This window comes from Schistocerca serialis, chromosome 4, assembly GCF_023864345.2.
Source record: "Schistocerca serialis cubense isolate TAMUIC-IGC-003099 chromosome 4, iqSchSeri2.2, whole genome shotgun sequence".
NCBI classification, from domain to species: Eukaryota; Metazoa; Arthropoda; class Insecta; order Orthoptera; family Acrididae; genus Schistocerca; species Schistocerca serialis.
This window is the reverse complement of record NC_064641.1, coordinates 162,934,284-163,006,372: the sequence shown is the minus strand read 5'-3', so window position 1 is coordinate 163,006,372 and position 72,089 is coordinate 162,934,284.

Sequence of the window (72,089 nt, the reverse complement as noted above, 5' to 3'; positions counted from 1 at the left end):
GTTTTTATGTTGTAGACACATGGTTGCCTAACATATCAAAGTTTGGGCCTGGCCGTGAAGCGTGTAGAGTAACCTAATGCTAAGGGAAACACACTCGATAAGCTGGAAATACTAGTTCGAGTCCCGGTCTGGCACAAATTTTCGCTGTCGTCATTATGTTATACAGCAGATGGTTGCCTATATTGGCACTGTGAACACATTTTGTTTATTTCTGTTGGGGTTTTGTATCTGAATGTTACTATTAATTCAGCCCAAGTATCGACAGTAGGTGAAAACTTATCCCTACTACAGTACAGAAATTTGGGGGGGGGGGGGGGGGACAATTTCCTTCCTAGTTATTATTAATCAAAAACTTGCCTGACAGGATAGAATTACAACAGAAATGTGGTAACACAAAAAGAAATAACCAATAACATTTATTAATAATTATTATTGTTGTTGCTGTTGTGGTCTTCAGTCCTAAGACTGGTTTGATGCAGCTCTCCATGCTACTCTATCCCGTACAAGGTTCTTCATCTCCCAGCACCTACTGCAACCTACATCCTTCTGAATCTGTTTAGTGTATTCATCTCTTGGTCTCACTCTACGATTTGTACCCTCCAAGCTGCCCTCCAACACTAAACTGGTGATCCCTTGATGCCTCAGAACATGTCCTACCAACCGATCCCTTCTTCTAGTCAAGTTGTGCCACAAACTCCTCTTCTCTCCAATTCTGTTCAATACCTACTCATTAGTTATGTGATCTACCCATCTAATCTTCAGCATTCTTCTGTAGCACCACATTTCGAAAGCTTCTATTGTCTTCTTGTCTAAACTATTTATCGTCCACGTTTCACTTCCATACATGGCTACACTTCATACAAATACTTTCAGAAACGACTTCCTGACACTTAAATCTATACTCGATGTTAACAAATTTCTCTTCTTCAGAAACGCTTTCCTTGCCATTCCCAGTCTACATTATATATCCTCTCTACTTTTACCATCATCAGTTATTTTGCTCCCCAAATAGCAAAACTCATTTACTACTTTAATCGTTTCATTTCCTAATCTAATTCACGCAGCATCACCCGATTTAACTCGACTACATTCCATTATCCTCGTTTTGCTTTCCTTGATGTTCATCTTATATCCTCCTTCCAAGATACTGTCCATTCCGTTCAGCTGCTCTTCCAGGTCCTTTGCTGTCTGTGACAGAATTACAATGTCATCGGCGAACCTCAAAGTTTTTATTTCTTCTCCATGGATTTTAATTATTTTATTACACAAAACTTTATTGAAGTTTGACAACAGCTTGGTGCATGGCATTTGATGTCCTATATCTAACTAACTCCGTGCGAACAAGCCTCGAAAATCCCAACGGTACCGACTGACCGCCGTGTCCTCCTAAGACGATAGGTGTCACTGGATGCGGATGGAGGGGCATGAGGTCACTACATTGCTCTCTTTGCCGTTGTCAGTATTAGAGATCAGAGCCGCTACTTCTCTGTCAGGTAACTCATCTACTGGTGTCACAAGGACTGAATGCACACTGGCTGCCAGTAATGCTCTGCAGAACCGAATAGTCACCCATCAAAGTGCTAGCCAAGTTCTATAACGCTTAACTTCGGTGATATCACACGGACCGGTGTTATCACTGTGGCAAAGCTATTTGCCTCCTATATCTAATGAAATGAGAGCTGAATAGTTTTGGTGTCTCTTGTCAGGCTACGATTTAGTCACAGTGACTGCTATTAATTAAGCAGACATTCATTACACAGTGTCTATTGCTGCGTAAATAGCGACTGCTAAGTTAGAACACAGTATTCTGAACAGAAGTAGCGAAACTGGGCTCCGTAATGTAATTGAAGAAAATGCCGGCACTGTCAATACTAAGCGAACTTTAGGAACTGCCTGTGTTGCTAGCGCTGCAGAAACTGAGTTAAGGCCGTCTCCACGGCGCATGGTCTTTCCTACCTATCGGCAGTAAGATCTCCGTCTCCACCATTATTAGGCGGAAAGAAAGTAGTCCCTGCTCGACCTAGCTCTCTGGCAGCTGGAAACACTATCGACGGACGAATACGACGCACTGATGGATGTGGTGCTGAAGCAGAAAGTGGTTCTGAATAGCGAGCACCATCAGGAGGTTGCAGATCGGAACGGACAAGGGGAGGCCACGACGTTTGGAACGCGGATTTACTATGAACTTCGTACACTCGTAGTACTCCATGAGGACAACAAAATGTGTAAGCAATAGCACGTACTTCTCGAGCGTTATTGAGGAAATCCCAAGATAATTTGGGTCGTCAAATATCGTCAAATGTATACCTGCGCCTGGCCATTTTTATTATTAATCGTCGGCAGCCGACTGGCTTAGCTGACCTCTGTAGTAAAAAAAACTGAGTTGATGGCTCAACGACGAACTAAAAATGGGTGTCTTGCGATGTCCGCACTGAGCAGATACAACGAACAAAATGAGATTAAAAAAAAACATAAAAGAACTGGTTAGCGTTCCAACCCCGTAATCGCTGGGTCGCTGGATCGAGTCCCGCTCGTCAGTTTTTTTTATTTCTAACACAGTCATTTTCTTCACTATTTATATTACAATTGATGTAATGGGAAAAATACGTGTAATCAGATGAACATTTATTGAATTTACAATGTTATTTGGCAGTCTACAAATTTTTATTATTACAAATAATATAACATTCATAATTACCGACTAGTGAACGACCAAGCGCATAAAGTGATAATGAAAATGTATGCGTGTCCGTGTCTTCAAAGTTGTTCGTATTTAATCGAAAGAGAACGATAAATTGCTTCTCGTGAAGACGCTATTAAAACACACTCGATACTGCCTTAACAATGATCAGCGTCGATATTTAAGGAAATGCTGCGTTATGCATGGTTAGCTTCCAAATTATCGGCTGAAAGAGAGGTTTTTGAAAATGGTAACGAGGTTTGTTTTTCCACGGAAAACCTCAAAATACCTTGCGTGTGCGGAAACATAGCACTTATTCAAGGCAGCTGGTGCCGTTTAACTTTGTTTTTCATGTTTTTACGAAATATACCATCCCGCAACTTGTAATGTCGAATGCGACGATTAATTGTACATCTTTCGAAAGCCGTCTGTGCCGGTCAAAAGTTGGAGGTAATAAGTCGTATCGGTCTCCTTCCAGGTGTAAGGGATTTCTCAAATCACGCACAAGCATACATTCTCAGTATCACTTAATGCGTTTGGCCGTTTAATGGTCGGTAGCTATGAATATTATATTATTCGTGATAATAAAAATTAGTAGACTGCCAAATAACATTGTAAATTTAATAAAAGTTCATCCGATCACACGTATTTTTCCCATTACATCAATTGTAATGTAAATAGTAAAGAAAATGACTGTGTTAGAAATAAAAAAGAACTAACGAGCGGGACTCGATTCAGCGACCCAGCGATTACAGACCTTGAAAGCTAACCACCTTTCTTTTTTTTTTTTTTCGATCGTTGCGTTTGGTTGTGGCGGACGTCACATTGACATCCGTTCAAGTTCGTTTGTTGATTCTTCCAATCAGTTTTTTAATACAGAGGTCAACCAACTCTCTGACCGAACAGGCTGAGATACCGTGCCGGCTTACCACTTGGCTGCCGACGCTTCATGGTAATAATGGCCACGCACAGGTATACATTTGACGATATTAGACGTCCCAAATTATCTTGCGATTTTCTCAGTAACGCTCGACAAGTACGTGCTACTGCTGACACATTTTGTTGTCCTCATGGAGTACTACGAGTGTTCGAAGTTTGCAGTAAACCCGCTTTCCAAACGCCGTGGCCTCCACTTGTGAGAAGGCGCCAGGCGTGTGGTGTGCTGTGTTTCGCTGGCCTCTTGTGGTACTGCTGTGTACCTCTTGAGCCAACTATGCAACATTTTCTGTTACTTCCATCATTGTTTCTTCGATGTACAGGTTGAACGGGAGAGGTAAAAGACTCCATCACCGTCTGACACCATTTTTAGTCCGAGCACTTGGTTATTGGTCATCCAGTCTCAATGAACACACGGTTCTGGTACATATTGGTATGCATACGACGGGATGTGTAAGTAATTTGTTCTAAAACGCGGCACACAGAAACGCGATTTTCTGATGCTCACGCCTAGAATTCTGCTGGTGATAAAAAGATAGGATCAAATGATTTGAATAGCATTGGGCAATGGATCATTTGTATACCCACCAGAAGGGTCGTCTTAGTGCCACTATCCTACAGTACAAGGTCAAAGTATGGCTGCTTAGGCAAGTGGAGTAAATAAGTTGATAATTTTTGCATTTGATGTGATCTACGGTGGGCTTAATGGGACTTAGGAAAGCACCATTAGTCAATGGATGGTTACTTCGAAAACAGCTAAAAAGGTTTTTTTTTCACTGTATTTTCGCCCTCACCAGTGGATAAAATAAAATCCAGCCGAAGATTCCAAGAAGGCCACGCACAGAAAATGGATGAAATTTTTATGATATATTTCTATGATCCCGCTCTCAAACAGGCGTGAAAGTTTTCTCGTTAAGCCTCGTGATGACTGGGTGTTGTGTGATGTCCTTAGGTTAGTTAGGTTTAAGTAGTTCTAAGTTCTGGGGGAGTGATGACCATAGATGTTAGGTACCATAGTGCTCAGAGCCATTTTTTTTTCTCGTTAACTTTACCTGTTCTCAAGATACAGAGGATCAAAGTCGTCCTACCTCTAAACGTAAAATCCGGTATGAGGTGAAATCTAACGAATAAATAACAGCAGCAGATTTCCCAAATTTTGTCGGTATATTCTGCAGGCATTTATCTAGAAGAACCATGTCCTCGTTTTCAAACATCTTCATCCGTTGTCGAGAAACACCCCAAAAAATTGTTTTTTGGGCAAAAAATAAAGAGACGACTATGGACAGTAAATGGCTTTAACTTTTACAAAATTTTTTTAAGATCCCGATCTAGGATAGCCTTAAAGTGCTCTTCATGTCTTTATCAGTTTTCGAGATACTGAGGATCAAAGTTACCTTACTTGTGCACATAAAATACGAACTTAAACCTGTGTAAGCGGAAACGTAGTTTGTAAAGTTATGCAGCGTGGAGAAATATGCTGTAAAGTGTCTCTTTTATTATCTGGGAACCCCTTCTTGCAGTACTCAACCACACGCAACTTTTCTTTCTTTGTTTGTATAATCCGGCCAGTGGTGTAAAATTACAATTGCGTTATTTTAATTTCACGCAAGTAAACTATGACTACTTTACTAGTTCAAATGGCTCAGAGCACTATGGGACTTAACATGTGAGGTCATTAGTCACCTAGACTTAGAACTACTTAAACCTAACTAACCTAAGGACATCACACACATCCATGGCCGAGGCAGGATTCGAACCTGCGACCGTAGCAGCAGAGCGGTTACGGACTGAAGCCCAAGAACCGCTCGGCCACAACGGTCGGCCGATTTTACTGACTAATAAACTTCTTTTCATGAGTTGCACGCCCAGCAGCAGCAGGGAAAAGAAACGTATTATTCAAAGAAAAGTAGTGTACCAGCTGCTTCCTTAGCACCTACAAAAATTTCCCAAAAATTTTGGCATGCCAATATACTCTCGCTTTTGTATGCTGAGAGAAAAGAAGACATTGGCATTGGCATCGAGACGGAAAAATGATAAATACTGGAAGATAGTAAACAGTGGGAGTGTTATAGAAAGGCAAAGCAGACAATAGCAGTGTGAGAGAAAGAAAGGCACACAGTGTCAGTGGAACATTCTTTTGTATCCAAGATTTCTGCACAGTTACTTTCCTTCTGTCTATGTTTGTCTGTCCAACATCTGTCATTGCTCTTTTTACAGTCATCCGTATTTCCCCAACCTAACTGCCAGTTCTAGTATTCCTAATCGCAGTATTAACGTCTTTAGAGAACTCCAAATACATCTCATGATTCCTCAGAGTTTAATATCATACTTGTCTTCGATTGATTGTGATCTGAGTCTATATGTGGACCTGGGTACGCCTTAAAATTCAATATCTAATTTCAGGAACTCTGCGTGAACATTATCTAATCCATCTGTAATTTTCGAGTGTCTCCATTTCTTTTCCACATATACCTCTTCGCCTAGGGATTCTTGAAGAGAGTATTCGCTGTTACTAGCTGAAATTCACTGCAGAACTCAATTAGTCTTTCGGCTCTCTCATTCCTGCTACCAGTCCCACTTTCACTGGTAAACCATTTTTCTGTTACTTCCCTTATAACAGCTTTCCAACCCCCCCATGATTAATAGATTTTCACGTCTCTGTAGGTACTGAGTTACTTGTTTAATATTCTCATGTACTGTTTATCTCCCTATCTTATGCTTGCAACGTCGGCATGTGTTCCTGGAATATTGTTTTTCGCCGTCGGCTTTCTGCCGAATAGAATGAAATTAACCCTATCATTGAACTGCTCATAGTAACACCTCTCTGACCTAACTTCCTATTTATAACGAATGCTACTCCCGTTATACTATTTTCTGCTGCTGTTTTTTTTTTTCACCTGACCATAATTCCTTACCTTATTTCCATTTTACATCACTGCCCCGCAGTATATCTATATGGAGCCTTTTCGGAGTTTATATACCCCCTACCACGTTCAAACGTCTCACATTACTCGCTCCAACACGTTGACTGTTATCCTTTCATTGGTTATTCAGTCCTTTTTTCGTGGTCACTTCCTCCTTGGCAGTCCCCTCCTAGTGATTCGAATGAGAGACTAAATCGGAATCTTTTTGAAATCCATAGATCATCTAGACAACCCTCTGCCCTCTTTGACAAGGCTATTGGCAGAACGAGGGTGAAATCTTATGCCGGAATCCTTTAGCAGCCCCTGCTGATGATTTTTATTCAACAGTTAAGCAGTGTCTACATTGGAACCCGGGTCCCAGGACGTTTCAATTACAGGTCAAAGACGGCGCCACCCGACCACCATATGCATAGAATTACAGTTATTACGTGGACAAGGTCACAAACTCAGTCACAGTATCATCCGTCAACGGTCATGATTTCCCGCTTTCGCTAAGCAAACTTTCAAAGGAAATCATAAAAATACAGGTATTGTTGGTAACAGTGACTTACCTCTAGATTAACTAACCTGAACTGCCTGTGGCGTTCTTTAAAAATTTACATGTATCTATGGCTCTGACCACCCGTTCAAGAATTGTGGAGTCCCTAACACTAAGTAAAAATTTGAACTTCGTAGAAGAATGAAACTGCCTGTTGGGTAACAATATTTTAATTTATATTAGTTCCTACATAAAAGAGTTTGCTCTTTGTTTATGAAGTTACTCGCAATACATATTAATGTGGTTTGCAACAAAATTTCTGTTAACTATTCCTTTCATAATTCGTTCTGCAATTTGGGCAAAATGAAATAAACGTAATTGTTACGGAATTCAAAACTACTGTAAAATGATGTGTAAGGTGTCTCATCTTAAAACATATTTTGTGCTGATTCAAAACAGCGCTCTTTGCTTTTGCAAGTCTGTCACACTTCCAAAGTTAAGGAGAATTCAGTATTATGAATAACATTTTAAACGTTAAAGATATTTATATCAAATTCTTTAATATCCCATATCAGAATACTTTATTAATATTAATTAATATTTTACTACTATTAACTGCCCTGTTGCGTTTTGGATACAGCTGTATTTGCAAAAAATAATAGTTTGTTCTCTAGCATTAGCTGAATGAACGTTACTTTTGGGAACAGTCGTTTAATTAGATTTCAGTACTGCATCATAGCTTGTCTTCTTGATAATGTAATTCAGTTTTGTAATTAGCCAAACTAATAGTTCCTCCATGAAATATATTACCGCGTTATCATCTTTAGTCGTTACTGATCCTCACTTTATGGTAGTAAGAAATGGGATGCTGAATTTAACTGGATTCAACATTCAAAAAATGGAATTCTTTCATGAACACTAAAATACAGTTTCAGAAGGATTGTATCGTATCTATGGAATCAGCAAGCAATCAACAAGTTTGTGCTGTTATTATAAAGATTTCTCATATATAAAAAATAGATTTTATGTAATATCAACTTAGGTTAGTGCCAAAGAGTCTGATGTTAGTGGTTGCGATCGATTTTGTTTAGTAATCGATAGTCAGCTACGAAATTATATCACAATGTCGACCGTTTCTTATTATGTGAGTTTTAAATTTCTACTTAAGCGTTTGATGTTATTAAGTTGAATGACTGAAGAACGGCAGAGCTTCTCAGAAAAATGTGTAATGATTTCTGAGATACGACAAAGTGTCAGTATAGCTACATTTAGCAGTTCGTAGATAAGAAAGCAAATTACGTCGTGTGAAAATGCCCAGTAGACACTTCACCTATCAAAGCTGGCAAATATGTGACATTACCATACGAAATATTGAGGGCTTATCGGACGTAAAGGCGCCATCGTAGAAATTCGTTTTAGACTCTTAAGCTACCCCATACTTCTTTATAAGTAGTATATTTCATCTACGGTGCTAATCCCGTGGATTCATTATGCCCTGACGTTTTTTGAGACTGTTCTTTGGGACAGAGAAATTAAGGTCGAAACGGTACTTTCGCTTCCAAATAGTCAATAACAAAACACTATATAGCTGTTGACTGAATGGCTTGCAGAGATTATTGTTTCACTCATATGATAATATGCATGCTTACTCATTAACGTCCACCAGGCAAATATATAAGACTTTTGAGGTATTAAAAATAGTTCATATGCTTTCTGCCCTCCTGTACAAGAAGAAAAGTGAAATTCGTTACACTGATATACATTAAAGTCACGGAAATAAAATTGAAGGATTAATACTAGAATTAATGCAAATCATGCAGACATGCTGAACTACCAGTCTAATTGCTGTGGTTCAAAAGATTTAATTTGTTTCTCGTAGACATAAGACTAGAAATCGAGATAGGAATTCAAAGCTACATTGAAAAGACACGCTTTTATTCATAAAATATATTAGTCGTTTCTTTCGTATATTATCCGAGTATTTGGATTCTGTGTCCCAGAGACCAGTAGAGATAATGATGTTACTGCAAATATCTTTTATATTTCAGAACAAATTAGCTTCATTTTTCTGCAGGGTTTAGTATAACGTAGCAGATGAACGGCATCAGAATAACACAATCGGAAAAGCATGCCATTCTGAAAGACAAACTTCACAACATTCCATAGCTATCACGTGAAACTAAACACATATACATTCACATGCAAATGCAAATGCATATAGACAGTTACTTAATAAACAAACTCTGCCTCTCCCGAATGCGTTGAACGCACAGTTCCCCATGCAGACATGTCATACAGTTCAGCTGAGGGCATCACTACGGATATTACAGGTGGTGGCAATAGAGATGGCACCCTGTATTCTTTAAGCAGTCCTGAAACAATGTGACAGCATATATGTAATGAAAATTTATACATACTCTCAAGTAAGAAAGAAAGAGTTTCTTACATAGAAACTATATACTATATAAATAGTAGGCCTCCATCCATCAGAACAATAGCTCAAAACTTACTGCTGTGTCTGGCTCTCTAGAACGAACAATAATGTTTGTTAAGTATACATGAAACAAAAATGATGCTCAACATGCATATATAAACACACACACACACACACTCACACACACACACACACACACACACACACACACACACACACACACACACACACGCACCATCATCATCATTGGTAGATATCTGGGATGGTGTCATCAATATATCCCTGCACAGACTTATATCGATACACCATCCCCCTGATGCCAGATCACAAGCAACACATTCTGAAACAGGGGAAAAACCATTGCACTGGTTAAATAAGAAAACAAGGCCCTGACGCATGTTTAGGGACATGTCACATACCAGGATCAAATACATCAGGCCGCTGCTTCATCTCTGTGTGACTCATGAAAAATTATCAACCAAACGTATAAGCAACATAACAATCAATAAGTACAAAAAATTAAGACATACACGTAACTGCTACTTCAGCACAATCGCCTCAACCTACATTAACTCAACTTGTAATGCATCTTCAAGGAGGGGTGATGGTGGGTACCCATCATCATCAACCTTCTCTTCAAGATGGGAGCACTTGCTTGTAAAATTACCATCAGCATGTACTGATTATTGTTTTATAACTGACACTTCCATGGTGATCGGACTAGAATGGATAGGACCTAATCAGTGCCAATTGTATAAAGGCAGCGGTCAGCACATGTACACATCAGGTCTTCCTTACACATGTACCAATAGAAATTATTTCTGGAGAAATCGTAAGGCAAGCTGGCACTTCCAGAAAACGATTCTTTTCCAGAGAAGCAATTTTACTGCACACGTCCAGTGCATTTATATGGAAATCATTGTGCAGTACTTCTAACAAAAGGTGCGTTAGATTTTTTCAGAATATGTGTCGCACTTCTGTCACGCGTTTCTGCAACTGCCGGTGTAAACACATGTCGCCGATTCTGGTGTGATCTAAAGCTGACGCGCATTCACACAACTGTGTATTCCCATGTACGAAAGCGGCTCTGGTGAAACTATGATATGACGGATTTCCGCCATCAGGTCGGCGAATTAGACGTTGCCACAGCATAGATTTTTGCAGCACATCTATCGCTGATTCTGGTAAAACAATGAAGTAATTTATTTGCGCAACTGTCGACGTGTACGCGTTCGAAAAAAATTCACAAGATACATCGGCAAAGCGCGACTCGAGCGCAGTCACCTGCGGGCGTCGTCCTTATCCCCTGGCATCATCTGAAACTGGAGCACACTGCCTCATCGCACTGCAGCAGATGCAGCTTGGCCGTGCCATCAACTTTCTGACATCACAATCAGCCATATTTGAGGCTATTTTGTAACGTCATAGGCTGTGTCGACCTGGCTCTCGTGGCTGCATACACGTGGGCTTCTGTTGCTACGAGATTCGATGTGCACAAACGAGCCAGAAACTCTATCGGCCGAGGCTGTTGCAGTTGTGTGTGTCAGTTTGAAAAACCATTCTACATCTTGCTTCAGTGCTAAGCACATAATTTACCTTGACATATTCTGTGCTGCGCTCACAACTATCCAGACATTAGTATGAGTCCATACTGGCAGCTGCACCGCACGCTCTTGCCACTGCTACTGTTTTTACCGTCCGAGCGGTTCTAGGCGCTTCAGTCCGGAACCGCGCGACCGCTATGGTCGCAGATTCAAATCATGCCTCGGGCATGGATGTGTGTGATGTACTTAGGTTAGTTAGATTTAAATAGTTGTCAGTTCTATGGGACTGATGACCTCAGATCTTAAATCCCATAGTGCTCAGAGCCATTTGAACCATTTTGCTACTGTTTTACAAGCTGTGTGCTAATAAGCGTACTGTAACGCCCTGAAAATATTCTAAGTTCGGAGGAAGGAACGGCCGCACGGGCCGCTAGGCCAGCCGAAGCCCGGCAGGAAACACGTGGTGCCCAACGTTAGCCGGACGAGAGGGGTAGCCCAAGCGCACGGTCCAGCTGCGTGGCTGGGAATTCCATTGTGACGCTGTGTCAGTGAAGGAGACACGCTGGGAGTGCCAAAGATGGCGGACGTTGTGAAACCATCATGGTAGACATTTCACAGTTCATATAGAAATTAATAGTAGCCAGATGAATCGTGAAACCTCAAAAAGAAACATGTACATTACCATTATTTGCACGACGATTCTGATGGTGTAGCCAGATTTTCAATATCTTTGTTAGTTTAAAATTTAGCATCTGGCGATATATTATACAAGTAACACCCAGAAACGAATTTCCAAAATCTAAACAGTTCATCCGATTTCGTCGATCTACATGTCTTTGGAAATCTATTACTGTAAACCTAAATTGATATGAATTACCGGCATGTAACTTGAATAGTACATGAGTTATTGGAGGTCAAAGTGACCGATTACTACTAATCGCGTCAGGCCGTAAGTACTCCACAGTTACACGAAAAATAACGGTAGCAGCATGCTTATAAATATATTTATTCATCTATGTCCATGTTTATATCCGATATATACTATTCGTAAAGCAATTGGTTAAATATTTAGCGTGTTTTAGGAAGCACAGAGACATTAGACTACTGGCCTACCTTTGTTCTGTTCCTTTGATACATGTTTATTTAATTTGTGTATGTAGTTAATAATGTGTGTTAGAGCGTCTTTATGGTCCAGCAGTAGGAATATTTATTTAATTTGAAGTTATTTAAATGTAAATCTAGTATTTCGTATGTGTTTCAATATATTTGTGAGTGTATATTGGCTTGGAGACATGGAGGGAGCGCTCTAGCCAATCACAGCGGTCGTTACGAAGAGAGACGTATGGAGGTTGGGGAGGAGCATCGTTTCCAGAGAGGACACGAGGTAGTTCTGAACAGTGCGGCAGTTCTGGACAGTACGGCACGCGACACGGGAAGTGCTGGACTCGACGGCGCGAAGGACGCGGAGTCGGTGGAAAGGCTTGGGTAGTGGAGCAATTTGCGCACGGTCGCGGAGGATCGGGATATTTCAGAGTGCCGACCTGTGTGACTTCCGTGGCATCTGCAGTGGAGACGTAGTGTGCGTTTAGAAGTGAATATCTCGCGAGCTATGTTTGTTGTTCATAACTAATTACGTGCTGTAGGAATCTATTGTTTTCCTGTTATTCAACTTATATTTTATTTAATTGCTGCACCATCAACACCAATAAGTGTTTTGCAGAAATATACCGCATTCTCATAAGTACTTCTACTATTGTACGTATCATTTAAAGTCGTTAAGATAGTACCTGCAGAGTTTATTTAATGGCAATCTTTCATTTATAAATTTATATGTTACATTCATAATTCGCAACTGCCGAGTGATAGAAACCTTCGACCATTCGATTCTTGTGTGTATTCTTATCGTATACTGTAGACTCAGCAGTAATTGGCCTGTAATGCGGTAACTATCTATCCCAGCCCCTATACAATGAAACCAGCCAAAACTTTAATGTTTCAACTCGGAGTCGGAGGGTGCGTAGTTGAGGGCCATGCCACTATCATGTTAATTTGAAAGCGGGCACAGCGAACTTTAATAAAAAGAAAAAAAATCATAACAGGTGTGCGCAATGAAGTTTTTATGCATTGTAAGTGGTCTGATTGTCTGCCAATCCTCCACAGTTTGATACAATACAAGCAACCCTTTTTAAAGCTTATCCAGGTGGAAAAGGAGCTTTACAAACAGATTTTTTACTGTCCTTTAAAATAGTAAATGTGCTACATTTCATCGCTTTTGGTCGTCGGGAGTCCGACATATGGCCACTTACCATTTCTGTTGTGACGCAGTTAATAGTTACTGCTTGAGTTGCTCTCCAAAACAGCATCCCACATGGGCAAACTAGATGCATCTTTGTTTGTGGGTACTCGTACTTTAGATACTTGCGCTATGCACATCTCTGTTTAAAAAGAGTAGCTCGATGCGATTTATCGATCCAGCCACGCACGTCTGCTTTCATGCCCTGCAGCTAACTCACTGGAAATACGTGTAATAACCTGTAGCTTTGATCCTGCAGTCAAATGGTCTGTGCATTGGCTAGAATTGCGAACTAATAAAATACACAGAAATACAAAATAAAAGATAAATGAATATTTTAATAAGAAGGACTCTAACGTCTGTAATTGATGCGGACGACAGATAATTATGTTGAATGATGTTTAATCAAGGAAGTACATCTCAAATAAGCGGAAGGTCGTCCTAAGATATTCAGTTAAAATGCAAACAAGAAACACCCTTATCAAATGCAGTGAAGTTACGTTGAGAGAGGTACCAGAATGGCAGCAGAATCCACAAACTAAATAGTCATCAAAGACTAGCGAAAACTGAGGCCATTATAAATCACAACGCACGAAAGATCCACCAGCTCAAAATAGCTCAGAGTTCAACATGAAGATTCACAAATTAACACACGTGATACGAAGAATAGTAACTCATTATCTTCCTATCCTCAGTTCCTTAACACAGGCGTACAAAAGTAATGTAGTGGCCATTCAGAAAATAATCCCCTATACGAATGAATTATGCAAGTTACCATAGGCAGGCATGCCTTCTTCCAGCACTCAACATAAAGTGTCCACAATCGCCCCGTTGAGCTCTTCACTCGGAAAATCTCAGGCCCCACTTGATTCCAGCAGTGTTCCGACACTGTTCAACTCTCGTTGGCTAAAGGCCATCCAACCAAGAATTCATCGATCTCAGATTGTACAAACGCAAATCATATCAATGTTTGAATAAAAGAAACCTTACAAACATTCGGATACATTCAGATCGTTCACAAATGTAAGTAATTGTTGGTTTATAAATAAACAAACTAGTATTCTTGCCCAAGTGCGCTCACGTTAAATGACTAGTAAATACCGCTAAATATTTTTTGAACAATTACTTATGCCTTCTTGACAGAGGCTACTTTTGATTCTCTTTTAAACTGTGGTGTCTTCTAACACATGCGATTGACCACTTCTAAACTGGCAAATTTCTTCACTCACTTGCAACCAACATTTAAATCAAATTAACTGAAAATGCAAGTAGGACATACTGTGAGGTATTCATGCAGCATTCATTTGCTGTGTAAATGTGGAGAATATGATATTCTGACAAATATTTGCATAACGAAAAAGATGTAAAAGACGTAAATCAATAAAAAAAATTGATACAGATACGTAGCTTTCAGACATGATATCTATGGTGCAACGCTATCATCTCACAGATAACGTCCTTTGAAATAGCATGAAGCGATAAAAAGTTGTTAATTCTCAGGGTCATTGTTTCGTTGTAGGATATTAACTTCTGTGGTTTTAAAGATATGGAAATATTATTGTGTCACTGGATTTGCATTAATATTTGATGTGACTTATTGTCGACGGAAATTGCAATTAAATCGATACAATGAAATGAGTACCCTTAGCTGCATACAGGCGTTGATATACGTCAACGGGGACAGCTGAAAATGTGTGCCCCGGCTGGGACTCGAACCCAGGATCTCCTGCTTACATGGCAGACGGTCTATCCATCTGAGCCACCGTGCACACAGCGGACAGTGCGAGTGCAGGACTTATCTCTGGCACGCCTCCCGTGCGACTCACATTCCAAACTTATGGTCCCGCACTATATTAGTGCCCCTGCCCATTACACTCATTACTCGCGGCTTTGCCGATTCCCGTAAGAGTTTGGGCAATGTGTGTGCATCCGCACAGAAGATAGTTAAATGGCCGGTGAGCATCAACCTAACATTACCGCTGGATATATTTCGTAAACCATGTCAAATACTGACGAATCGATTCCACAGACCGAACGTGAGGTGAGGGGCTAGTGTAATTGGTCAATACAAACCATAAAAAAACGCACGGATGAATGTTTTTTAACACAAACCTAAGATTTTTTAAATGGAACCCCGTTAGTTTTGTTAACACACCTTAACATATAAACAAATACGTAATCAGTGCCGTGTGTTGCATCGTAAAATGTTAATTACATCCGGAGATATTGTAACCTAAAGTTGACGCTTGAGTACCACTCCTCCGCTGTTCGATCGTGTATATCGGAGAGCACCGAATTACGTAGGGATCCAAAGGGAACGGTGATGGACCTTAGGTACAGAAGAGACTGGAACAGCACATTACGTCCACATGCTAACACCTTTTTATTGGTCTTCTTCACTGACGCACATGTACATTACCATGAGGGGGTGAGGTACACGTACACACGTGGTTTCCGTTTTCAATTACGGAGTGGAATAGAGTGTGTCCCGACATGTCAGGCCAATAGATGTTCAACGTGCTGGCCATCATTTGCTGCACACAATTGCAATCTCTGGCGTAATGATTGTCGTACACGCCGCAGTGCATCTGGTGTAATGTCGCCGCAGGCTGCCACAATAAGTTGTTTCATATCCTCTGGGGTTGTAGGCACATCACGGTACACATTCTCCTTTAACGTACCCACAGAAAGAAGTCCAGAGGTGTAAGATCAGGAGAACGGGCTGGCCAATTTATGCGTTCTCCACGTCCTATGAAACGCCCGTCGAACATCCTGTCAAGGATCAGCCAGTTGCACCATCATGCTGATACCACATACGTCGACGCGTTTCCAGTGGGACATTTGCGAACAACGTTGGCAGATCATTCTGCAGAAACGCGATGTATGTTGCAGCTGTTTGGGCCCCTGCAATGACGTGAAGACCAATGAGGTATCCGCCAATGATTCCGCACCACACATTTACAGACCACGGTCGCTGTCGCTCTACCTGTCTGAGCCAGCGAGTATTGTCCACGGGCCAGTAATGCATGTTCAGTAGATTCACTGCCCCGTGGTTTGTGAAACCCGCTTCATCGGTAAACAGGTAGAACTGCAACGCATTCTCTGTTAATGCCCATTGACAGAATTGCACTCGATGATTAAAGTCATCACCATGTAATTGCTGATGTAGCGACACATCAAACGGGTGAAAGCGGTGACGATGCAGTATGCGCATGACACTACTTTGACTCAGTCCACCGGCTCTCGCAATGTCCCGTGTACTCATGTGTCGGTTCATGGCAACAGCAGCTAACACACCAACTGCACCCGCTTCTCCTGTGACGGGCCTGTTACGGACCCGTTTGAGTGCTACGACCATACCTGTTGCATACAGTTGGCGGTAGATGTTTTGCAATGTGCGGCACGTTGGATGCTCCCTGTCCGGGTACTGTTCTGCATACAACCTGCAGGCTTCAGGTGCATTTCGTCGACACTCGCCATAGATAAGTATCATCTCCGCTTTTCCAGAGTTCGAATACACCATGGTCACAGTTCCTACAACACTGCACTATCACAGACGTCTGGTAACACGGTGTACTGCAGTTGGTCTGCGTGCGGAGACGAATGCAGAATAACAATAGCAGCAAGCGCTACATGCGGACACTCCGACAGCTAGACCAAACCACAACAGTGCACTACAGCCACACTCGTAAACACGGTCGTCATCGTAAACATGTCCCTGCAGATGCTGCTCGCCGACCGTGGCCCGCGTTTGTTACAACACGCAACTGAACGTCGGAGGTTTCAAGCGTCAACTTTAGGTTACAGTATCTCCGGATGTAATTAACATTTTACAATGCAACAAACGGCACTGATTACGTATTTGTTTATATGTTCAGATGTGCTAACAAAACTAACGTGGTTCCATTTAAAAAAGCGTAGGTTGGTGTTAAAAAACATACTTCCGTGCATTTTTGTATGGTTTGTATTAAACAATTACACTAGCCCATCCCCTCACGTTCGGTCTGTGGAATCGGTTCGTCAGTATTTGATGTGGTTTACGAAATATATCAAGCGGTAACGTTAGGTGACTCACCCTGTATATACACTCCTGGAAATTGAAATAAGAACACCGTGAATTCATTGTCCCAGGAAGGGGAAACTTTATTGACACATTCCTGGGGTCAGATACATCACATGATCACATTGACAGAACCACAGGCACATAGACACAGGCAACAGAGCATGCACAATGTCGGCACTAGTACAGTGTATATCCACCTTTCGCAGCAATGCAGGCTGCTATTCTCCCATGGAGACGATCGTAGAGATGCTGGATGTAGTCCTGTGGAACGGCTTGCCATGCCATTTCCACCTGGCGCCTCAGTTGGACCAGCGTTCGTGCTGGACGTGCAGACCGCGTGAGACGACGCTTCATCCAGTCCCAAACATGCTCAATGGGGGACAGATCCGGAGATCTTGCTGGCCAGGGTAGTTGACTTACACCTTCTAGAGCACGTTGGGTGGCACGGGATACATGCGGACGTGCATTGTCCTGTTGGAACAGCAAGTTCCCTTGCCGGTCTAGGAGTGGTAGAACGATGGGTTCGATGACGGTTTGGATGTACCGTACACTATTCAGTGTCTCCTCGACGATCACCAGTGGTGTACGGCCAGTGTAGGAGATCGCTCCCCACACCATGATGCCGGGTGTTGGCCCTTTGTGCCTCGCTCAAAGTCCGTCAACTGCACATACGGTTCACGTCCACGCTGTCGCGGCATGCTACCAGTGTTAAAGACTGCGATGGAGCTCCGTATGCCACGGCAAACTGGCTGACACTGACGGCGGCGGTGCACAAATGCTGCGCAGCTAGCGCCATTCGACGGCCAACACCGCGGTTCCTGGTGTGTCCGCTGTGCCGTGCGTGTGATCATTGCTTGTACAGCCCTCTCGCAGTGTCCGGAGCAAGTATGGTGGGTCTGACACACCGGTGTCAATGTGTTCTTTTTTCCATTTCCAGGAGTGTATATATAAAGATGGTATCTTTTCTTTCGGATATTTATTTACTGTCGAATCTCAGAGAGCTGTAAGTCCCCGTCTTTAAGAGTCTCTGACACTCCGCCATTTCCTGGAGCATAAACTACACAAAGGCAATGTCTGCGTCAGCCACACAAATTCAAACTCTGGGATTTACCAGTTTCTGAATTCGCACTCATTGTCTCTGCACATGGCTGGCTGGAAACGTTCAACTACCCGGACTGGCCAGAACGCTCTCTGGGCCCCTCGGCCCGCTAGGGTTCAACCATGCATCATGCTCACCTTACCTCATAAGAATTGTAGGCGGCCGTTTAGCTCATCTAGATATGCGTAACCTTACACTGTTAACAGTAAATTCTGGATATCTTATATTCTCAGCTTGTATCCAGGTGCCCTCATACACCGTGTGCGAAGTATTTTTAAGTCTTGGCTACACATCTCCAGTGGGAAGATTGGTAGACAAAAGACAAATGGTGGATGTTGCAGCGTTGCTGAGAAAGGTGATGACTGTTCAAATGCGCAGATGACAGTGAGGTACACCTCCAAGTACAGGTCCTTCAGCTTAAGCAAACTGTGGGGAAAATCTTCATCTGTGGAGTGGACCGTCATAGTGTCTCCCAGCAGGAGGATGTGTATGACTACTGGGCCTGGTCATTGAAGCAATGGAAGTGACATTCACGAGGTAACGCCTAAAGTTGCGCAATCCACTCCCGATAGGATTCGAAAGTTTCTGAAAACTTAAAAACTTGTGCCTGGCTCCTGCCAAGTCTAAAAGACTGTCTTTCAAGGTGGTGTGAGGGAGGCCAAGGGGCTCAACTTCTGGGTGTAATAGCTGAATCAGCTGGAAGACGGACGGTCCCGCATTGGCCAGTAGAAAAGCATGTTGCTACCTATCACCTGCAGTGTTGCGGATGAGGAAGTGCCGCTAAATCCTGGTGATGTAATCGGACCAGGGTTCCATTTTATGGGTGAACTGTTGGAACGGCAGCGGCATCGTGCAGCTGTTGCCCACGGAGGAGTCAATCTGTGCATGGTGCCTAGCGAACTCCGGAGTTGACTGGGTGACAGCCGCCAGCCGTTCGACGAGAAGTTCACTGGTGTGTTGCGTTCTCTGCAGCAGATGATTTAAATGTACTGGCTCCACAGTGGTTGACGTTTTGGAAATCGTCCTTCAAGCAAAGGTAGACTCCCTGGAACAAGATACATACCAAAAAATATCTTTTTTAAATGCTCGTTGCTATGTGATATGTCCGGTTTCATGGAGATATCCAGTAGAGGGGCAGGTAGTCACAATATTACAGGTTCACTTCCCGAACACAACTTTAACAAACTTTCCACGAATTATGAAAGTTCCTTCAGTTCAGAAATTACACAAAGTTCTTCCACAAGTAAAATATAAATAAATAAGTGTCTCAACAAGTGAAAATAATCAGCTGATACGTCAAAAGGTAACACTCGTTAACGATGAGCAGAATCCTGAAGTCTGAATAAAGTTAAAGTTCGACATAAAACAATTTCCTTAACCGTTGAGGTTGAAATTAGCGAAGTCTGCACTCGAACTTAAGGTGCAGGAGCAAACACTCAAAAAACTTTCCAGTCCTCCTTCATAGGAGAAGTTCCGATGATCAAGTAGCTGTGCTTGATTTATGACGATTAGCACCGGTATGCCGTACCGATAACTCTGACGGAAAAAAAACCCTAGCCGCAGAGTTTGAGTTGCAGTATGATAGAACTTTTGCTGCGGTTGAAGCGATGTAAAGCAAGAGTTGTGTTCGCATACTTAAAATGCTCAGAACAGTGTTTAAAATAATGTTCTAAGGAGTCAAAATTTCGAAAACGCCCCATGAAAGGTCACAGTACCGGAACATCATGTTTTACAAAACAAACACTGTGAAACAGTAAAGAAAATTTCTAAGTCTGGCAAGGATAGAAGCATAAAGTAAAGTCTTGGCACTATCTTGTCGGTGAAGTAAGAAGAGTAAAAATTGTATTGAGTCCCAGTTAGCACGACGCCAATCACACTACAGTCCAGATAGAGGAGGCAAAGTGTTGTCCTGGAAGATGGTGACGGAATCGATAGCGGGGTGTTCCTGAAATCCTCTTGTCAGTTGTAGGCTGTTATGGAACTACTTTGCTAATCTCGTGCACTGGCATAAATAGCTACCTCGTGATAGGGTACATTTTCGGCATGTGTAATAATGGATGCAGGAAGAGGTGAGGTACGGCAACGACGTCTACCGTCGCCGTACACCAGGATACTGCATCCGTGTGGCGTATACGCGTGAGCAGCACTCGTTTGCATCACTCGGTATGCAGGCGCACGCGGAAGCACGCGGCTGGCAGTTCGCTCATTCGGCATCAAGGGGCACTCACTCATTGAGTGGTGAGCAGCAGCCACGAGGCCTTGGCACCCGGTTATAAAGAAACATAGACTCTACCTATTGAGCTTCGACACAACGTAACGGCGCTAATGGTACCAGCAAGTGCTCAACTGCATTTACAATTACAGTTTCTTTTTTGCTGTTGGTTTTCTATGTTTTCAGTATCAGGTATGTGCTGTATACATTAATCTTTTTATTTTATTTTATTTTATTTATTTATTTATTTATTTTTGCTCATTCGTTTCTGGATCGAGACCACGCAATGAATTACAGTAAGAAATATTAAATAGGGATCAATTAAGTTTACGGATTGATAAAATATGTTTCATACAAACTCTCGGCGCTTGAACATGGAATTTTTGTTAAAAGTCCGTTCATGTATTTTTAATCATGTTTGTTCTCTCTATGTTTTCACTAAAATCGGATTCGTTATCAAACAGCACCCTAAGACGACGGTGGATCGAGCTGGACGACTTTTTACCATGCCAAGTCACCCAACCATCTTACAATCACTAAAGACACAAAATAAAACTTACTTATGTTAGTAATAACAATATATTTTAAAATAAAACCACAATTTAATCTACGACATTTACGCCATTTGGCAGCCACTCGTGAATAAAATAATAAAGCAATGTAGTATTAATGCGGTGTGCCACATACGCCTGATCTGGGCAAGACCTAGAAAACAAAATGTGACTCTTCCACTTTCGCCAAACTATGACGATCACAAATCTTCAAATGTTTTGAGAGGCTACATATAATATTGATACAGCCGTGGACTATATCTATGGCTCAAATTTTTGTTCATTTTATTAGTTGTAATTACTTCTTTTTTGCTAGTTAAAGCTCAGCATACAAATGTGCCTTTAAACTGCCCCCTGAGCTGCGAGGCGAAAGGACACACCAGCAGGCGAGCAACTCACTCTGAAGCACTTTGTATATAAGTCTACAAATACACACATATCATATATAACGCACATATCATATCATATTTACTCAAATAAGATTTTCAGTGTTTGAATGTGGCGCGTGCACCTGTAACAGTTTTATGTTGACATTGCGCCTACCGTGCATTCGCAGTCGCGAAAAGTTCAGTACTGGCGTGGCATTCGCGAAGCGAGTTCATCAAACGACACATTGTCTATACTCAGTCCGGTTGTTCATGTGCATAAGACGTCGCAGAGAAACATTTATCATCATGGAATTCACAAATGTGGATTAACATTTAAAACAGGTACAAAATCCTGAAGTTACAACATTCATTAACAGTAAATTACAAATTCTTATTGTTGATAGTCTCTTTCGCACAGTATTGCGCTTGAAATGTCTTTTTGTTTCAACTATAACGTCTTTTCACAACGTGTCGTTGTTCAGTTCCATGAACCAAAAACATATGATAAACATATGGCAGTTCAATGTCACAGTTCGCAGTTTTGATACAGATGCGTGTGCGCGATCACTCGTAGTAGAGTTTACTAGTTACGCTGCTTATTTAGACTGGTGTCACTGTTTTTTGCCCTAGGTCGTACCGCATGGTAGAAGACTGGTAGATGCCGATTCCACAGCATAAGTTTGTGAATGCATGGAAGCAGGGCCTCGGAAGGCACGATTCTGGCGTCGATCCTTGTTTAGACCAGGTAAGAGTGTCCGTCATATCCGAGAACATTGCTCCCTGAGGAACTGTCCCAAATTCCTCCACCCGTCGAGTGGTCTTCCTCGTTTTGGAACAAAGCGATCGTAAGTGCAGTGGGGAACCAGTTCTTGCTATTCAGACTTGCAGAGATCCAGATATGCAGAGATGCAGCGCAGTCAGTGTCAATTTCCGATGCACTCAAAAGTGTCTGAGCACTCCACTATTACGGATTTTTTTTCGCATACTCAGTTTGTCAGGCGATACACAAATATTCGTATACAAGTAGATGTGACGTGGAACAAATGTCAGTTGACAAGCCTTTAAGCAAACAATTCGGAACACGATTCTACATTAGTAGTTCAAACATAAATAGTTCATCACGTCTATATACATAGCACTATATCATGAACAGTCTTTTACAAATGTTCAAATGGCTCTAAGCACTATGGGACTTAACGTCTGAGCTCATCAGATCCCTAGACTAAGAACTACTTAAACCTAAATAACCTAAGGACATCACACACGTCCATGCCCGAGGCAGGATTCGAACCGGTGACCGTAGCAGCCGTGTGGTTCCGGACTGAAGCGCCTAGAGCGCTCGTCTACAGCGGCCGGCAGTCTTTTTCAATTATGCAGTTTTGTACACCTGTTTCCTAGTAGTTACAAGTTCAGCGAACGTTTACCGTATGGACACATGTAACAAGTACAGATAACCTATACAAGAGAGCAAATATCATTTAGCTTTACCTAAATACAGATAAATACATAGAAACATGTTTTCACGTAGGTACAAATACATACAAACATCTTACATATTGGCTTTACATAAACATAGAAACATATTTCTCCTGTCTTCACACAAATATGATTGGTAACATAGAAATATTTTTCTTATAGTTTTACTTAAGTTTACAATATTTACAGTATTTACAACCATTACAAGTTTAGATCTGTGTTTGACTTTTGCAAATAATGTCACCTGAAATAGATGAGGATTACACACAACATCCCACACCAGCAACAAGACCAAGGGCACAACTACAAATAAGCAAATAACAAAGCGCAATGAACTAGCATCAAACACAAAAAATACTCGCGAGACGAGTGTAAGTGTGCAGTGTAAGCATGGCCTTAGCTACTAGTAAGTGTGTGTGTTCAGTGGTGAGATGCGTATCCAATTAATTTCAAGGTGAAAGTGTAGGGGTGTTTAATGACTAAGTATTCACGTCAATCAATCGTTAGTAGTCAAAGACTGATTGTGCAGATAGTCAATCTCGTAAGCTGAAAATATATCTTCTTCACACCTGTATAAAAGTTAATATAAAATGGCGAAGACGAATCTCTTCTTCCTCCTTCTGCTGCTGACAAGAACAGATGAAATAAAGCTCTTCTACTACGTAGCTTCTCTGTAGAAGCACTGTGAGGTACGTGTATTTCATAGTTGTGTATACCTTAAGTATGATCGCATGATCCATAGATGTGTTTACTGTTGAGTATGGTATACTCTAAGATACGGTGAGCATATAGTCCAATAATTGTTTGTTTTAGGATGCTGCTGGAGATATGCACCAGAATGCGGAATGCTGACAATGATACAAGGACCGTCGTACAGCAGACGCCACTTCACGTTGCGCCACTGAAGAGCAGACGACTTATGATGAGTACGCAAAAGCACTAACAAACTAGCTTTAAATTTCTGCTTCCTCTTGACAGTGTGCGCGTAAGTTTTGTTCCTACCGCAGTCAGCCTCGCACAGACTTTCCTTACCTTTTCGTCGTGTGTTGTTTGTTGAAAAGAAAGTTTTGGTAACGGCGTTGTCCAATCGTTGTCTTCTTTGCGATCGAACATGAGCTCATTAGGAGTGTATGGAGTTTCATAAACATTGAAGTTGTTGTGTACCTCTTCAAATAAAGACAAATATGTTACCAAATAGGTATGTTTGGTAGAAATGTAGGTTCTCATAAATCTGTTAACCTCACGGGACACACGTCAGTGGGATTGCACTGGGGACTATATCTTGAGATAAAAATATTCTTATCACTATTATCTCTGAGAAATTTACGGCACTAGTACCCAGAATAGTATGCAGCATTGTCGGATAAAATAGCTTTTGGTTTTCCCACGTGAGGAATGTAGTCACATGAGAAACGGCGAATGATGGCAGTGGCTGTAAATCTTACAGCATACAGTTTAACATGCTTGGAGAATAAATCGTAAAATGCAAGAATATATTTCACATCACCACTGCTTGTGAACCATTTACGTCAGGACTTGAAATTTCTAGAGGTTTACTAGGCAGAGTTGAATGTAAATCAGTCTCCGTAGACAAGTTCAGCGGTTTACATTTTTGACAGATCTGACATATTTTGAGTATACTGTGGATCTTACGTTTCATATTGTTGAAGTAACAATATTACTAAGCTTTGCTAGGTACTTCTTGGTACCATAATGACCACAAACAAAATGTGTGTGCCAAATTAGGTAGCGTTCAGAATCCTTAGGAACACACACACCAAGTAGTGGCTTCAGGATGACGGCGATAAAATAACACATCATTGTGTATCAAATATCGATTGGACAGAGGATGGTCAGGTTGATTTGTGAGTAAAGCTCTTACGTTATTCCAATAAGGATCAGATTTCTGCAACGTTGACATATTTCTATATAAGTCTTTATAATAATGGTTAAATAGCTTATCCTGTATCAGAAGTATTCGGTAATCATTCACATTCTCCAGGTCAGAGTCACTCATTCAAACCATAAGGCAGACGAGATAAAGCGTCGGCGATGATATTGTCTTTACCCTTAATATATACAATTTCAAAGGAATAATTTTGCAAAGATAAAGCCCAACGTGATAATCTGGGGTGTACCAGCTTACAGGTTAAGAGAAATGAGATAGCTCGGCGGCCAGTATAAACTTTAGTGTGCTTATCATACAAATAACAATTGAATTTCTTAAAGGCCCACACTATAGTGAGTGTTCCAGGTTCTGTGGTAGAGTATATGTGTTCACATTCACTAAGAGTGCGGCTCGCAAAACTAATAATTTTCATGTGTTCTTGTTCTCCATTCTTTACGACTTGAAACAAACAACAGCCTAAGCCATAGGATGAGGAGTCACATGTCATACAAAAAATCTAATTTAAAATAAAGGTGATCCGAAATGTTTGCGTTAACCAAAACATGCTCAATAGGCCTACTACCAAAGTCTTTCTGACACTGGTCAGACCATACCCATATCTGATTGAGTAGGTTCCATAGATGTTTGCTGTTTAAAAGTTGGTGTGGTAAAAATCATCGAAATAACAAAGTCCAAGGAATGCTTTCAACTGCTTCCTAGTCCGTGGACTACGAAAATTCGATTGCGTCTAACTTACTGGGGTCAGGTCGTATACTCTTTGAGCATAAATACTATTTCCAAGATACTTAATTTCACTGCACGCTAATTTCGACTTTTTGAGATTAGCCGTCACTCCAGCTTGTGCAAATATATGCAGAATGTTTTGCCAAGTATCAATGTGTTCGGACTAAGTCTTACTAGCTATGAGCAGGCCATCAATGTAGTAACTGATTCAACCAATTCACCACCTACTACAGGATCGAATGCGGTGATAAACACGCCTGTACTAACGTTCAGCCCGAAGGGAAAGACACAAAATTGATAGGTTCGCCCCCCCCCCCCCCCCCCCCAAAAATAAATGCATTACACTTTCTAGAATCTGGCATGATTGGGACTTGCCATAACGAATTTGTCAGATCCAACGTAGAAAAATACTTAGAATGTAAAAATTTCTGGAATTGCTCCTCTAAATTCTCAGGTTTCCTGCGAACAGGTAAAATAATCTCATTGATTGCACGCGTATCCAAAAAAACTCTGATATTCCCGTTGGGTTTATTTACACCAAGTACAGGGCTGCAGTAAGGTGACGTGAAGGGATCGATAACTTTTCACTCTAACATTTGTTTCAACTCGTGCCACACAGCAGGTCGTCGGGATGGTGCCACATCATAGGTTTTGTGGAAGAAATTTCTCGTGAGGCTTAACTTCTATTTTATACACATATGGTACTGATCACACCTAGTCGTTTGCTTGTATATACTTGGACAAAACTTCATAAAGTTCATTACGTTCATCATGTGTGACAGATGTGGTTTCGATAACTTATTATTAATTAAAGTTTTCAGGTTCTCAAACTCGGCATCAGGTGCTCCTGTCCGTGAGTGAACATTATCATTGTCCTATATAAACTGAATCTTGTACCCTGTACAATATTGATCGTGTTTCGGAGCCCTGGTATCCAGGTCAATGGAAATTTGACTGCCCTTATCTCCATTCACGTTGGGAGAAGTCCGTAGTGCTGTCCTTCTACCACAATATATCTAAACCTAAAATACTATTAGTGATCAGGTTTAGGACGACGAGGGACATTCTGTTGGCTTGCGTGTCTGACAGCAGCCGGCGCGCCGGAATTGGGTTGACAACCAGCGTATTTTGCATGGCGCTGGTGTAAACTTTATAGCAATTTTTTTGCCGTGCGGAACGCTGGTCCACGTATAGCGTATCAACAGAGTCGAGCACTGTGATGAAATACTCTGCGTCGTTGTCTGGGACGTGCAGAAGTTTTTCTTTGATATTAAACGGCAGTCTTGCCTTCAGAGCGCAGAGGATGTTGCGCGTTTCAACAGGCTCATCAAGGATATATCCCACATTTAAATATTTTACAAAATACCGGCGCAAATTGCCGTGCTTACGATTGAATGGTTCAGGATCCACAATCTGCCTACGACGTCCTTCCTGTACAGATTTTAACCAAAATTTAGGTAAAAAGTCGCTCTCAAATTGTTCGTACGTTACGCATCTGTCGGCTTCATTATACGCCCATACAGCTGCGTCACCTTGGATATAACCGACAACATAAGATATCCTTTTACTGTCACTCCACGTACAAGGATATGCATTTCTGAAGGCTTTAAGAAATATGACAGGATGTACGGTTGTTTTTTTAGGTACAAATGGCTGAAATTGTCTGTGTTTTTATGAGGCTCTCCTCTTCCTTGGCATTATAGTAATGTTTAGTTTCAGAGTAATTACTGTAAAGTTCAACTGGCGAATGGCAAGGAGAATATTGTTGATAATTAACACGACTGCAATGCAGTGTGTCATGTTGAGGTGCGTACTGTTATTGTGAGTACGTAGTGTGCGGTGTGTATGCGTCAAAATGGTATGATGATGACGAAAGAGTCGTCGCCAATGTTGACTGGTGACCAATGCTAAATAGAAACATGTAAATCACAGCAGGTTTGTCAGTAACGTCGATAAGGTGCTGGCTGCATGGTTTGGATATGCAACGGCTAAAATAATTAGAAGTCGTTGGTAATAAATAATATACAGGGTTATTACAAATGACTGAAGCGATTTCACAGCTCTACAATAACTTTATTATTTGAGATATTTTCACAATGCTTTGCACACACATACAAAAACTCAAAATGGTTTTTAGGCATTCACAAATGTTCGATATGTGCCCCTTTAGTGATTCGGCAGACATCAAGCCGATAATCAAGTTCCTCCCACACTCGCCGCAGCATGTCCCCATCAATGAGTTCGAAAACATCGTTGATGCGAGCTCGCAGTTCTGGCACGTTTCTTGGTAGAGGAGGTTTAAACACTGAATCTTTCACATAACCCCACAGAAAGAAATCCCATGGAGTTAAGTCGGGAGAGCGTGGAGGCCATGACATGAATTGCTGATCATGATCTCCACCACGACCAATCCATCGGTTTTCCAATCTCCTGTTTAAGAAACGCCGAACATCATGATGGAAGTGCGGTGGAGCACCATCCTGTTGAAAGATGAAGTCGGCGCTGTCGGTCTCCAGTTGTGGCATGAGCCAATTTTCCAGCATGTCCAGATACACGTGTCCTGTAACGTTTTTTTCGCAGAAGAAAAAGGGGCCGTAAACTTTAAACCGTGAGATTGCACAAAACACGTTAACTTTTGGTGAATTGCGAATTTGCTGCACGAATCCGTGACGATTCTCTACCGCCCAGACTCGCACATTGTGTCTATTCACTTCACCATTAAGAAAAAATGTTGCTTCATCACTGAAAACAAGTTTCGCACCGAACGCATTCTCTTCCATGAGCTGTTGCAACCGCGTCGAAAATTCAAAGCATTTGACTTTGTCATCGGGTGTCAGGGCTTGTAGCAATTGTAAACGGTAAGGCTTCTGCTTTAACCTTTTCCGTAAGATTTTCCAAACCGTCGGCTGTGGTACGTTTAGCTCCCTGCTTGCTTTATTCGTCGACTTCCGCGGGCTACGCGTGAAACTTGCCCGCATGCGTTCGACCGTTTCTTCGCTCACTGCAGGCCGACCCGTTGATTTCCCCTTACAGAGGCATCCAGAAGCTTTCAACTGCGCATACCACCGCTGAATGGAGTTAGCAGTTGGTGGATCTTTGTTGAACTTCGTCCTGAAGTGTCGTTGCACTGTTATGACTGATGTGAGTGCATTTCGAGCACGGCATACGCTTTCTCGGCTCCTGTCGCCATTTTGTCTCACTGCGCTCTCGAGCGCTCTGGCGGCAGAAACCTGAAGTGCGGCTTCAGCCGAACAAAACTTTATGAGTTTTTCTACGTATCTGTAGTGTGTCGTGACCATATGTCAATGAATGGAGCTACAATGAATTTATGAAATCGCTTCAATCATTTGTAATAGCCCTGTATATTGTACTTAACTGGTTGTACAGGATTCTTCTTGGCTGGGAACATATAATTGTAAACAGATAGCTACTGAGGCCTCATTTAGGCCATACGTTACTAAGCGCCTTGTTAGAGGTTGCATCCTATCAGCTGAAGGCTATGCTACTTTACTACTTGACGTCCCAAGCAAGAGTGGACGAGAGCTCGCTAGAAACTTGATACAAGCCGTGGAGCGGCGCTGGTCCCAACTCGCGGGTCCAACGATACTAATACGGACCGTGGTCGATACCTGCAACCCCTAACAAGTGTGGTATCAAATATTGATACCACAATAAATGTGTTCAAATGGATCGAAGCACTGTGGGACTTAACATCTGAGGTCATCAGTCGCCTAGACTTAGAACTACGCAAACCTAACTAACCGCCGGCGGCGGTGGTCTAGCGGTTCAGGCGCTCAGTCCGGAACCGCGCGACTGCTACGGTCGCAGGTTCAAATCCTGCCTCGGGCATGGATGTGAGTGATGTCCTTAGGTTAGTTAGGTTTAAGTAGTTCTAAGTTCTAGGGGACTGATGACCACAGATGTTAAGTCCCATAGTGCTCAGAGTTATTTGAATTTGAACCTAACTAAGGACATCACACACATCCATGCTCGAAGCAGGGTTCGAACCTGAGACCGTAGAAGCCACGTGGTTCCGTAGTAAAGCGCCTAGAACCACTCGGCTACAGCGGTCGGCTCAAATGTGTGTTTTGGTTGCTATTATTGACACCTAATTGTCAAAGTGTTTCGATTGCACTACGGCAGATTGTTCTGCTTGACTGATTACGTGCTTGTTATTTACAAATTCCGGGACAGTGTCGTGGACAGCAGCAGGCAATTTTTCTTGTAAACACTCGTCAAAGCCGTTCGGAGTGGCCGTGTGGTTCTAGGCGCTACAGTCTGGAGCCGAGCGATCGCTACGGTCGCAGGTTCGAATCCTGCCTCGGGCATGGATGTGTGTGATGTCCCTAGGTTGGTTAGGTTTAAGTAGTTCTACGTTCTAGGTGACTGATGACCTCAGAAGTTAAGTTGCATAGTGCTCAGAGCCATTTCAACCACTCGTCAAAATATTTGTCTTTTTGCTCTATCCAACTGTGAAATTCTCTATTGATACCTGAGAAATGGTTGTCAGTGCGTAGTCGCACTTTATCAGAAAGCTGTTATTCAGTTGTGCCAATCTTGTTTTCGACATCGGCAATACGCGTTTTTGTATCATGATGCACTGCCAGATAAGATTTAATCTGAGTAACTACAGACTCACATGTTTTACTGAGATTGTTCACTTGTGCTTGGGTATCTGTCACATCTTTATTTGTGTTTTCTTGTTGTAATGAAAGCTCTGAAAATTTCGCGTTGAGGTCAGACACTTGTCCAGTCAGTCTGTTATTTATCTCATCAACACGGCTACACAAAATGTCGTATGACGTTTTAAGGGCTGCTAAATCTGATTTAATTCAATTATGTCGTGTTTTTATCTCGTCATGAGCTGTTTTTGTAAGTGGCGCGTATAGACGTCCTCTGTTGGTCGATACGTGCGTCAGTGTTCTCTTTATGTTGTGTCATTTGTTTCATAATAGCATCGAGAGAATACTGGCAATTCTAGGGATGTGCAATTGTTCCGCCCCCTCCACGTCGTTAGACATGAGTCAGACACCAAAAAGGGTTCGGAAGTAGATTTGGCCATATTATTGGTGGACGATCTATTTTTTAAATCTGCGTTACCAGAATGGTCAATAATATGTCGCTCGTTAGTATTCGAGTCAATCGTAACGTCACTGTGACTATTCAATGGCATAACATAACTGTCGTGTGACTAGGGCCTCCCTCGGGTAGACCGTTCGCCCGGTGCAAGTCTTTCGATTTAACGCCACTTCGGCGACTTGCGCGTCGATGGGGATGAAATGATGATGATGAGCACAACGCAACACCGTCCCTGAGCGGAGAAAATCTCCGACCCAGCCGGAATTCGAACCCGTTCCCTTAGGATTGACATTCTGTCGCGCTGACCACCTTGAAATGGACCAGGTCGTGGGGTGGCGGAGGCAAGGTAGGCAGGGATCGCAATTTGAGATCTGGCTACGATGTCTCCTCTCTTCCATCCTGGGCATGTGGTACAAAGGATACAATGGGTGTATTATTTTGAATGTTTTTTTTGTTATTGTATTTATTTATTTAATTTTTTTTACAGTAAGTAACTGCAACTTGTAAGTACACTCGTTGCATCGAGTTGGTGACACACGTAACTGAAAACATGCTTATCGTTGCAGCAAAGGGCACAAAGAAATAGAGCAAAGTGTGAGGCTAAGGAAGCCGTGGAACAAAACTTAAGGGTGGAATCCGTAACACCATTAACCGGTACTACATCTTGCACCGGATGGGAAACAAAAACTCCCTAGAACTTTTCGCACTGGGGACAAAAAGAGGAAATGGGGCAAATACTGCTACAGAGTGCGAGGGGTCACGATGAAACTCTCCACCTACTGTATCATCCAGGTATGACTTCTCGCAATGACCAAGGCAGAGTCCACGGTGTACCGTGCAGTGTTCTATCATCGTCTAATAATTTTAGCTTCTCTTACCCGTGATGTTCCAGCTACATGGAGGGTCGTGGAACGGACTCCACAATTAATTGAACAAATATTGTCGATACTTTGGGTTACGGAGGATCTTGCAATGTCGTTCCAGCAAATAGTTCCAAAAGTCTTAAGTGTCCTTAATGCTGCCTTGAAACAAGTAATGCTCTGCATGTCCACAAAGCCACGTCTTGGCATGAGTTTTCGTGCGTGGGTAATACGTCTCATCCGGGAATAAGATAGTCTTGGGGTCGATATGATTCGACATCACCCGAAGGAAGTATGCTGACAATTCCTTCACTAAGTGCACACTGCCGTAGACTCGCCACAGCTAAGACGGTGTACATCGTTGTCTTGAACGTCACAACTCGTGCACATGGGTGAGTCTGCCATATGGATCACATGTAGCCTTGATCTGGTCACCTGCTTATCGTTGACAGCGATATACCACATCGCCGTGACGGCAGTGTCGAGTGTTACGTGGTGAATTGTCCTCCACGCTACTCGCCAGCTGACGTTCGAGTGCTTCCTCTCCATAACGTTATCGGGTTGTCCACGTTGCAGGACCCAATAAACCGTCTTTGCCGTCGCCAGGTGAATCACTGGTAAGGCAAGTCGAACGTAACTGAGTTCGAGGTAAAAGTTACCGATGCAGAAGAGTGACGAGGGGACGTGGTGTATCGGCACAGGTGGCAACAGGGAGGTCGGTGCTAGCTCTTCTATTAACAAACTCGTCAGACAGTCCGTACGGCGGTGCCATAGTTTGACTAACGCGCTCACAAAAAGGGCGACCGCTCTGTCATGAACGTGATAAAGGCCTAGCCCTCCCAGATCCAGGGGAAGGATGAGTCTCATATTTTATCTGGGAAAGATTTCCTGAACTCACGAAGGACCCAAAAGCCCCCGATATACGACGAGCTAACATGACCGGTATAGGTAATATCTGGGCGATGTGCGGAATGCGTGACGCTAAATGTGCGTTGACATAATGGGTCCGTTGGACGATGTGCAGGGCTCGTAGGCGGTTGTTGGTTTCCCCAGTCCGAATATTTCATAAAAGTCGTCGAAAGTTGTGAGCAGCGGTTCGTCGTATATCGTCTGTGAAATCAATGCCGAGGCATTTCAAAGTATCTCTGAGTTGTGAGGGGGTGACGCTGTCCTCAGACAGCCCGACCACGATGTTCATCGCCACCGATTTTGCGACGTTGATACGACTACCAGTGGCCATGCTATGTATCGCTATCCAATTCAGTGCGCTGGCAGTGTCGTCGCCGTTGCGGATGGCAATCACCAGGTCGTCAGCGTATGCTTTACATCGGAAAGTATGGTCTCGTAACGTCATACCCGTTAGTCGTTGCCGCAGGCCGCATAGGAGTGGTTCCATGGCCACAGCGGAGAGTGGACAGAGGGCAGCCTTGGCGTATCGATCGAGAAATGGTGAGGGGCTGCGTAGGTCGGCCGTTGACGATCACCTTGGATGTCGCGCCACGGAGTAGTCGCATGGCGACAGTGACGAATGGCTGGGGGTACCGCATGTGTTGGAGGGCCGCTTCCAAATAGTCGTGTTCCAGGCGATCGAAAGTTTGACTGAAATCGATTGCCGCCGGCGCACCCTTCAGACGACATGCCCTCGCCAGTGAGATCAAGTCACGATATTCACTGAGTGCTGTTTGAATATTATTGTCGCCTCCTAGTGATGTTTGATCGGGTGAGATGACGTGTCGTAAGGTCTGGTGTATCCGAGCCGCCAACAGTCGGGAAAAGATCTTAAAGTCGCAGTTCAATAGCGTCAATGGGAAATAGTCCTGCAGCCGTGGGCCACTGGACGGTTTGTGAATAGAAATAATCGTACCTCCCACAAGGGGCGTAGGAAGTGGCACCTGCGGGGATAGTAGTTCACGACAGACGTCCATCCATCAGGTGGCTAATAAACATTGAAAAGTCCGGTAAAATTCCAAGAGGAGGCCTCAGGACCTGGAGACTTGTTGACAGCTCCTTTTCTAATGGCGTCGATCACTTCTTCTTCGCCGGCCGCGGTGGTCTAGCGGTTCTAGGCGTTCAGTCCGGAACCGCGCGATTGCTACGGTCGCAGGTTCGAATCCTGCCTCGGGCATGGACGTGTGTGATGTCCTTAGGTTAGTTAGGTTTAAGTAGTTCTAAGTTCTAGGGGACTGATGACCACAGATGTTAAGTCCCATAGTGCTCAGAGCCATTTGAACCATTTCGAACGACTTCTTTCGTAATTTCTTCCGTCAAGGCCGCTTCCACTGGCAGGGTGATGGTGCCGTAAATAATCGTCTAAGAGACGTCTTTCAGTGCTGTCGGATCAGGAGTCTTAGCTGAATAGAGCTAGGAATAATGATCGTAGACCGCTGTGTTCATGTCTTGTTGCGTGGTGAGGCGAGCCGACGACCATCCTCCGTGTCGATGAAGCATATCAGAGCTCTTTGACGTCGATTAGGTTCACCAAGGACGTGGAATATCGACGGGCATTCACTCGGTGTCCGATCCTGCATCCTTGAGCGGATGACCACCCCCTCTAGATGGTGTTGCATATTAGCATTGATCTGAGCTTTAGCACGGTGAACCGCCATTTGCCGTTCCGAAGACGACGCCATAGCATAGCAGTCACGCAGTACCCTGAAGTAAAAATCTAGTGTCTACGCCAAGCAGTGTGGTCGCAACCGTAGGTTATCAACGTGCGCCTCAGTTCCAGTTTGGTGCAGTCCAACCACCAGCGGATAGTTGTGGTGTATGAACGGAGGCGATTTTCACACGAATGCCACGTATCCTCAATGGTTTGGCGGCAGTCTTGGTACGACAAACGAGCGATGTTTAATTTCCACGGGCTGCGTCTTCTCCACACTTGTTGCTACCGCATGGTGACGGCACAAATGTAAATTGAGTGGTCCGAGAAGGCTTGTACTTTTTCCTCCAATCTACGTGATTATGTAGCTCTCAATTCGTTCGAGCTATCAGTCATTCATAATATGAAACACAGTCGTAGCTCATTCACTCAAAATGATTCAGAAATTTTACTTGTTAGAATGAAATCAGGCGATGATTCTTCTTCTCTGCAGGCTCGTGCTTTGCGGCAGTCTGCTAATCTGTACACATAAAATGCCTCGTAATTTTGGGAGCGTTGTATAATCAGTCGGGAAACCTCAGATCAAGCGGATATTTGGCTTTGATGAAGTTTAACCTTCCGAAGAAGTAGTGGAGCTCTTGGATTATTAAATGCAGGTTCGTATCCAGTCTTTCGGAAGTTCCCTTCTGATTAACAACTACGCAATATATCGATGAATATCATTAATTCTCAATTGTCAAATACACACCTTTTGTATAAAGGAGCAAAATATATATATGCATATATATATATATATATATATATATATATATATTATTATTTGTGTTTTGCCCTTAAAGAGCGCATTTGGACTAAACTACATGGCCAGTTCCTTTTGCTGCCTTCCTTGCTGGCCAAACTTCCCTCATTCGCTCGCTGTGTTTCTGTTTCCGGTCCTCTGTCTATGCTTCTCGTCGGCTTCGTGTCTTCGGCTTCATCTTGATTGCCTTTTTGGTTGCCCATATTTCTTTCATCTTCTGGCTGTGATCTTGCTTGCGTTCTCCGGTCCATTTTATGCCTGTTCGTTTGTCGCATTGTATCTCATGTAGTTTACTTTTCTTAATGATGTTTCTGAACTTTATTCTGTCGTTTATTGTGTCTGCTGTTATGTTGAGCTGATTCAGGTCGTTTTCTACCTCTGCCACCCATTTGTTGTTTCTAGTGGTTACCCAGTCAAAGATCTGTTTGGTCGGCCTGTGTGATGGCATTCTGTATAGGTGTCCATAGAATTGTAGTCTGCGTTTTCTAATCTTTTCTGTGATTGTCTCTGTATGTTTGTACAGTTCCTCTGTAGGTTTCTTGATCCATATTCCATTGTTGTTAGTTGTGCCAAATATTTTCCTAAGTATTTTCCGTTCTACTTTTTCTAATTGTCTGATACGTGTATGCCCTCGGATTAGTGTGGTCTCTGCTGCATATAGTGCCTCGGGGAGCACCACCGTGCCGTAATGGCGTAATTTGGCTTTTTGTGAGATAGACTTCTTGTTGTAATGATTCCACACTACTTTGTATGCCTTGTCCAGTTTAGTCTTTCTTTCTTCATTTGAGTCTCTGTTATGTCCACTCATTTCTAGTGTTTCACCGAGGTATTTGAAGTTTGCTGCTTTGTAAATCGTGCCATACTTTGTGTTCAGAGTTGAGAGTTTCTTTGTGCTCATAAACTGTGTCTTTTCGTAAGAGATCTGTAGTCCAGTTTTGGAAGCGATTTCGTGCAGTTTTTCAATAGCGTCTTTTGTTTCCTTTATACCTTTCGTGACAATCGCCAAATCGTCTGCAAAAGCCAGGCATTTAATCTGTAGGTTTCCTAAGGTTATCCCCTGTTGTGATGTTTCCCATTCTTTTATGACCTTATCTAACACCAGATTGAAAAGGAGAGGTGAGAGGCCATCGCTTGTCGGACACCTGTGCGAATTTCAAAGGGCTCTGATACTTCCCCACAGAACTTTACTTTGGAGGTCGTGTTGGTTAAAGTTTGCTCTATGATAGCCCGTGTTTTGTTGTCTACTTTGTATTCTGCTAGAATTTTGAAGAGAGTTTTCCGGTCGATAGAGTCGTACGCCTTTTTGAAGTCAACAAAGGTAATGATCAGGTTCTGTTTGTGTTGTAAAATCATTTTCAGGTTCCAAATTTGTTCCGCACAAGACCGCCCTTTACGGAAGCCTGCTTGGTATTCCCCAATCAAGTGGTCGGTTTGGCATTCTAGTCTGTTCAGTAAAGCTTTAGAGAGGATCTTGTATGTGACCGGTAGTAGGGATATTCCTCTGTAGTTGTTCGGGTTAGTCTTGTCACCTTTTTTGTGTAGTGGGTGTATCAGGGCAGTTTTCCAGTCGTCAGGAATTTTCATGGTCTTCCAGATGTCTTCCAAGATCCTGTGGATGTCTTTGGTGAGTTCTGGGTCTTGTAACTTCCAGATTTCCGCGATGATGCCATCTTCTCCTGGTGCTCTACGATTCTTGAGTGACTTTATTATTTCTTTAACTTCTTCTAGAGTTGGAGGTTCACTATCTGGATTGTATGTGCTCGTTTTCTGTCATCATTTCTTCCATGGGGGGCTCCGTGTTGAGCAGTTTTTCAAAGTACTTTGCCAGAATGTCACAATTGTTTTTGGTATTGGTTTCTAGGGTTCCATCCGGTCTTCTGAAGCACAAGTTGGGTGGTTGATATCCAGTCATATTTTCTCTGAACGTTCTGTAGAAGTTTCTTGTATTGTTCTTCATGAAGTCTGATTCGATCTCTGTCAGTCGCCGTTTGTCATACTGTCGTTTTTCACTGCGAATGATTTTGCTTGATTGCTTCTGTGTTTTCAAGAAGTTCATCCAATTCTTTTGGGATTTATGGCAACTAAATTTTTCCATGCACTGATTCGTTGGTCAATAGCTTGGTCACATGTGTGGTTCCACCAACGGTGTTTCCGTGTTCGTGGTGCTTGTGCTAGTTTCATGGCCTCTCGGATTCTTCGTGAAAGTTGTGTCCAGTCTGTCGTTTTCTCCATTTTAATTTTGTGTAATATTTGTGTCTGGTTTAAAGTAACGTATTCTGGATCTGGTCTAACAATTTTGTTCTTCTGGAGCTTTTTCTTGGGCAAAGGACGAATCCTGATCTGTAGTAGGGGGTGGTCTGAGTCGAAGTAGCCTTTACGGGTGTCTATGTTCAAAATTTCTTTTTGTGAGTCTTTCTGCACTATTACGTGGTCGATTTGTAGTTCTTGCTTTCCGCTGGGGAATTTCCATGTGGTAAGTTTTCGTGTTGGTTTCTTGAATTTTGTTGACATAATGGCGAGGTCGTGGCTTTTGCAAAAGTCTATCAGATGTTTTCCGTTTTTGTTGGTGTCCTTGTGTGGAGTATGTTTTCCTGTGATATGTCTGTATATCTTTTCTTTTCCGAGTTTGGCGTTGAAGTCTCCCAGTATTATTTTGACTCTATGTGCAGGAATTTTTCTGATAGTTTCTTCCATTGTCGTCCAGAAGTCATCAATTTCGTCCGGGTTTTTCCTGTTGTAGTCATTAGTTGGTGCATGTGCGTTGATTATTGTGTAGGATTTATTGGCTGATTTCACTGTAATGGTGCTGATTCTTTCGTTTGGTGACGAAAAGTCGATTATGCTGTCCGTGATGGACCTGTGTACTGCAAATCCTGTGCCAAAAAGCCTTAGGTTTTTCAGTTGTCTCGATGGTTTTCCTTTGTATATTCTGAAATTCTCCGTGTTGAAATGGTCTTCGTCTGTGAATCGTGTTTCTTGCAGTGCACATATTTTGATTTGAAATTTTTCGAGAGTGTCTGTCAGTTGTTTCATCTTTCCTGTCTTCATCAGTGTGTTCACGTTGAGTGTGCCGATGTAGTGTTTGCGTTTGGTCTTGAGGGAGTTTGAGAAGCTCCGATTCTTCTCATGATGTCCGTGAGCCCCCGGAATCCGATGCTCACGACAATCCCAGTCTATTGACTGGGGCCCGAGGTAATGAGATTTTTCTCGTTGTACCATCATGATGTTTAGTAGTTGGATGTATGGCATGCTGCCGAGTACAACCTGACTTTCCAGATCAGGAGGTTGGTTGAGGCCGCCACTGACATGTGGAGCAGACGCCTTTTGTAGCCGCCCACTGTGGGAACAGACGCTACTAGTAGTTTTGGTCCGCCCCGAGTATTTCATTTCCTCGGTACCACCTATATCTAGGAGGCATTCCCCTATCCGCCACCTGGGGAGGCGCTCGGTTGCTGGTCTACTAACCGCCCCGAGAGATATATATATATAGGACAGGCGATGGCTTATGGTACAGGATAGAAGCTGGTAATGCACCATAGGAACAGATTATTGAGATTTATGACAGAAGATAACTGAGACGAAATTGTACGATTAAAAGGAGAAATATATATATATATATATATAATATATATATATATATATATATATATATATATATATATCATAAATCTCAATTATATATATATATATATATATATATATATATATATATATATATATATATATATATATATAATTGAGATTTATGACAGATATATATATATATATATATATTTCCCTTTTAATCGTACAATTTCGTCTCAGTTATCTTCTGTCATAAATCTCAATAATCAGATTACACTTCTTCAAACCAAGCTCAGGCTAATCGGCACGAAGACAATCTCGGAAGCTTTTTCTAACAACCACCAGAGAGAATACTACAAAGAACTATTATGCACTCATGGCATAGCTATTGTATGAAACTATTTTGCCCAAGGATTCTGCGAGTATGAAGATAGAAAATTAGTAAACGTCATTCAAGGGTAGAATTGTATCAGAATAATTCATCAAATATAAAGAGATATCACAAGTGCCCCCGCAGTGAGTAAAGTTAATGATAATACACTTTGCGAGCTAACAGGAAAAGTTTGTAGGGTTGTTTATTCAAAAGAGGAATATTTTGAATTAATAGAATTTTACTATAGAGAGTATGCGTAACATGTTAAGACAGTAGGTTACGAGAATACCTAAGCTGTAGCTTTTACATGTACTGGGTATAGCGTCATCCCGAGTACATAACCAGGGAAGATGTAGATTGGTGTAATTACGAAAAAGGGCTACCCATTTGGGAACTGGCCTTCACAGGGAAACCCTGGAAAACCCGGAAGAATAGACCCAGCTCAGGTATTAAAGAAGATAGGAAAGCCTAACGCCAGTAATTTTGAAATGTATAGAAGCTCCATAGATTAGATTGAAGGAAAAGTGTCTCATAGCCAAAAAAAATTTACAATATTGCTCAAAAAATTTCAAAATTCTTCTTTCGACAATGTAGCCGGCGATCTCGTTGTGAAGTCGATGGAACAGGAACACTGGGTACGGACAGCGGGTAGGCGACGTACAGCGTTTGGTAGAGGCGGCGCGGAGGACAGGCGATGGCTTATGGTACAGGATAGAAGCTGGTAATGCGCCATAGAAACAGCAAGATGATCTCAGGAACAGATGGTCAGGGACGTGAACATGGAACAGGTTTATAGTGGAATAAGAAAAGGTTCTGACTGAATAAATCCCTGGAAGAGAGTGGATTAAGGCAACGAAGTCCATATTTCATCGTTGAATCAAAATCGGAGTGGATTATTATATTCTTCCATCCGTACTAGACTGGAACATCCATCAGTCCTGACAATCGCGATATTTTTTTTTTTTTGTAGTCCTCAATACCAAAGTTGTTTTGCATTACAACTGCTGATTGTCTAAAACATTGTCAGATAGACTGTGGGCATTTAAATTTTGTTGTAGATCATATCGAATGTATTCCTCTCAAATTTTTTTTAAATCTAATCTTCTTCTTGTTATAGTGCAGGTGGAAGTAGAGCATTAAATCTGTCCGAGGTTTGCTTTCAATTACGAAATTATGGATAAAATTTAAGTTTACACCTGATGAAAAATTTTAAACATAGGCATATGACACTGACTCCATAAGAGGAATAATTTCTAGAAAAAAAAAATCTTGGAAAGATTTTCATTATTCTTGTTATTAATTGATTTATAGATCCACCTGCAAATAAATATCATTAATGATGACGTATGTTCATTTAACAAATCGTTCACTCGCAGAATCTTCTTCATTCTCTCATAAACATTTATGGAAATATATTTCAACAATTATGTCCATAATATGAAACACACAAACTGATATTTTTAAAATTATAATTAATATTGTTAAATTAATTCTCCTGGTAGAGAAGGCATAATGAAAAATCTAAAAATTATAATAAATTTCTCTCGCGCAACCAGAGAGTTTCTTCAATTGTTTGCAGCAGTGACATTATCGACTGTTGCTTCATTTCACAGTTCATTTGTTTTCTAGCGCATACAGCGCACATCGTACACACAGCGTATTTACCTATATAGCCCGGACGGTTCAAGTTTCACACGCAATTCTCACATAAGTGCCGTGTCTTGAGGTAATGTATATCCACTTTCATTGTATATCACTATGGCTTCTGCTCATAGTCCACACTTAAAAACACTAGTATTTAATAATTTCTTCTACCTATCTCAAAATTTTGTGCTAAACTATCACAGGAGCAATCTCACTGTCTCTTAACCTATCACAGGAGCAATCTCACTGTCTCTTAACCTATCACAGGAGCAATCTCACTGTCTCTTAACCTATCACAGGAGCAATCTCACTGTCTCTTAACCTATCACAGGAGCAATCTCACTGTCTCTTAACCTATCACAGGAGCAATCTCACTGTCTCTTAACCTATCACAGGAGCAATCTCACTATCTCTTAACCTATCACAGGAGCAATCTCACTGTCTCTTAACCTATCACAGGAGCAATCTCACCGTCTCTTAACCTATCACAGGAGCAATCTCATTGTCTCTTACCCTCTAGACAACATAAACATCTTGATATTTATATACACATTCTACTCATAGTCAAATTCCACTCTAAATTCTTCTCCATATTTGGTATCACAGATCTACGATCCTTCGAAAAATTTCTTGATATCATTATGCGGTAATAATCCCTTTATTCTTTTCGATTCTGGATATGCCAACAAGTATGATCCAGGATTTGGTATATTTACAATAACATATGGTCTGGTATAAATAAGATTCCATTTCTTTATGTTCTTCATCAGTTTCGAGGAATGGATGTGTCGTCTCAATAAAACCTTTTCTCCATATTATTTTATTAATCTCTCTTGCATCCAGAACTAATCTTACGTTGCCTCCAGGTTTTGGAACGACTAAGAGCAGAGAACACTATGGACTAGTTGATGGCTCAATCAAGTTCCATTCTAGCATTCTGTTTATCTCCCTTTGTAGAGATTGCTTTAAACGTCAGGGGATCGGATAGCGCGTGTAACAGAAAGTCTGATGTGGCTTCACTTGTAGATGACAAATATACCCTTTAATAATTCCTGGTTTCTCATCAAAAATCTCTTCATATGCCTCTAACAAATAATGAAGCTGCTGCCTTTGTTCTCCGGTAAGCTGATTTGATTCACTAGCTTTTGTCATTGTTGTTTGGTTAAAGTCCTCCTGTTGTATCAAATCCTTTGAAAGCTCCTTCCAACAACCGTTTGTAGAGTCAATTAATTGAATTATGGCACCACGACAATATTTCTCATGCACCGTTTCCTTTCTATTTAAATCCAGTGCTATCTCTTCTCCATTTAATCTAAATTTAACTATTCCTTCCAAAAAATCAATCTGACAATCGTACTCCTGCATACTCCCAATACCAAGAATACAGTCCACTAATAACTTCTCCACTACAAGGAACGTGCATTTTATTGCTACATTTCTCATTTTCATCTCTAATTGTGTTTGTATTTTGACATTGGGAGAGCGTGCTCCGACAGCTCCGATGGTTCTGCAGTTCTGTACCAGCAAAATTGGTACCTTCTTCTTCCTAATAATTCTCCTAAAAAGAGCGCCTGAGATGACATTGGCGGAAGCGGCGGTGTCTAACATCACATTCGTTGGAACTTCCTCTATTTCAACAAATACTTCCGATACCGGAACACTATCTGTCATTATGACACGTTATTAAATCCTTTGTTAACTCTTCAGTCAACAGCTCACCATCATTATATCTTAACAATTGTAATTTTACTGTTTCGCCCCTAACACATCCCCTGAACACTCCTCCGGGGCACTCCTCTGGGATACGATGTGGTCATGTTTAGTTTGACTGATTGTTGGTCCGATTCGTATTCGTCTCTTCAGTTACTTCAGTGGTTATCGGTTGTTGTGATGAATTCCGTCTATATTGTCTTGCTTGATTCGTGTAATTATTGTTGTTGTTCTGCTGGTGCTGGTAGAACTGTCCTGTGTTGCCATACATTCGATTATATCGATTAAAATTCCTATTGTTTGTAAAATAGCCCCTCGCTGCACCATCACTAGACTTTCCATTATGGTAATAATTGTTTGCATTTTGTCCATTTCTAAGTCTCCTCGGAGAGTGTAGTTGGTTATGATTATTGTTACTGCTACCATTACTGCCATTCCCATTCGAGTTGCAGCTCGGATTCGCTTCTATTACTCTTCTTTGATATAACATTTCTCTTGCCCTTTTATTGTCCTCCTCAATTATATCAATATGATCAAGCGTAGTCATAAATGAGTCTATATCCCTATCATTTATATATAACAGCTGATTCCTTATACTGGTGGGTAGTCTGGACTTGAGTATCCTAAGTATTTCCGGCAAAGGAATCGGTACATCCCAATACAAAGATTTATTAATGTAATTCTCAAAATATCTCTTTAGAGATCCTCTAGAAAATGAGAAAGGCTCAGGATATAATACTTCCTGCCTAAGTCTTTCTTGTATTCCAGCAGACCAATATTTTGCTAGAAAAGCCCGCTCAAATTCTTTGTAACATTTACAAGAAGATGTTTGTTCAGATGCCCACAATGCTCCTGATTCTTGTATATATCGAGATACAAGACTAATCTTTTGCCATTCTGTCCAAGATCGTGGAAATAGACCTCTGAAACTTCGAATAAAGACTACAGGATGAACATTCTTTTTGTCAGGGTTAAAGATTTGAAATTGTCTCTGTTTAATCATCTTTCCCTCAACGGTACTACGATTCCAAAAATCATCCTGTTCGTACTCTTCCCTGTGGCTATCCGTTATATCGAATCTAGCTTGTGACGTTCCAGTTCTGTCTACAATGGATCTTGACGTGGACGGAATTTCACGTGCAGATTGAGAATTTTGTTTCCTACTTCTCGCTGTTTCTAAATCCTCCTGCGAGAGATTTAGTGATCTATCTATATTTTCTTTCCAACGCGAGAATTCTTCGCCAAGTTGTTCACGAACTTCCTTTAACCTTTTGTTGAAAAAATTCTCCTCGGAACTCTCTGAAATTGACTGTAAAGCTACTCCTACAGTTTCTTCTATGGTTTCCGAAGGAAAATTTTGCTGTTCTAATGTCATTTCTGAAAACTTCCCCGCAAGTACATTCATTCTATGTTCCACTGTCGTCTGGTTTTCCTTCATTTCGTCAAATTGCTTCTTTAGATTATCTTGGGATTCTATAATTTCTGGTATCATAGCTACGGAACACTGTATGCCCTCTTGAGCTTGTGTTACTTGAGGAAACAGTTCCACTCGTTTTTGTATCGTGTCAATTTTGACGGATACATATTCGGTTAGTTCCGCTTTTAATTTACTATTGTTTTCTTGGCATTGTTGGCGGACCTGCTCAATTTGAGCAATAAGATTCTGTTCGGTTCTTACTGCCTGTTCTTTTATTTCCTGTGTCTGGGTATTTAATCTCCGATATAATTCGGTAAAGGGTGCTCTCAATTGATTTTGTAATTCTGTTTGATTTTCGGCTAATTGATTTTGAAGTTCATTTTGTATAACGGATAAGTCTCGTTTTACCTCCGCTTGGCCTTCGGCTAATAGAGATAACTGTTGCGTAATAACAACTAATGTGTCGACAACACTATGATCAGCTGTTGTATGAATGTTTTCTGAACCAGCGGGATTATTTATATTGCTACCGTTAGCCACAACAGTCTCAGTATTGCTATCCGTGGCCTCTGCGTCTGTACAAACAGCTGAAGGCTGTTGCACGTCTCATTGCTGATTCAATGACATTTTAAATGGCTCTCTACTCAATACCATTAAATAACTGTCAATATCAGGTTCTAATCACTAAATACAGTTTCAATTTTACTGTCGTAGACACACTTAACTTTCAAATTACTTCACAGATGGTATAAAGTTCAATGTCCAGACACGAAAATCACACAATATACAGTTCTACAATCTAACTACTATCTGGAAGAAAGTTCTTTCAAAATTGTTTTCAAACTATTTTAACTACAGGATAAAAAATTAGATTTCTCTAGCCTTGTTCTGTAGTCTCGGTGTTGTCCAATAGTTAAAATCGTTTCTTGGTATCAGCAATCTTTTACTATGGGCACCGAATCTCTCTTCAGATTAGTTACCTCTCGTTCTCGTTCGTTTTCATAAAACAAAGAAATACATATATTATATAACAATCCAAGAGAGTCCTGTCACACTGGCGCCACTGTAATTTTTCCTCCTATCTACGTGATTATGTAGCTCTCAATTCATTCGAGCTATCAGTCATTCATAATATGAAACACAGTCATAGCTCATTCACTCAAAATGATTCAGAAATTTTACTTGTTAGAATGAAATCAGGCGATGATTCTTCTTCTCTGCAGGCTCGTGCTTTGCGGCAGTCTGCTAATCTGTACACATAAAATGCCTCGTAATTTTGGGAGCGTTGTATAATCAGTCGGGAAACCTCAGATCAAGCGGATATTTGGCTTTGATGAAGTTTAACCTTCCGAAGAAGTAGTGGAGCTCTTGGATTATTAAATGCAGGTTCGTATCCAGTCTTTCGGAAGTTCCCTTCTGATTAACAACTACGCAATATATCGATGAATATCATTAATTCTCAATTGTCAAATACACATCTTTTGTATAAAGGAGCAATATATATATATATATATATATATATATATATATATATATATATATATATATATATATATATTTCCCTTTTAATCGTACAATTTCGTCTCAGTTATCTTCTGTCATAAATCTCAATAATCAGATTACACTTCTTCAAACCAAGCTCAGGCTAATCGGCACGAAGACAATTTCGGAACCTTTTTCTAACAACCACCAGAGAGAATACTACAATGAATAATTATGCGCTCATGGCATAGCTATTGTATGAAACTACTTCGCGCATCGATTCCGCGAGTATGAAGATAGAAAATTAGTAAACGTCATTCAAGGGTGGAATTGTATCAGAATAATTCATCGAATATAAAGAGATATTACAGGCTGCAGGCCACAGTTCCGCATCCTGTGTCCCAGCGGCAAGAGAGTTTGAGACATAAATCCTGTCGATGCGACTGGAAGAGTGACTCGTGAAATGTGTGAATCCCGGTCGGTGGCCGTGAAGATGGTCTGAAGTGTCCACCATTTGCAGGTCTCGGACTAGCGTCTCGAGTTATGGGCATGAATTATGTCTTGGGCGACAGTACGCAAATGTAGTCACATCCAAACACCACATGATCATGGCGGCGATGAAAGAGCGAGGCGACGTCTTCCACATAGAATCGTGAACGTTCGCGACGTTTGTCCATCCTGGAAAGTGCGAAGGTATTGATAAGGCGAACATCTGGTACTTTAAGTGCCATTCCTCTTGGCCCAGGCAGAAAGAGGATATCGTCCAACACTATCCCTTCTCGAAGAAGTACAGCGACACAGCTCTCTGCAGGGGAGCTGTAGAGATGCATGCATCATAACTGCACATGCCTGGGAAGTCGTCGATGTACACTTCCTGGAGATGAGCTCTATCGATGGAAGCAGAATTCAACATATTGAAAGTATCTAACCAAAATTGTATCCTTTTATTCTGTGAAAGTATCAGTGATAAGATTGTTCTCGACACGCAAGTCGCCGAAGTGGCGTCAACTCGAAAGACTTTCACCAGGCGAACGGTCTACCCAACGGGAGGCCCTGGCGACACGGCATTTCCATTTTATAAGATTGTTCTAAATTAATTATCCAGCAAACCTGCATCTGACTGCGTCTGTGAACTTGTTTCTTGCACTCCCTCATTTTACCAGAAATGCGACATGTATTTGACTCAGCAATGAAGTTTAAGAGAATAATGCCGTTTGTGCAATGGCATTAAGATGGTATTGGAAAATTAACTTTTGGCCCTGATGTTGGTTCTTTCATTGGAGGGTAACTTTAGTTTACTACTCATTTTCATATTCAATACAAGCAAAGGATGTTGATTATGATTCAGGCTGTTAGATTTAAACGCAATGTTCATCTCAATATATATATGTACATATATATATATATTGTTAAAATTTTAGATCATACACAAAACCTACAATTTCAAACTCACAAGAAATTTTACAAAACGCTTACTGTGTCAAACCTTGGACATACACATCCTATCTCTGAACATTATATAACAAAAACCAATTTGAAATGATTATATATCTTCTCTCATTTACGTGCTAAAGTTTGGTCAGGGGCAGTGACCTACCTTAATGCTGTCACCACACGTCTGCTTCCTCCGGGCACCTAGCTGCGACTTCTACCTTAAAGCTTGTCTGTACATGTCTGCTTCCTCCGGGCACCTACCTGCGACTCCTCGGTTTTTTTTACTGTGCGCGCCCGGCTCTCTTAACTATCAAAGATCCTCCTACTCAAAGATATTGTACTCATACCACCTTGCGGTTGGCAACTACCGACAATTTTCTGGAGCTACCCTGATCAGACCTTAGCACGTACGTTTCATAACCCCCTGGTCCACTGGACCAGAATTTTGTGGGGGGATCTGTGCAGTTAGCACAGATTTCCCCACGAAATTCGTAAAAGAATGCAATGTAAGATACAATATAAAACATACGCAGTACTCTAATTCACCAATAGAAACATAGAATGTGAAGTAAAATGCATAATATCATTAGATTGTCAAATTGCAGTGAATCAAAGAACATTAAAATGTACAGAACAGAAACACATTAATTTAGGGCAACGACATCAGACATCACGTTATTGAGAGAAGTGAATCAAATACCATCAAAATTTACAAAACAGAGGAAAACAATGTGAGGTAAAATCGATAAGATATTTAGATTTTGAACTGTCTCAAATAACACCAAAAGTTATAACACAAAATGTGGAATGTGGGGTAAAATGCAAAATATACTTAAATTTCTAAAGAGAAGCGTATCAAACAGTATTAAAAGTTACAAAATAGTATAAAAGACATAAAGAAGCATAGTAATATGGGGTAAAATACGTCAAATAACATCAACTTTATCAAACAGAAATGTAGAACATGAGATAAAATTAAAAAAAATGGTTAAATATCCACTAGAAGTTAACAGCAAATGTGCATAAATGGCACATAGAGAACTTTTAATGCCAGTGAAATAACGTAATAAGATACTTTAAGTAATAGCAGCATTAAATATAAAATATGTCACCTGAGGTGACAGCAGATATTGACTTCCAGTTAAATCATTATCTTGTAGTAGACCTAGAGTGCATGGCAAGTTTACATTGAGTCTAATTGTAAACCAAAGAAAAATGTTGGGCCTCAGGTGAAGAAACACACTGAGCCACAACTAGTGTCAATTGTACAACCCATGTCTCGTCAGGTGACAGTTTTCACAGATTCTACTTGTAAACTGTAGTAAAATATCGGGTCTCAGGTGACGAAACACACTAAGCCACAAATAATGTCGATTGTACAATAGATGTCATATCAGGTGATAGGACACACTGACTTTAATAGTGATCAGTAGTACAATAAGACTGAAGAAGAATCGGCATCAGGCGATGGGACACACTGAGCCAAGGTGGTATCGATTGTAAAGAATATGTCAAGTCAGATGACAACACACACTGACATTCAGTTACAATTATGATATTCTATCAGTCATAGAACACATATTATGTCAGGTGGTAGCTCACACTGACATACCCTTAAAGTTATGATATTCTATTTGTTATAGGCCACATTTTGCATGAGAAGGTAACTCAACTGACTCTCGTTATATTCTCATAGACTCAGACCAGTTATTATGTCAGGTGACAGTTCAGTCTGAGTTTCACTTATATTTATGTAGACTCAGGCTACTCGTTATGTTATGTGGTAGTCCACTCTGACTCTTAAACAAAATCATGAGATTCTCAGAGATGCAGAACATATGTCTTGTGAGGCAACGGCTTAGTCTGGCACTAAGTTAAAAACATTTACAAAATCGTTTGTCATAGTGACAGAAACGTAATCTTAGTTACATTGATATTATCATTGTGCAGGAAATTAATATGAAAAATAACTCCATGCAGTGGACATTTGTTACAAAATTTTTATATATCTTGATGGTAACAATAACGTCACATACTCTGTAGCAATAACAGTAATTAGTTTTATGGAAACTATGTACAAGAAAAATTCCTACTAAAGGGAGTATACCATAATAATAACACTATTCAGTGGACATTTGTTACAAAATAAATGTTTGTACGTATTCAAGGTGAATAGAACTTCATATGGTCAGTAACAATGCTGTAATGAAATTATCATTAAGACTATTTACAAGTGAATAATAATGATTACAATAACCTGCACAATCGCAGTAGTCATTTTAGTGTTAACTTTACATTAAGTATTAACAGGTAATGCCGTAACAAATTTTATACAACCTTCTTAAATAAGAGTTTTGATAAAGTCTGAATAATTATTTTAACTTCACAGTATAAATCTTATTTCTTTTCAGTACAATTATTAAAAACAGTTGTTTAACTTTCAGAGGACAGTTACACAAATATCTTAGAAAAATAAGAAAACTATTTAGAATAGAAAGAAGAGTAGACTGAGAACTCAGAAAGGAAGAATGAGTTCTACAGAGTTCAAGGATACGGGGCACCAACGCCACGTGGTATGTCAATTGAAGCATAACCAACCCTCTACCCCACTAGGTTTTTTTTGTGTATACCACAAGGATAATCTCTTGTCAAGTGTTGAAATAATGTCAATAATGGAAATTATTTGTGAGAAAAAGAGTAAGCAAATTTACTTAAATAAATGATAGGCAGAAACAATAAAGAGGATAGTAATTGCTGTAGCTGAAAATGAAGGTAGTTATGGTACACCAAAATCATAATTGTCATGGAAACAAAATACCATAATGTTATTTTGATGTAGAATGAAAATACTATCACACTTAAGGAACAGGCATTAGGAATGGACAAAACACTGAACTCAGCCAAGGAGAGGTACTGTCATGTCTCAGAAAATGATAGTGTGCCAATTCAAAAGTGTGCATAAATAGAACAATATATGTGCAGTAAGTGGCAACATAAGTAGCATCACAAAGTACAAAGGCAAAAACATTGCTTAAAAGATCCATAATCAGTCTAGCATAAACAAAAACTAATAAGGACTCTGAGAAAGTCCGGAAGTAACTGTAGCAAAAAGTAATATGTCAACGTCAGATTATAAAGCAAAAATAACACGCCAACACAAAGCAAAACTTTGAACTGAAAGCATAGACCATAACATTATGTTAATCCTGAAATAGATACCACTACCAGAAAATAAAATTGTAGAGACACATAAAGCAAAGCATAGCACAAGTGATAAACAATGAAATACTAACAGATGATTACATCTTTTACTTGAAAAGCACATGAAAAGAGAAAAAGGCAACATAGAAAGTATCACAGAGACATCACAAAAGGTAAGAAGTATGATACTTGTGGTGCTGCAGGTATAAAAAAATGATTAAAGAATGCTTGCAGTATGTCATGAAGTAAGTCCTGAGTGGATCCTCAACAATGAGACCGAAAACAATCCCATTTGGACTCTAGTAATCCCAAGTCATCATATTATTTCATTAATGGCATCTGAAAAATAGTTGAAAATTAATAAACAGTATATAATCGGAGACAAAATGTTAAATTTCCCGAGAAAAGTATTTGCTTATTATAAAAAGGAAAGGGTCAGAAACGAAAGTTACTTGGTACATTGTTAAATAGTTGACACTTCTTAAAAACTGCAGAGAAAATTAATTGTTAAATAGTATTAAAGTTAATTATGAAATTCGTCAGAAAATCACCATCAACATTTCTGGAAAATGTTAAACAACATCGCTCACACTTCATTTTGCTATGGTCGTAACTTCAGCACACAGTATTTGCTAATCATCACTCGTAGTATCGATGGTTCTGAAGTCTCAAAAGAGTAACTTATATCTAACAATATCTCATTCTGCTCATAAGTTTCAAATATCATCTTAAAAACTCGTCTGAACACACCCTTTCTTCAAATATCTTAAAATCATCAAAATCATTATTCTCATCTTCTTATAAACATTGTCAATACTCATATTACATCCTTTAGCACGAAAACCCTAAGTAAACTTCAGAAAAATTGGTACCACTAGCTTAACATCAACATACAAAGTGGCCATCGTTACTGCAAAATCTTGTTGCAGTTGGTGTCATTATGTCATGTAAACATAGTTCACTGTAGTCATCGTAAAGTAACAGAGGTTATCATCCAACAAAAAATAGAAGCAAAGATATCATGTAGAAAGTATCAACATCAATTTGATGACCGAATATGTCAACTGTAATTTCAACTTCAAATGCCAGTATTAAAAGAGTTTCACAGAAAACAATGATGAACTTCATCAGCAATGTTCTAAAATAGTCCCAGGTTATTACAATAAGTAAGAAACCTAAAACGCTCTGGAAAGAAAGCAGGTCACACTACTAAGCTGTCTTCAGAAAATGATGTCTTCGAACTCATGTCTTTATCTAATGAGAGAACAGAACACAGGTGGTGTTATTTGGAGCTTTTTACACAGGGAAATATTCTGAATGTTTGCACGCTGGAAAAGAAATGCGAGCGACCCAGGCCTAACGACGTGAAAAGGGTCTGTCCCGCCAGTGGTGCGTGTTGTTTCCATTGTGGCCTACCGCCAGCTGTGACAGGAATTTGTGCCACCCAGGCCCTTAGGAGGGTTCGAGGCTACCGCCGCAGAGGCGCTACACGTCCGCAAACCATGCCTGGGACAGGGAGAAATAATATAAATAAAATATCTGGATATATGTCGCTGGGATTTACTGTAATAAACCGAAGTAGTGAACCCTAAATGTTACCAACGAAAACGGTACTGTCTATTCAATGAAATATTAGCAGTTTGTGATATGATGTACACAACGTGATTTTTTTGTATGTAATGTTTGGATTTCCTGTCTGACCTTGTCACGGTGAAGTAGCGGTATTGGATAAGGTGTAACAGCAAAAGGGGAATGGGGTTTTACTTGAAATTCATATAAAAAATCCTTAATTGTGCCTGGAGCCGTGTCAAAAACATGGCAAAACTCAGTTAAAATGACGTGTAAATGTTCCTTTTCTTTAACTGAAGCTGAATCAACTACTTTCATTTTATCCTGAATAATGTTACCAATGTCTGGTGTCGTATCGTCATTGTCAATGTTTGGGGAAGGAACAAAAAATCAGTGTTACGTCCGACGGGAGCTGAGACTGAACGAAATTAATTTTGTTTACGTCTTGTTCTGCTTGCGACAAATGTTTTTGAAAGTCCAAAAAGAATCAAACTCCATCATCACAGAGATGTATCCAATGATCTTAAAATCTAAAATTGCTTTATATTTGTTCAAAAAATCGATCCCCAAAATGAGGTCTGTAGTGAGAAGCGGAACTGTTAAGAATGTAGCATATAGAGAATGTGTATCGACTTGAAATTGCAGATAACATTGCCGTTTAACATCTGTACTTTTGCCAGGAACATCACCACTGACCTTAGTATGAGAAAGCGGAAGTGTTGGAATGGTAGAAACAGTGGCGCATTTTTGGAAAGCGGCTTCACTAATAACAGAAATGGGAGAACCCGAATCAAGGACTGCAGAGAATTTGTGTGTACCTATCGAAATATTAATGAGGGGATGATGAACAGTTGGTTGTAGTTCGATTTTTTCCAGCAGAAGGTCCTCTCGTATATTGTCACAACGGATAACGTGTGATGTAAAGTTTTCAGAAGAATCATGGCACCGCTCACGCTGTAGTGAGCACGCGGTGGGCAGAGCACTTAGTTGCTATTGTTGGTGCTCTGTTTGACGCTGATGATCTCCACTGTTTCGTGGATTTGGTGGACGAACTTCTACTAACTGTACTGTTCTACCTGATGAAGTATAGAAATCATGTCTGGGGTGGAACCGGGAATCAGGCTGATGAAATGGTACTCGTCTGTCATTGCCATAATTCTGTTGTCTGTCAGTGGTTTGTCTCTGGTTATGAATTGGATAATTATCATTACGATTTGAAAAATTCTATTGACTGTACTGATGAATTCGTGGGCGATCAACGGTTGTTCGTCGTTCGTAGTAGTCGTTGGCTCCGTATGGTTGACGGCGGTTCTGGTGCCACATTTGGTTTCCCTGTACAAAAGAAGTGTTGGAATTATTCCGCTGAGTCTCCCAGTTTCTCTGGTTGTTACTGTACCGCCGATTATTTTGTGGGGTATTGCCATTTTGACCATTGACGACATTGACGGAAGGGGATGATAATTTTGATTCCTGGATGGGTACGCATTCACAACATTCTGCTGATACTGGGGTTGTGGAAGAAAGCGTCCTGCATTTCCATATTGAGGTCCATTAGTCGGAAATTGCCTGCCATTCTTACGGAAACGGTTGTCTCTATTCTTTTGTGATTCCGGGAAAGAGTGTTGATTAGATCGTGGATTGTGTGTTTCATCCAGTTCAAGACGCTGTAAAACATCACGAAAAGTGTTCAAGTTTTCTGTGCGATTTCCTGTCAGCAATGGAACTCTCAATGATCTAGGTAATTTTGAAATACAACGCTGAATGAGACCGGAAGGGCTGTAAGGTTCAGTTAAATGTTGATTCTGTTGAATCGTGTGGTCAAAATACTGTGTCAATGTGCCAAATTGTGAATTATAAAAGGATGGCATATTTAGCAACTGATCTTTCATAGCACGCTGTGAAGTAGGGTTCCAGTGAGCATCAAGAAATTGTTGTTGGAATGGCTGGAAAGACGAACATTGCCGTCCAGTGTATCTCATTCGCGCTGCAGGTTCGCCCTCCAAGAAACTGCAGACAAGTTCTAATTGATGTGCCACTGGCCAATTTGGAGGAAAAGCGAATGTAAATTGCTGAATCAAGAGGATGTAAATCATTCGGGTTATTCCGGAACGTCTTAAATTTCTTGATTGACAGGAAGTGTTTGTTATCTACATTGTCTTGGCGTGGAAAAGAAGGAGCATCATGGGGCAAAGGAAAATTATCTGGGATGGTACTACTTTGTACAGGGTAATCTCGTGCAAATGAAACCTGTGAAGATAAGAAAGGGGGCCATTGTTGCTGGTATGAAAACGGATTTTCCTGCTGTTCTGAGACAAAATTACGAGGTACACTGTCGTCCTGTAATTGTTGCTGATTATCGAAAAGTTTACTATGAATTGAGGTGAGTTCTCATTTTTGTTGTTCATTAATAGTAATTTGTTTGCTCTGAAATTTAGCCAGAGCTTGGTATTCAGTTGTCTCTGAAAAGGGAACTAGGGTTTTCTGATCTAATTCATTTTCTGCATTAGTTTCCAAAGCGGTTATTCCTACCGTTATGTTTTCTAATTGTGAGTGGAATTGCTCACCCTGTTCACTGATCTTTGTTTTAAGTTGAGTGACGTCAGATGTCAGGGATTCGCTACATGATTCTAAGGCCTCTATGTGCTCAGAATGAGCAGCGGAAGTTTGTTTAAACTTTTCAATAGATTCTGGTGGAAGTACTGCATTGATTCTGTCCCTAAGGTCAGTAACGTCGCACTTATGCGTTTCAATGATATCCTGTATATTTATTGTCAGTTATTTCTTTAAATGTGTCGATAATTTGTGTTAATTTCTGAATGCTACCGGTGAGGTATTCTTCACGTTTTGCATTCTGTTCGTCAGGCTTAGCATTCTCTGCACGGTATTGAGCAAATTGTTCATCGCGCTTTGCGTCACGTTAGCTCAGTAGTCGAAGAAAACCATCTAATTTATCTTCAGCTAGAGCAGGGGATGTCACATCGGAATTTGGGTGTTGCAACTCATATTGCTGCGGAGGGTTGCTAGCAACTGTTTGAGAATTCTCAGATGAAACAATTTTTCTGTCTGTGGAAGATTATTGCAAGAGAAATTGGTTGTCGGAATCAACCACATGGCTTTGTGAAGGTTGAATTAACATGAACGAGTCATGGTAAACTGTTTCTAATTGTCTTACTGCGTTCTGAGGATCCGTAGGCAAAAGAGGAACCGATGCGGAATTTTGTGGCTCTGTGCGTCATTACTTGCCGCAGCATTGTTGTCAAATTCCTGATCACTTTGTGAAGTAGGAGGGTTAGCTGACAAAACTAGGTCATTGTCCGGTTGTTGTTGGTTATGCGATTTTGAGGAACTGCGTAATTGTACTTTATCACCCTGTCGATTTGTTTTGGACATCTTGAGGAAGACAGTATGGCGGACAAAATCTCAAAATGGTCGTAATTCACAAGCCGATATTTTGTGCACAAAAGGTAAAATATTTAGAATAGACACATAAAATCAGTATAAGCAGAAGCAGAGCTAGAAATAAATATTCACAAGCGAAGCAGCAAACTCAATATTACACAACTAGCGATACAGCGTACAGCTGAATCAGTGGTGTAGCAGCAAACGCAATATCACGCATCTAGCTTTGCAGCAGAAAGCTGTAACAGTGGTGTTGAAAAGAATGCTCGAAAAGAAAGTCCACAGTTACAGAAAATATATCCAAGAACGTCACCACAGAGGATGTTGCCAAGTGAAAGTATCTAAGCAAAATTGCTTCCTTTTATTCTGTGAAAGTATCATTGATAAGATTGTTCTAAATCAATTATTCAGCAAACCTGCATCTGATTGCATCTGTGAACTTGTTTCTTGCACTCCTCCATTTTGCCAGAAATGCAACATGTATTTGACACAGCAATCAAGTTTAAGAGAATAATGCTATTTATGCAATAGCATTAAGATGGTAATGGAAAATTAACTTTTGGCCCTGATGTTTACTTGGTTCTTTCATTGGTGGGTAACTTTAGTTTATTACTCATCTTCATATTCAATACAAGCAAAGGATGTTGATTATGATTCAGGCTGTTAGATTTAAACACAATGTTGATCTCAATATATATGTTGTTAAAATTTTAAGTCATACACAAAACCTACCATATCAAACATTTTCGTAGCATGACTCACTCTTACAAAAAATTTTACAAAACACTTACTGCGTCAAACCTTGGACATACAAATCCTATCTCTGAACATTATCTAACAAAAACCAATTGGAAATTATTATATATCTTCTCTCATTTACATGCTAAAGTTTGGTCAGGGGCAGCGACCTACCTTAACGCTGTCGCCACACGTCTGTTTCCTCTGGGCACCTACCTGCGACTCCCTGGCTTTTTACTGTGAGCGCCCGGCTCTCTTAACCATCAAAGATCCTCCTACTCAAAGATATTATACTCGTTCCACCTTGAGGTTGGCAAACCACCGACTATTTTCTGGAGCTGCCCTGATCAGACCTTAGCATATACCTTTCAATATCCTGAAGCAAGGACAACTTAGCTAGCGTTCGTATAAGGTTGATGCTTATAGTCACAACGCGATAAGTTTGAGGTCTATCCGTAGCACCCGTGTTGGCCATCAACACCCTTGTAAGGTTGTCTCATCGCTGTATCTGATGATGAAAAAGGATCAACACAGGTGGGGTGAATTCTCCCGCGAGTTGTCTGACATGATGGGCAAGGAAATTTCCTCGCCGTCGTCCGCCCAGTAGCCATGAAGTACCATCGGCTGTTGGTGGCTGTTTGTGGCTGCTGTAGCACTCTGTGCTAACTCCGTCTGCACTACTGGCTGGAAATCGGCAGCGGCTGTCTTCTTGTGATCCTGCTGTTCTGTGGGGTCGGAGGGACCGAAGCCGTCACCATGGCGATCTGTTGGGTGGGATGTTACTGCAGCCCCTGCACCACTGGTACTGTAGTCGTAGTCTTCACAGTCCATGTCAGACGATCGCAGCAAGCACTCGTCTGATGGAGCACGCCGCCGTCTCTTGTGTTTCCGCAGGGAACGTTGTTTGCGGATGTTTGTTACAGTATCCGAATGTGGGTGGATTTCTTGAGCTGCTCCGGTGTCTGGAAGAAAAGCCGCTGTAAGCACGGCCCTTGGATCAATGTCCATCCTAGCATCCATGCTTTCTTGCAAGGTCAGTCAGTGATCATCCTCAGGAGGGGGTGCCGTTGTAGAGGCCGGATCCGGTACTGCAGAGTCTACCGTGGCCTCGCTATCGGGGGCAGCTATCGGAGAAATGTGGTCAGCATCGGAATGGGTTGCTGCTCGAGCAAATCTCTGCTTAATTGAGAGGACAGGTCATCACCGTAGGAGGAGGCATAGATTCACCTGTCAGGATTAGAGTAAGCCACCGTCGGAGACGATCTTATCTGACGTGCCCTTCTTGGCCACAACCAGACAAGAGCGTGGCTGATCATGATACATAATGATCGCCCTACATCCGCCGATGACAAGATAGGATGGTACATGTTTGGTCAGTTCAATTTTGATCTGTCGTACCCCGTTAAGAACTGGGTACAATGTAAAGGTGGTCCATTTTTCGGCCATGTGACTGACCACTCTGCCGTAAGGTTGGAGAGCCGCAGTGACTACATCTGGTGGTACTTCGAAATGGAGTTCGAAGACACGTATCGTGTGGAGGCCAAGCCCGCGTGATTGATAGAGATCGCCCCAATATGGCCATCTAAATGTTTGAATTTAAGATCGTTCGCATGTGCAGGCACGTTTCTGTTGCACACCTCATCACTTACTAACTTGACGCAGACAACACTGCTCGTGGGAGAGATGGGTACCAATTATGTCCTGCGTTTCAATTTTAACGTCGCCACGTAGAAAATATTCCACTTCAAAAACTCGCGGTCGTGCATGATCGGGTTGAAAACTGTTCATGATGGTGGTTTGTCTGTATGAATGTGTCATATCGCGTCAGTAGTGATGGACACTAAACTAGCGGCGACGAAGTAGTAAACAATTACAGGCACTCGCGACCACGCAGACGGGGCGTAAACAAGACATCCTCGCCGCAGCGCTGCGGAAGGGAGACTGCCACTCAGCTACGGGGGCGGACATTTAATGGCATGTCAGAATCTGTGTTTGCAGTCTCTAGTTCTCCATCTTTGCTAATTGTTTTCTGGTCAGTACCAAGCCACAAGTAATGTACGACACAATACAAATTTTTAAACTCATATGGGTAATCAGAAGAAATGTAAAAATTAATCTCGCTGTGCGACAATGTCTGAACAAGAAAATTAATTGTCGAAAGTAATAGTGGAATTTTGAGAACTAATGGCTGCACGCCATATTACGTCACACACAACTAAGTCGGCCATACTGTGAACTGATAAAACTGTATTGTTGCACTGTATAAATAATGAAAATAATTTTGGACACCACGATTTAGCTTAAATAATTGCTACGGAAACGGAAAATTGTGATAGATCTACCAAGCAAGCTACGATAATACAAAGCGCTTGGTCTAGAATGCTGATGAATGCCGGCCGGAGTAGCCGAGCGGCTCTAGGCGCTACAGTCTGGAACCGCGCGACCGCTACGGTCGCAGGTTCGAATCTTGCGTCGGGCATGGATGTGTGTGATGTCCTTAGGTTAGTTAGGTTTAAGTAGTTCTAAGTTCTAGGCGACTGATGACCTCAGAAGTTAAGTCACATAGTGCTCAGAGCCATTTGAACCATTTTTTTATTCGCTGATGAAAGATGCGGTGCCTTACCTTATATCCGCGATTGCAGTGTAATTTCAGGTGTCGACATATAATCCAGTAATTGGTCTTACATCAATGTGTTCCGATCTCGTATCCCGTTTGTCGTTTCCAGTAAACATGTAACAAAAGGAAGACAATATAGTACATATAAACAAGACGTCCAGATACGAAGTTGACAATTTAATTATTATTTTTTTTCTTCGCTCATTAGTTCCTTTATCGAGACCATACAATGAGCTATAGAAATAAATATTAAATAGAGATCAATTAAGTTTACGGATTGGTAAAATATGTTTCATACAAACTCTCGGCACTTGAGCATGGCATTTTTGTTGAAGGTCCGTTCATGTATTTTCAACTGTTTCTTCTCTCTGTTTTCACTAAAATAGGACTCCGTCAGCAAACATCACCCGAAGATGACGATGGATCGAGCTGGATGACTTTTTTCTTAAAAGTACGGAACCTTTTTGCCATACCAAGTCACCCAACAATCTTACAATGACTAAAGACACAAAATAAAACGTACATAAGTTAGTAATAACAATATGTTTTAAAATAAAAACACAATTTAATCTACGACACTTACGTTATACAAATACAAGTGCCGTTTGGTTTCAACTCGTGAATGAATTAATGAAATAATGTAGTATTAACGGCGGTGTGCCACATACGTCTGATCTGGATAAGACCTATAAAACAGAAGGTGACTCTTCCTCTTTCTTCAATAATATGACGATCAAAAGTCTTCAAATATTTCCAGAAGCTGCATACAATATTTATACAGCCGTGAACTATACCTCAAATTTTTGTTTATTTCATCGCTTATAATTACGTTTTTTTTCTGCTAATAAAAGCTCAGCATGCAAATGTGCCTTTAAAATACCTGAGAGTCAGCAACTGTTATCACAGTGTAACGAAAATTAAAGTGGTAATCGAATATTGAATGGTATTGAAGGCCATTCTTTCAGTTGTGGCACTGTATCTCTGCATGAAATAAAGCTGATGAATTATTGCTTGGCCGGCCAGAGTGGCTGTGCGGTTCTAGGCGCTACAGTCTGGAACCGAGCGACCGCTACGGTTTTGCTTGCTTTCAGTCATCTTCTAAAATCGCATTGACATTTACTCATTTTGAACAGAACAAATTAAAAAGATTTGCGTTGAGAGCGTGACTACAGAGTATAATTGTCAACTTTGTTTATAACTAACAAAGAAACTTCAACTAAGCTACACCATAGGCTTTCGTGAATAAATCAAGCAAATTAACTAGTAAGACTCATTGCATTTGATAATATGAACAGAAAGACAAAGTAACCATAAGGTGTAGTGGTGAACAGAGATGGGTATCATTCGAATGGATTCCTATTAGATAATGATTCGAGTTAGTAGATCATTCAAACAAATTTATTCGCCAATAAATTATCTGTAAATCAAATAACGAATAACATATAATTGCAGTGTGTTTTCTTTGTTTACTTCTGGTACAGAATTAGTATTTGTCCTCTTGGCGTAGTGCAGTTTCTGTCTTAGAAAGAACTTATTAATGGTTTCTCCAGGAATGTGCCTTTGTGGCTCAGTGGTTTAAGTTCCAGATCACAAAATTTAGGCTTAGGATTCGATCCCCGGTTGATCCTACAATTATCTCTGTTCTCATCGCTTTTTTTTTTCAGCTCTAACGATGACGACAATGCTAAGCTGCACTGTATTTCGGAGAACGTGTTGTAATGTAGATCTCCATCTAACTGGCTGTCGAGAGGTGGGAGGAAGTCAAGGGCACACCGCTTTGCCTAGTAAAGCACTGCGGTGTTGAAATAACCCTTCAAGTTGAGCACAGCATCATTTGATTTACAGCGTAACAGATGAAACATAAAAATGCTTATAGGGTGGCAGCCCCAGCAGTTTGAGCTATAAAACACGAGGCAGCAGCAATGCTGAGCACCCGATTTAGTCAGCCAGCTGACGGTAAGGTGTGATCGATCAACTGGGGAGGTGGATGTGGAATATGTTATGCCTTTTACCTCGTAACAGAAGCTCTTCATTATGATGGTAACAATTATTTTCTGTCGTTTTACTTGCTTTTATGCATTACGGATTATGGGTTAACTTACATAGATATTGGAGCATAAGGAAAATATAGTGACTCATCTACTTTTATGCAATCAATTTTGCATCAAAATATAGTTGGCAAAAGTTGCAAATACTGGAGAAAAGTTCCATATCAGAAGAGAGAGTGCCGATTCGGTGCGTCATTGTCGGACACGAGGTGTTGTATACTTGAAAATTGTGTCCTTGTATAGGAAGGAGTTTAAAAAACAATAAGAGGACCTTTAAAAACCGAATGTCTCAGAATATAGTACGTTTAAAATTAGTACGTTTGACTGGCGGGAGAGGGACGTGTCGCGGTTGCGCAGGTAACACCAATGGGGAGCCGGCTTTCCCTACCACGCTGCCAGCGGTACGGCTGGGAAAGCGCCCTTGTTGCCAACAAAGGGTAAACAGTACCACGTGGCGTCAGGTAGTAGATGCGTCAGCGTTCGGCAACTCTTGTTGTACAGTCGTATTTTACGGCATGTTCTGTAGTTGTCATGTATTGTGAAGAAGTGTGTTGTGTTTGCCTTGCATTAATAGCAACAGCGCATTACATTTGAATAAGAGTTTTGCAATAAAAGTGTCATCCAAGGTCACCGTTCATCATTGGGAACATAACGTTGTGCTGCAAAACATTTCCCGTAATTTGACAATAGTAATAGACAGAGCGCCATACCACACTGTTGCGATGCATGGATCTCCAACAATGCAGTGGAGGAAATTGGAGTCCGCAGCTCGCGGTTGTACGGTAGTGTTCTCGCTTCCCACGCCCGTATTCCCGGGTTCGACTCCCGGCGGGGTTAGGGATTTTCTCTGCCTTGTGATGACTGGGTGTTGTGTGCTATCCATAGGTTAGTTAGGTTTAAGTAGTTCTAAGTTCTAGGGGACTGATGACCATAGATGTTAAGTCCCATAGTGCTCAGAGCCATTTGAACCATTTTTTTTTGTTGTTGTTGAGGAAATTGGATGTTTTGCTATGCGTAAAAAGAAATGTAGCATGAGATACAGTTGAACCTAACACGTATAAAGCGAAGTTAAAGGAACTTTTAGTGCCGTATGAGCCAATACTTCACGCTACCAGGTGGTCGAACTGGCTAAACGTAAAGGGCATAGTTTAATCAGGCATCCTCCATATCATGCTCATTTAAATCCGACAGAGTGCATGGGCCTAGGTGAAAAGTAATGTCGCAAAATACAACAAGTGTACGTTCATTGAAATGCTGACAAGAGAAGCCACTGTACATGTTATACGACAGCACTGGATTTATCAGACATCACGGAAGTCAGTTGAGGACACATTGATTCATGAAGCACTGTGACGAGTTTTGACGAATACGTAACTTCTCTTGTCGTCATGTTAAAATCTGCCTCTTTTATCAAAACACAGCAAAGTTCAGAAATATTCATGTGACTAACATTCTAATCCAGTTGAAATTGCGACAGAATCCTCAAATAGTATATTATTAAACTACCAACTGAGTGCTTGTCAGGTCAATAGTTTATGAAACAGCCCATTCTCAGCATAAAAATAAACTTGTAATTTCTTCATTTTTTGTCACATAACCCACAGCCGTTCTCGTTTCTCCGGCTGTCTATGGCTCAATAATTATATTATTCCACCGAAAATATCTGTAGTCGTTTGATTATCGCGGTGGATTATGGAAGTTCCGCATATTAATCGTATGGCGAAACACTGTCCTCTTTGCGCGCTATTATTTGACAAAATCTTGATTGGATATCTCAAACAATTTATGAGATACGAGGAATTTATGATTATTTTATTTCAGTTTTTTTCACCGACGCAAGAGTTCGTCACGGAGCGGTTTAAATACTGGGTGATCAAAAAATCAGTATACATTTCAAAACTGAATAAATCATGGAATAATGTAGATAGAGAGGTACTAATTGACACACATGCTTGGAACGACATGGGGTTTTATTAGAACCAAAAAAATACAAAAGTTCAAAAAATGTCCTACAGATGGCGCTTCATCTGATCAGAATAGCAATAATTAGCATAACAAAGTAAGACAAATCAAAGATGATGTTCTTTACAGGAAATGCTCAATATGTCGACTATCATTCCTCTACAATAGCTGTAGTCGAGGAATAATGTTGTGAACAGCGCTGTAAAGCATGTCCGGAGTTATGGTCGGATGTTGTCTTTCAGCGTCCCTAGAGATGTCGGTCGATCACGATACACTTGCGACTTCAGTTACCCCAAAGCAAATAATCGCACGGACTGAGGTCTGGGGACCTGGGAGGCCAAGCATAACTAAAGTGGCGGCTGGGCACACGATCATCACCAAACGACTCGCGCAAGAGATCTTTCACGCGTCTAGCAATATGGGGTGGAGTGGCATGCTGCATAAACATCGTACGTTCCAGCAGGTGTTTATCAGCCAGGCTGGGGATGGTGCGATTCTGTAACGTATCGGCGTACCTCTCACCCGTCACGGTAGCAGTTACAAAACCAGAATCACGCATTTCCTCGAAGAAAAAAGGCCAATCGTCATCATCCGCCATCTTTTGAAACGCCCACACCGCAAATGCCCTCCGCTTCACTAAATCGCCAGGTAATAGTTCATGATGCTGATGGATCTTGTACGGATAGCATCGGAGGGTACGTTTTAGTGCCTACCAAACAGTAGTGAATGGAATGCCGGTGCGACGTGCGACTGCACGAGCGCTCACTTACCCGTGCATAGACGAACCTGCTACAGTCTTCATTTCTTCTTGAACTGTCTCAGCAGCATTACGCCTTGTGCTCTGTCTGCCACTACGGGGTCTATCGTCTAAACAACCCGCGGCTTCGAACTTCGAAATCATTCTCGCCATAGCTGCATTTGTCAACGGACCTTTACCCGTTCGAATCCCCTTCCTATGGCGATAGGATCGTAACACTGAACTTGCACATTCCCCATTCTGATAATACAGCTTCACTAAAAGCGCCTTTTCAGGTAACGTCAACATACTGCGCGACTGCTGGCGCATCTGCTTCTCTCTCTTTTTTTTTCCTTTATTGTAATTTTACACCTCATACAAAGGTGGGCTGGCAGCGGCAGTTGTACGCCACTCTTCAGGCACAGGCAGTACAAATAGAGAAAAATAATGACGACACAGAAGTAACAGAACATAACGGTGGTTAAAAAACAGTAGATGCAGTAATTAAAAAACACGAAACCATTCACAAGCAAAGAAAACAAAAGACTGTCAGCACTGTGCACGAACACTGATGGTGGAGACGACACACGTGAATGATGGAGCGTGGACGGCGAGAAACACTACAGCACAAACACGACGGCACACACACAAAACTGATCGCGACGATCTCTGGCGCGCTAAAGTTCACGAGGTGTGTGCGAGTCCAGGGACCTGCCAAAAGAGGAGAAGAAGGTGGGGGAGAAGGGAGAGTTAAATGCCAGGGAGAGAGGAGATGGGGGGTGGAAAGAAGGTATGGGGGGTAGGGGAAGCCTGGGGGTAGGAGGGGGGGAGGAAGGGAGGAGGGAGAGAAGGGAGAGAGCGTGCCCAGAGGAAAAAACACAGGAAGTGGATCAAAGTTGATAGGAGGGGCAGATGGAGGGGATAAGGGCATCATCAGGCAGGGGGAGCTGGTGGAAGCCACCTTGGAAGAGGGTAAGGAGAGTGGAGAGATGGAGAGCAGGTGGGACGTGGGAATAAAGGGAAAAGGAGGTGTGGGAACAGAATAAGGTCGTACAGGATCCGCATGGGGGAGGGGAAACGGATGCGATAGGTGAGGCGGAGAGCACAGCATTTGAGAATTTGAAGGGATTTGTAAAAGGTAGGAGGGGCAGAGATCCAGCCAGGGTGGGTGTAGCAGAGGATAGGGCGGATGGGATTTATAGGTGTGGAGGATGGTGGAGGGGTCCAGACACCATGTGCGGCCAGAACGGAGTTTGAGGAGACGGAGTTGGGAGCGTGCCCTGGCTTTGATTCTCCGGAGACGGCGGGGTCCAGGAGAGACGATGGTCAAGGGTGACGCCAAGGTACTTGAGGGGGGGGGGGGGTGAGGGCGATAGGATGGCCATAGATGGTGACATAAGGAGACAGAAGGAAGGGGTGGTTTTGCCTACAATGATCGCCTGGCACTTGGAAGGATTGACCTTGAGCAACCACTAGTTGCACCAAGCGGTGAACCAGTCACGATGGGATTGGAGAAGGTGTTGGGAGCGCAGCAGGGTGGGGGTGAGGGCAAGGAAGGCGGTGTGATTGGCGTATTGGAGAAGGTGGATGGGGGGCGACGGCGGCGGCATGTCCGCCGTATACGAAAGGTACAGAAGAGGGGAGAGAACGGAACCTTGGGGCACACCGGCGGAGGGGAAAAAGGTGTAGGAATCAGTGTTATGGATGGTGACGTAGGTAGGACGTTATTCTCTCTCTCATTACAGCTTTTTATACACGATTGCCATGTGCAGTCACTGACGTTTTGCTGTCCAGCGCCATCAGTCGGACGTTTTGTGAACTTCGTTTTTTTTTTTTTTTTGTTCTAATAAAACCCCATGCCATTCCAAGCATGTGTGTCAATTTTTACCTCTCTATCTATTCCGTGGTTTATTAAGTTTTCAAATTTTACTGATGTTTTGATCACCTGGTACGTTAAGTTTTCTCGAAACAGGAAACAGACGGCGATATCCTTATAAGTTTAAAGAATAATTCAATGTATCATCTACACTTAATGCGCAGCAAAATGTAACCACCAAACACAAATTCATAGCGATAACTAGTTTTCATTGCAAACTAAGAATTTCTTGTAGTAGTTTACCTAATATCGAAATACCACAATAACTATGACCATTAACGAAATGATAGCCGGTTCGTCTTGAAGCTGACTAATTGAACCCTAAAATGTGCGAGAATTAGAGTTTATTACAGAATAGTTGCTTTAAATAACATTTGAGAAATATCTCAGATCGGTTGGCTTGCGCGGCTTTCTGTTCAAGGTATCAACCGAGCCTGAAAGGTTCCGCACCGAGGAGGCCTAGCTGTGGTCACCTGTTGATGCGTCCCACACACGCTGGCAACTACGCTTCCCTCCACTCGCTCCGTACTGAACTGTCAAAGGTCGAACTTATTTTAAACGCAGAATAGGCGGTTTATAGAATGCACTTTTGTCCGTCTGGCAAACAGATTTAGAACGGAGAATGTTTCATCGCCCAGAGAAGTATTTGCGATCGCCACAATAAATGCAAGCTGTGTTTTACAGAATAATGTGCCAGAAATAGACGATTATAAATTTGAAAACATTGTACGTCCCTCCAGAACTGTAAATTCCCCCAAGTCCTACAAGCTCTCGAGAAGTCATCATCGAATTTGCTTCAGGATGCAAGGAAGGTCTGGCTGCTTCGACAAGTGGACAGAGACTGAAGGCAGCCACATTCATTCTCCACGAGACAGGCTGCTCACGAATGGCCACCCAACGGTGTGTGGCGGAGGGCACTTTACGTGCCACAGTCATTATCTCCCTTTCCTGTTTTCAGTCTCGTATGGTTCGCGGGAAGAACGACTGCCGGAAAGCCTCTGTGCGCGGTCGAATCTCTCTAATTTTACATTCGTGATCTCCTCGGTAGGTTTAAGTAGGGGGAAGCAATATATTCGATACCTCATCCAGAAACGCACCCTCTCGAAACCTGACAGCAAGCTACACAACGATTCAGAGCGCCTCTCTTGCAGACTCTGCCACTTGAGTTTATTAAACATCTCCGTAACGCTATCACGCTTACCAAATAACCCTGTGACGAAACGCGCCGCTCTTCTTTGGATCTTCTCTCTCTCCTCTGTCAACCCGACCTGGTACGGATCCCACACTGATCAGCAATACTCAAGTATAGGTCGAACGAGTGTTTTGTAAGTCACCTCCTTTGTTGATGGACTACATTTTCTATGGACTCTCCCAATGAATGTCAACCAGGCACCCGCCTCACCAACAATTAATTTTATATGACCGTTACACTTCAAATCGTTCCGTACACATACTCCCAGATATTTTACAGAAGTAACTGCTACCAGTGTTTGTTCCAGTATCATAGAATCATACTATAAAGGATCCTTCTTCCTATGTATTCGCAATACATTACATTTGTCTATGTTAACGGTCAGTTGCCAGCCCCTGCACCAAGTGCCTATCCGCTGCAGATCTTCCTGCATTTCGCTACAATTTTCTAATGCTGCAACTTCTCTGTATACTACAGCATCATCCGCGAAAAGTCGCATGGAACTTCTGACACTATCTACTAGGTCATTTATATATATATTATCGGCTGCTGCAGACAGCCCTTCTACACTGCCGACTCTGCCCCCTTTACCTGTCTCTGCGCATGCCAATACCTCTCCCCCTCCTCCTGGTAACATGGCGCAAGAATTCTACGTAAGCAGTCAACAAAGAGAATGCAGCCGACAAAAACTCTCAGTCTTCAAAACCCTTCTTAGATTACTAACACTATCGGATATGCGTGTCTCCTTAGCTTATTATGCAATGTGTGAACAACATAATGAGTTAAGCAAATAAGAAGTCAGTCGTTCATAGCGATTAACATAACGAGATTTTTAGTCTAAAGTCTCCTAAAACGTTGACGGAATGTTGCTGGACATCCAAAGTCATCCAAAGTGTTTTACGATTAAACCTGAGTAATCTTGCTGTTTGAATATGGAAAAGTTTACTTAGAGCTTTGAGATTCAAAAATTTCGGAAGAGATATTGAGTTCAAATATGTTAAAGAGTTTTTAGTATTGCAGCACAATTGCAACTTGTGTATCGCGGTAGCATCAATAGACGATCGGAAGACGTTTCTTGCCTTTTTTACCAACTGCAATTATTGCAGCAAGTCTTACTCACGATTTAAAAACAAATAGTTCGCCTCTAATACCGTTCACTACGAAGGGAGGCTCACAACAAATTCAGACATACACGGTGATTCACGAAGATATGCAAATATTTTAATATGTTGTTCTACAAGTAAAACTGAAGAAAAAGTTCATATAAATATAGGTCCGCAAATGTTCCGTTACGGAGTTACGGATAATAAAACATTCTGCCTGAAATTCAGCGACTTCGCTAATATGAAGCCATCGCAAAACTGTACGAGCTTAAAGTAAAGTACAATTTCCAATTATTTCGTTGTTACTGGTCTGGTTAATCTAATAAAACATGTACCAGGTGTGTACCTGTAGTAGTTTTCCAGAATATCCAGAGAAGCCAAGATTATTATATGAGGGCAATTCACAAAGTAGGGAACGTTTCCGTCTGACGCATCAAGGCGCGCGCCGATCGCGTATATTTTGGTATGTGCGTGCTCGGCAGCTCAGTCGGCATCCATCTGCGACAGCGGGAACGTCTCTGCGCGTCTGGTTTTTTCGATATTCGAATTTGAAATGTGCGCTGCAAACGAAACTCCCGTCAGTTGTGAGGTACGGTCTGTGATACAGATTTTGTTGGCAAAAAACCTAAAACCTATAAAAATATATCGTGAACTGTGCAAAGTGTACGGAAACAACGTAATGAGTGAATGGTGTATTCGGTTTAAAAAATGGCCGAACCAACGTTCCTGATGAGGAGAAGAGTCGACGCCTGAGCATTGTGACTGACGATCTTGTCTCTTAAGTTGGTGAAATTATCTGTGAAAACCGTCGCTTCACAATAACGGAGCTTTCGCTTTCTTTTCCACAGGCTTCACGGACTTTGTTGTTTGAAATTGTCACTCAAAATCTAGGATACCATAAATTTTGTGCACGATGGGTGCCCAAAATGCTTACAGAGCGCCATAAAGAACAGCAAATGGTGCCAACGTTGACATTTCTGGAGGCCCACCACAAACATGGTGATTCATTACTGGATAGAATCGTAACTGGTGACGAGACTTGGGAGAAACACGTCAATTGCGAGACAAAATTACAGTCCATGGAGTGAGGGCACACAAGCCCCCCCCCCCCCAAAAAAAAAAAAAACCAATAAAATGTCTGCAAACCTTGTCAGCAAGGAAGCTGATGGCGACAGTGTTTTGGGATAAACATGGTGTGGTTCTTGTTGCTTTTCTTGAACGTCGAGCGACCATAACTTCTGCCCGGTACTGTCAAACTTTGGACAGCCTTAGAAGAGCACTTCAAAACAAACGCCGAGGAAAGCTGACGTCCAAAATTTTGTTTTTGCACGACAATGCCCGACCTCACACGGCAAACCGCACTAAAGAACTCCTTCATTCATTCAAATGGGAAATTTTCCCTCATCCGCTCTACAGCCCCGATCTTGCACCAAGCGACTTCCACTTGTTTCCCAAGATGAAGAATGGATTCCAACGCAGCACTTTGATGACGACGTGGAAATCCAGGCGGGCGTGACTCACTGGCTGAAGTCTCAGGTGGTAGAATTTTACGACGAAGGTCTTTCAAAGCTTGTCCACCGCTATGACAATTGCCTCAACGTGTTTGGTAACTATATGGAAAAGTAGTATGTCAGTCGCTCTTTCAGATGTATATAATGAAATGTATTTCCTGTACTTAGTGTTTTTTAATGCCAAAACGTTCCCTACTTTCTGAATACCATCGTACAAGTAAATGTGTTTACTTTACATTAAGAATGTAGAAACGTGTAGGTCATCGTTGGCTACCTTTAGCGCGCTGTTTCGGTCGTTTCCTAACATTGAAACGAGTTAGTTTTCTCTATTGTTCAGTAAAAGAACATAAAACAACGGTGTATTTAAGTGAAACCACATAGTAACTGCTGTAGTTTGTACATTAGTTGTGAAATAGGGATGTCTTTCGAATTAACGACAGAGGAATACGCCGATATGGTGTTTCTTCATGGCAAATGTGATGGTAATGCTATGGCTGAAGTTAACGAATATCGCGTACGTTATACAATTCGAAGGATTCAGAATGCCCGAACCATTAGCGGAGTATTTCGAATGTTACAGGAGACAGGTTCTCCACCTAGCGTTCATAACCAGTACGAGCGATCAGTTTCAGTTAACGTTATTACCATCATTTTTCGAAAATTTAATTCTCTTCAACTTCTGTTGGAAACTTTGTGCAATTGTCTGGAATTTAAAAAAACAAATTGGGCCAAGAACATAATAAATTAAAAATTTTATGAAATTAAGTCTTTGCTTCTCTGTATGTTCTGGAAAACTTCCACAGATGCACGTCTGGGGCATGTTTTATTAGATTCACAAAATCAGTAACAACAAAATCAATGGAAATCGTGCTTTACTTTAAACTCATACGGTTTTGCGTTGGCTTCATATTAGCGAAGTTGCTAAATTTCAGGCAGAGTGTTGTTTCTCCTTAGACCAGTATGCTACTATGAAAGCTAACACAAAATCCTAAAAAGTTGCATATCTGTCTGGTACAGCTGCCCCCACCCCCCAATCTAAACTCTCACCTTTTAAACAAACTCTGTCCCTCCTTAATTTATCTTTCTCAATCTACTTTACAGTAAACGGACTTCTTAAACAACTCACAAAATCCATTGGATGGACATTGCTTTTAGCATCAAACACAATATTATTAAAATTACTACTATCTCTCACACGTACTACCACAGATTGAGCTGTGCAATTCCTATCTCCTACCTTTCTTTCCAAAGTCCCTATTGTCTTCTCAGTCATAGAAATGGACCCTTTCATTTCATCCAATTCTGCTTCAGCTTTCTTGCTATGTTCCTGCAACGTTATATCACAATACTCCTTCACTTCTGTCTTTCTCTTATCACACACTTCACCTTGTGCTACTATTTTTTCATCCAAGCATTCCACCCTTCCATTTACATCCTCCCTGAATCTCTTTTGCTTTTCCATCAACTCGAATTCTGTTTCTTTAAATGTCTCTTTAACATTGTCTTTAAATTTGTCAAAATCTTTACCTACATCTGACTTTATCTCAGAAATCTTCTTTTCTATCCCATAATCTAGTTCCCTTTTAAAATCCTTAAATGTTTGTCCTAATTTCAAATCTAAATTCCTCAGTTCTTCTACCATATCCTTTTGAGATTTATTAACTGCTTCTACCTCCCTACTAACAGCTTCCATCTTTCTACTCAATCCTTCTTTTACATTCCTCATACCATCTCTTACATCCTTCCTACCTTCTCTTAAATCTTCTTTCATTCCTTTCATTTCTGATAACATTGCAGCAAACATACTTTCTGTCTCAACTTTCTCCCCCACTTCTACACCTGGTTCTGTCTTAATTACTATATCTTTTTCCATCTTTTCCATAACAGGTACCTGTTCTTTACTTTCCCCTTGTTCTTCACCCCACACCTTAAAACTGGCTACTGATTCATCGACCTTTATGGTCATCTTTTGTATTATTTGATCCAAACACAAACAAACCACTCCCACTAATTTTGAAACTTCAATCCTAAGGTTTAAAATTCTGTAAGACAGCATCAAACAACCCAGTCCTGTCACTCCACAGTCGACATATGTGAAGAGAATGGTTCCTGTAGATTCACTATGACCGTGAATTTGTAATCAGAAAATGTTTAAAGGAAAACTGCATGAAGTAAATTAATATTGTGGGAGCCACACAAACCCGTTTTACTTCTGGATACTTCAAAAGCACAACTCTGTATGAGAAGTTTCTCAATCCTGTTAAAATCCTGTTTGATAGAGGAAAACTGAAAACACTCTGAAGTTAATTTGATAAATAATGACACGGTATACTGTAAGTTTGCTTCCCAGTAACAGATAGATCCAGATAAATATGCATCTAAATGAATGAATGGGAATATGACATTAAGTGGGATGTAAACAAAGTAGTGTGCTTTGACAGCAGTCAGATCCCAAGTTCCCCCTAATAAGCTAACTTGAACCAACGGCGAATAATCTACTTCTATGTAACTGGTCAGTGTAAAAAACTTCAATGGCAGATGCCTCAACTTACACGTTTGGCCACATTTCGCAGTCCAACACATAAATTCTCCTGTCTAAACTACTGGAAGCACACCCTTCTAACAGACACATACAACGCATGCAACGACTAGTACAAATGCTCTGAACAAGGAAAAACACATAAATAATGTCAATAACTATTATTAGTGGTGGGGTCAACAACCACTTAAAGTGAACAGTCTTTACAATATACTACTTTTATTTACAGAGAGAAACATTAAGAGAGAGTCTATTACAAAGCAGAAAAAAAATTGTTTACAATTGTGTTCCTCGAAGAGGATCAGCGTCATGTGGCAACGGCGGTAGAAGCAATTTGAAGTTGCTGATATGAATCCGATTAGCTTATCCAGTCGTGTCCTGGCTTTAAAATATCCTCTTTCCTTGCAGCCTGTTTCGGTTGGCGGTAGTAAAAAGTTGTGTAGCATCTATTTGTCGCAGGCCGGAACAAAGTAACTGCTTATGCAGCACCTGAAGGTCGTATTAGTCCAACTGCAACCTTCGCACACGATAGTTTGGTACAGTCCGCATTGTGTTTAAATTAACACTCTACTTGCTATACTTTGCCGATTTCAAAACTTACTGTTAATATTCATGGTTCCTAATAACACTGTTCCCGCGAAAACAGTCACTTACGAAGCAGCACAGTTGACAGTTTCCACATTGGCAGTTAGTGTTTAGCACACGTCATATATCGTAGTCAAGAAAATGAGCAATATTAAATTCACAGTTTATGTGTGTTGTGTTGTGTTCTTCAGACCAGAGACTGGTTTGATACAGCCCTCCATGTTACTCTATCCCGCTCAAGCTTCTTCATATCCAAGTAACTATTGCAACCTACATCCTCCTGAATCTGCTTAGCGTATTCATCTCTTGGCATCCCTCTGCGATTTTTACCCTCCACGCTGCCCTCGAGTACAAAATCCCTT